Source organism: Homo sapiens, chromosome 1 (genome assembly GCF_000001405.40).
Source record: "Homo sapiens chromosome 1, GRCh38.p14 Primary Assembly".
Taxonomy (NCBI): Eukaryota; Metazoa; Chordata; class Mammalia; order Primates; family Hominidae; genus Homo; species Homo sapiens.
In genome coordinates, this window is record NC_000001.11 from 4,556,406 (window position 1) to 4,620,194 (window position 63,789).

General features: G+C 47.3%; 2 long non-coding RNA genes across 2 annotated transcripts in view, besides 3 other annotated features; one reads left to right on the forward strand and one right to left on the reverse strand.

Moving 5' to 3' along the window:
• Positions 1–160, reverse strand: part of LOC124904578 (uncharacterized) — a 4,561-nt gene extending 4,401 nt beyond the window's left edge. Inside the window, exon 1 of the long non-coding RNA XR_007067009.1 lies at positions 1–160. This exon is cut by the window's left edge and continues 385 nt beyond it. This is a non-coding gene — a long non-coding RNA (uncharacterized LOC124904578).
• Positions 161–15,081: 14,921 nt separating this feature from the next.
• Positions 15,082–27,301, forward strand: LINC01646 (long intergenic non-protein coding RNA 1646). The gene is made up of 5 exons (NR_147025.1): positions 15,082–15,224; positions 16,065–16,187; positions 25,872–26,169; positions 26,678–26,773; positions 26,934–27,301. It is a non-coding gene; the product is annotated as a long intergenic non-protein coding RNA 1646 (long non-coding RNA).
• Positions 43,245–44,028: an enhancer, noted in NCBI's record as "H3K4me1 hESC enhancer chr1:4659710-4660493 (GRCh37/hg19 assembly coordinates)". NCBI's record gives its function as "activates a minimal SCP1, AML or CMV promoter by ChIP-STARR-seq in naive H9 embryonic stem cells {active_cell/tissue: H9 hESC(naive)}" and the evidence as "EXISTENCE:reporter gene assay evidence [ECO:0000049][PMID:30033119]".
• Positions 44,029–44,811: an enhancer, noted in NCBI's record as "H3K4me1 hESC enhancer chr1:4660494-4661276 (GRCh37/hg19 assembly coordinates)". NCBI's record gives its function as "activates a minimal SCP1, AML or CMV promoter by ChIP-STARR-seq in naive H9 embryonic stem cells {active_cell/tissue: H9 hESC(naive)}" and the evidence as "EXISTENCE:reporter gene assay evidence [ECO:0000049][PMID:30033119]".
• Positions 57,292–57,805: an enhancer, noted in NCBI's record as "H3K4me1 hESC enhancer chr1:4673757-4674270 (GRCh37/hg19 assembly coordinates)". NCBI's record gives its function as "activates a minimal SCP1, AML or CMV promoter by ChIP-STARR-seq in primed H9 embryonic stem cells {active_cell/tissue: H9 hESC(primed)}" and the evidence as "EXISTENCE:reporter gene assay evidence [ECO:0000049][PMID:30033119]".

Here is a 63,789-nt window from a genome sequence, read left to right on the forward strand (position 1 = left end):
CTCTGGGGTGGAGTGGGGAGTTTCCCAGAAGCTACATGACATGGACTGTCACAATGAACCAATTGTGATTCACTGGAGAAGCAGCTATGGATTCATCTGTCTCCTGTTAAACCAGAGATTCAACAGATTTGCAAAATTTTTGATATAACACCACTCTTCTCATTAATTTTTTTGTTCCATAAAATATAGTTGTTTTAGTAAAAACGTTTATATTACTATGTAAAAAGCTCATATGTTTAATAAAAAAATATGTTTTTAATTCTCAGTTTTAATTTCTAATATGATAAATAAGAATAGACATAAATAAAAACTCTGGATCCTCAATTTTTTAAATAACTTATAGAAGTCCAGAGACCAAAAACTTCGAGACCCACAGGTATAAATCCCTGCATAAAACCTATGGCCCTGTTGGGCATTCACTTCTGCTCAGGCCTCCAAGAGATGAGTTTAGTCACCAGCCAACCAAAAGCAAATTTTGAAGAGTGGATTTCAAGAAGGCAGAGAGAAAACCTGGGATTTATTTTTTTTATTCCTTTTCAACTTTTATTTTAGAATCAGGCAGTACATGTGCATGATGCTGAGGCTTGGAGTAAGAATGAACCTGTCACCCAGGTAGTAAGCATACTACCCAGTAGGTAGTTTTTCAGTCCTTCCCCTGCCCTTCACCCCCACTAATAAATCTCAGTGTCTATTATTCCCTTATTTATGTCCATGTGTACCCTATGTTTAGCTTCCACTTGTAAGTAAGAACACATGGTATTTGATTTTCCATTTCTGCATTAATTTGCTTAGGATAATGGCCTCCAGCTGCATCCATGTTGCTGCAAAGACCATGATTTCACTTGCTATAGCTACATAGTATTCCATGGTGTATACGTGCCACATTTTCTTTATTCAATCCATCATTGATAGACACTTGGATTGATTCCATGTCTTTGCTATTGTGAATAGTACTGTGATGTACATAGCATGTATCCTTTTGGTAGAAGGATATATTTTCCTTTGGGTATATACCCAGTAATGGGATTGCTCTGTCGAATGGTAGTTCAACTCTCAGTTCTTTGAGAAGTCTCCAAATTGCTCTCCACAGTGGCTGAACTAATTTACATTCCCATCAACAGTGTACAAGTGTCCTTTTCTCTTCGACCTTGCCAACATTTGTTATTTTTTGACTTTTTAACAAAACCATTCTGACTGGTATGAGATAGTATTTTATTGTGGTTTTTATTTGCATTTCTCCAACAATTAGTGATAATGAGCATTTTTTCATGTTTGTTGGACCTCTTGTATGTTTTCTTTTGAGAAGTGTCTGTTCATGTCCTTTGCCCACTTTTTAGTGGGGTTATTTGGTTTTTGCCTGTTGATTTGTTTAAGTTCCTGGGATTTTGTGTAGCCTGTGTATCTCATAAGTGCTCAGGAAAATCTTAACAAACATCAAGTTTTTCTTTTTTTCTCTAAAAAATCATTTGTGAGCTCTGTGAAGATACAACCCTAAACCAGGAATTTCCCAGTTTAGAATGGAAGCACACACTTGGAAAATTTACTTTGTGCTTTCTTCACCTTTAACATGGTAAATGGATATTCAGGACTCAGAATTTACTCTGTTCACTTTGACCTGAACAAATCAAGCCCTCAGCTGTATGGCTTGTGGTGATGCCCAGCCCCTTTGGAGAAGCCACATGACCCATGAGCTACAGAGGAGACTCAGTTGGTCACGGTTGGACCTGGGCCAAGTCATGACCACGCAAGACCCCTTTATGTCAACAGCCACTCCTTTTGCTTCTCGGGCAGCTGTGAGAAGTGATGATGGGACTGGTGATGAGATTCAGGCGGCTCTGGCAAAGCAAAACCAGTCTCTTGCATGCGGCCAAACTCTTTGCCATTTTTTTTCTCTGTGGAAGATAGAGCTGGAAGGAATCTTGCATATTGGCTTGGTCCAAGACTCTCATTTTACTGGAGAACAGCAGAAACCATAGGAGTGAAGCATCCAACCCCTGGTCTCCACCTACTGCTGTTTAGAGTGGTGCCTGAGAATGCGAGGGAAGTGGGGAGTTCTCAGAGAGCCTTTGGGCTCCAAGCCTGCACAAGAAGCTTCCTGGGGCCCAGAAGATGTGTGCCACCTGGAGGGAGGGTCAGGGCTTGGTCCCTGCAAGGCTGATTCTCTGCACTCACAGACTGTGCCTTCTGCTTGGTCAACTGTCTGTTGTAGAGCGTTGATCCTGCATCCAATTTAGTGACTTAATCCTGTGTTCTCTCTCCATGGCCTGGGAGTTACTTTAATTATGTCTCTAATAATCTTTGTTTTCCAACATCTGGCATGAATCCTTAGTGCCTGCTCATTGAGTGAGTGCATAAATCACTTGACAATGGTTTAGGATCTGTTCTTCACTTAAATGGGATGGGATGGCATCATCAAAATATCCGGCCCTCTTAATGAATGCCAAAATGACTTCTGGCCTATCTAAGAGATGTCCTCCCTTCATAGTAGATGGCATGCCCTGCAGTGTCATCAATTGTTGTCAAAACTTATAGAACAGGGTAGATTGACTTCAGGGGGTTACTTTTTCACTGACTGAAGTCATGGGAAATTAGGATCAACCAAAGGCTCTTTCAGGTCATACGTTCTAGGGTTTTGTGTCCTAAACTCATTTTGTTCAACAATATTTATTGGATGTCTACAAAGCACCAGATCCTGTGCTGCAGACCCCCACACTCAGAGCTCAGGGTCTTGCTGGGACAATCGGACAAGCAATGGCAGTCTAATCCAGTGGGATGAGGGAGTAAGAGGCCACGGAGGAGGAGCAGATAACCTGGTGTGGGAAAGGCTGTCCACAGGATGAGTCACTGAGCAGAGACCTGAAGGACAGGTCCAGGGGAGCTGGGAGGAAGGCAGTGGGGTGGGAGAGGGACGAGACATCTGAGAGGAAGGGGCTGCTCGGGTAAGGCCAAGAGGAAATGATACCTCACCATGTTTGAGGACACTGGATGGAGTGCTGGGCTCCCTGTCCAGCTGGGCAATCAGTCACCTCAGCACCTCTACTGCCATTTGTCTTGTCTCTGAAATGATGCACCATATGAGGGACCCATAGGGAGGGGTGAACTAACTTCTTCCCACCTCCATAGGTTTTCCTGGCCAACATCCCCAGTGCAAAACGTCTTTCAACCCATCTCATTCTGACCCCCCAAAATTAGAAAAAAGAGCTGAGCTAGACACAATGCAGTCGCAGGCATGGACTGGGACCGAGATCTGACTTTGCATTCTGGCAAACTGGCATGCCCACTCCTGGCTCCATCAGCAGTTGGCCTGAAATTTGCTGTTTCATGCGAGCAACCCATCTATCAAGGACAGGACAGTTTTGACGGTTATGAGAATATGTGAAAGTGCTGTTTGGATGATATTAAATGGAGCAAAGTAGGTCAATATTTTCTGGAGTAATGAACTTGAGTTTAATCAACATATCATAAGCAAAATTACGTGAAGAAGCATAGCAAGTTATTATTGCTGTATTTGGTTATTTTACTACTTAATCTTCTAATATATGCACATAATAATAAAATAATTTTACTGTGGATAGAACTCATTTTTCTACAATCATGCAAGTGTATTTAACAGCATGTTAATAATGCATCATGCTATATTTGTGAGGAAATGTTTTTAAAGTTAGACCCCTTTGGGGACATTGGGCCCCCATGTTCTCACATCCACCGACAACATGGTGGCCTTGCCCACATAGTAGATGCTTAATAAAAATGGGTAGGAACGTTAATAAGTTTAGGAGTGTGACTGTTTCCAAGATCATCAGCTATACATGGACCAAGGAAGGGCTTCTTATTGGTGTGTGGTTTTTCTGATACAGAACAACCCTCGAAAATTGGAAGATAGTTCTATCAATCTCAAGGAAAACAGAATGTGTTTTAAAGAGGTCACTTTTATCAAGCTGGAGATCCTTCTCTATGTCCCTCATCACTCCTGCAAACCTTGGAAGAAGAGTTTGAGTGAGGCAAGGAGAACATAGAAAGACTCAGCAGCTTCCATGTGGGAAGCAAGTTGAGAGCTTGTGCTGAGGAATAAACTGGTGCTGGAATCAGAGCCAGCCCTCCTTGCTGGGTGGCTTCAGGGAGGTTACTCACCCTGACTAAGCTTTCACACCTGCCTCTCAAGGTGGAGTGAGGGCTAAATGAAGGCCTTCCTGGAAGTGCCTATAGCAAACATTGCTCCTGCAGATATATTATTATTATTGTCATAGTCATTATGATCATCATTGTCATAGTCATTTTCATCATTAGGGCCTGAGGGGAGGCATCCCCATGCCGAATATGCATTTGGTCCCCTGAACCTGATGTATGTTCTTTGGCCAAAACAAAACAAACTGACTGAGCCATCTCTACTCTGACCCTGTGAAGTCAGAGTCTGGCACCATTCTGTAGCATGAGCTCCTGTCTTTCTTAAGCCCAGCTGTTTCTTACACAGTGACATCCCAGGTGCCCTGGGGTTTGGGACTCCTGGCAGGAGAGAAGAGAATGAACCAACCCATTCTGAGAAGTCAGGCATTGTTATGGCCCTGGAGATGGGTGGTGAAGGCAAAACCATGTGTGTGTGTGTCTATGGATGCCTGGATTCCTGACCGCAGTCAGCATTGCCCATCAATTCCAGGTCAAAAGAAGGAAAGGGCTGGGTCCCATGGTCACCAAGCCCTTGCCGCTCTGCTCTTCTTGTGAAAGTGACCTTCAGAGTTTCATCAGCTGATAGCAGACAGCCAGATTGCCCTCTAGTAAAGCCTAGTTTAAGATCAGTTTCAGGAATTTTCTGGGTGTTTTTATCTTTGCAGTGAAGCCATAAAAGCCCTCATAGCAGCTGGGCAGGCTGCAAAGTTGATGCTTCCGAGTGGCTCATTAGAGTGTAATGGCATTCCTGAGAGTAGATGTTGCTGCAAGCAGCAGGCAGGAAGCTCATGCGGCAGCAGCCTGATGGATACTCCGCGTCAAGGGGGTTCTGGCGGATGCGTGGCAGGCAGGCAGCGGCTACACTCCATGGGCGGTGCTGGGTTGCGAAAGGGGCTGACAGTGCTGCTCTCCGGCAGAGGGGTGGGGGCAGGTGCATGCACATTGCAGATGAAAAGGTGAGGGGTCTCAGTGGGTGTGATGGGAGTTAGACAACAGCACTGTTTAGGAGGTGGTTTAAAGCTTTTTCTCTAATTTAAATTGGGTAGTAAATTCTGACCCTAACATGAGTATTGTATCTGATGGGATTCAGTTTGGGGAAAAATTCAGTCTTGAAGTCTAGCAAATTCCAGTTTCGGTCTCAACCTTTGGGTCATCTCGAGGCCTCAGAGAAGGCAATCATTTTGAGACCCACTTTCTTTTCTTAGGACAACCCAGACAGATGGGACTTCTCATGATCCCTTCCTGTGCGGCAAACCACTCTAACACTTCGTGGTTTATTATAACAGCAATTGTAAGTTATCTCTCAAAGTTTCATGGATGGACTGCGCTCAGTGGAGCGGTTTTCATCTGGAATCTCTCTGGTCATGTCTAGATGGGGGCTGCATCTTGAGTCATCAAAGGTTTGGTAGGGCTGGAAGGGCAAACTGGCCTCTTCACTTACATCTTAGGCACCAAATCTGGGCTGGCAGGAAGGCTGGGGCGGGTGGGGCAGCCTGCTCTCTCCATGGCCTTTCCATGGGGGTGGCGTGGGCTTCCTTGCAACGTGGCCTTCTCAGAGTAGTTTATTTCTTTTCTTTTTCTTTTTTTTGAGACAGAGTCTCACTGTGTCACCCAGGCTGGGGTTCAGTGGCATGATCTTGGCTCACTGCAACCTCTACCTCCAGATTCAAGTGATTCTCCTACCTCAGCCTCCTGAGTAGCTGGGATTACAGGTGCTCTCCACTACACTCAGCTAATTTTTGCATTTTTAATAGAGATGGGGTTTCACCATGTTGGCCAGGCTGGTCTCACTCTCCTGATCTCAAGTGATCCACCCACCTTGGCCTCCAAAAGTGCTGGGATTACAGGCGTGAGCCACCGTAGTTGGCCCGAGTCGTTGATTTCTTACACGGCAAATGTCTTCCCAAAGAGTGAGCATTCTAAGGTGATGGGAATGGAAGCTGCCATCTCTGAAGGCCCTGGCCCGGAAGACAGCACCGAATCACCCCGGCCATTGTCTACTGGACAAACAGTCACAGAGCCTGCCCAGATTCAAGTGGAGGGGCAAGGAGTTTTCCTCTCCGTGGGAAGAGTGGCAAAGAATTTTTGTGGCCATCTTTAATTCTTCTCTGCATTGAGAAAATGATATTTTCCCCCAAATGCTGCTGCATGAACAAAATGAAGGACAATTTGTAGAGCATCTTGCTGAGTGCCTGACACATACCGGTGTTCAGTAAATACCCATTTCCTTCTCCTTCGGCCCTTTGTCCTTCCCTAGGCCACTTGCAACTGAGATGCTCTTAGCAACAGCGGAGCCAAGAGACCTGGCTGGCCCTCCCTTCCCTGAGGGATGGGAAAGTCAGGCCATCAAAGTTTCAGGTTGAGATGGTTTTTCTCAACCCCATCTGCAAGATAGAAACCCATGGGAGACTTGTTTTTATTTATTTTGTTTTATTTTGATTTTTACTTTTTACTTTTGAGTTGGAGTCTCATGCTGTCACCCAGGGTGGAGCAGTGGCATGATCTCAGCTCACTGCAAACTCCACCTCCCGGGTTCAAGTGATTCTCATGCCTCAGCCTCCCAGGTAGCTGGGACTATGTGCCACCATGTCTGGCTTTTTTTTTTTTTTTTGTATTTTTAGTAGAGATGGGGTTTCACCATGTTGGCCAGGCTGATCTCAAACTCCTGACCTCAAGTGATCCACCTGCCTTGGTCTCCCAAAGTGCTGGGATTACAGGTGTGAGCCACTGTGCCCAGCCTATTTTTTTAGAGACAGGGTCTCTCTCTGTAACCCAGGCTGGAATGCAATGGTGCGATCATAGCTCATTGCAGCGTTTAACACCTGGGCTCAAGTGATCCTCCCTCCTCAGCCTCCCGAGTAGCTGGGACTACAGGCACGCACCACCAAGCCCGGCTAATTTTTTATTTTTTGTAGACATTGGGAGGTCTCCCTATGTTGCCCAGGCTTGTCTTGAACTCCTGGACTCAAGCAATCTTCCTGCCTCGGCCTCCCAAAGTGCTGGGATTACAGATGGGAGCCACTGAGCCTGGCTAAAATGGGAAGCATTTAAACCCTGTCAATTTTTGCCCTAAGCCTAGGGCTTCTCATGAAGCCCTAGCTGTTTGACATGAGGCTCCTTTATGTTTCTAAGCTTTCTTCCCCAGGCCACTTCAACGCTGGCAATTGAGGGTTGAACACTGGGGTTCTAGGATACCATGTTCATGTGCCAGGGTGTGGCAGGGAGAGGACCTAGGAGGAGGTCAGTAGGGATGGTGGCACGGAAAGAATGTGAGTTACCCACAAGCGAAGTCCCAACCAGGCCACTGCTTACAGTCACCAGGGGGTGCCACAGCCCTGGGCTCCCTGGTACCCAACAGCAGCTGGAGGGCATGGACAAGGTCATGCCAAGGTGAATCTTCCCCCATCTCCCCGCCTCCTCCTGTGAGCAAGGAATGAACTTTTCTTTTCTAAAGATTTAACACCTCATTCATAAAAATAAAATGGTTACATGAGACCCCCTACTAGAGAGAACACCAAGTACATTTGGTTCCCATCAAGTCCGAGGGCGAGAATGGATATAAATAGTTGGCTTTTAAGAGGAAACTGCTGAGCAGGTGCAAATACTCCCCGTACCTTGGAAGTGTCTGCTGAGCCTTATTACTCTGGGTAATTGGGGTTATGTGCCGTTGCTCTCTCTTACGGCCAAGGTTTCTGTTTCTGAAGCTGGTGCCTCCAGGATGAATTAGCGCCCGCCCCTTCATAAGCAGTGAGCCATCCGTCAGCCAGTTAACCCTTTATGCACCCAGACAAGGAGAGTGTATCCTAATCTCCGCAGCTTCCCCTCTACCCAGGGAACCCCCATCCTGCCCACCGCAGCTGCCCAAGAGGGTGAAGCCTGGCTGGGCGCGGTGGCTCACGCTTGTAATCCCAGCACTTTGGGAGGCCGAGGTGGGCGGATCACCTGAGGTCAGGAGTTCAAGAACAGCCTGGCCAGCATGGTGAAACCTTGTTTCTACTGAAAATACAAAAAAATTAGCCAGGCGTTGTGGCAGTCGCCTGTAACCCCAGCTACTCTGGAGGCTGAGGCAGGAGAATCACTTGAACCCTGGAGGCAGAGGTTGCAGTGAGCCGAGATGGTGTCACTGCACTCCAGCTTGGGCAACAAGAGTGAAACTGTCTCAAAAAAAAAAAAAAAAAAAAAAAGAGGGTAAAGACCTGAGATCTGAGCACATGTAAAAGACAGATGAATCCCGTTGCAGGAAAAATGTAATTTTTTAGGAGCAGAAAGGCAAAGAGTGGAGCGCTGGGATCAGTTAATACATGACTGGCTTGATCTTCCTGACTCCCCAACTCACTTTTCAGATTGGAGCAGGGTTTCAGACAGCCAGTTTATCTGAACAAAATTACTCAGTTCTTCACCCACGCCTAGATTGCCAGTTCAGTGATGACCAGTTGATTTATTACAAAGAATAGAAAACTGATCAGAAGAATTGTCTCTTATGTAAGATTTTCCTCCTACCGAGGAGTTTGTCATTTGCTTTCATTCTCTTGATTGATCAAACCAGGCCTCCATTTGAATCGCCTGCAGGGACTTGGTGGAATCAGCAGAAGGGGCAACATTCTAACATTTTTTGAAAATCAACATCAGTCTTTGAGAAAGTCTCTGATTTATACAAAGTCTCATAGAGCCTCTTACCCCTTTTTAAATAGTTAATTTTTAAACATACTAGGTTTTATTAATTTTGATTATCCATGCTGTGAGTAGCTAATTTGTAACCAACTGTGTGACCTTCCATTGGCCTCAACTGCATAGACATGGAATGTGGATTTTTGCATAAACCATCTGTATTAGTTTGCTGCCATATCAAAGTACTGCAGACTGGGCGGCTTAAACAACGAAATGGACAGTCTCACAGTTCTGAACTCTGGAAGTCCAAGATCAACGTGTCAGTCAACAGGGCTGGTTCCTCCTGAGGCCTCTCTCCTTGGCTTGTAAATGCCATCTTCTCTCTGGGTCCTCACAGGTTCGCCCCTCTGTGTGTCTGTTTAATAAGGATGTCCATTGATTGGGTTATGGCCCACTCTCGTGACCTCGCCTTTACTTGATGACCTCTGTAAAGACCCCATCTCCACATACACTCATGTTCTGATGTACTATGGGTTAGGACTTCAATATGTGAATTTTGGGGACACAGAGCAGCCCATCACACCCCTCAGACCAGCCCCAGCATCCTGCCTCGCATTGACACCTGACACAGAGGCTGCAAGGATCTGCAGCCAGGCCTGCGGGGGGCTCCTCATCTCCGCCCTCGCTGTGGCTCTGGCAGCTGCTGCTGACTTGGTTCAGGAAGGGGATGCCCCTCCTGATGATGACCTTCGCTGCCTCTCCACTGGGTTATTTAATATGGCAGGTTTCCTTTCCACCTCCCACAGCCGTAAACGAAGACAGATTGCTCCTCTCACGTTTAAGGGCTTTTGAATATAGAGTAGAATTGATCTTATATATGGGAGAGGTAACATTCCTTGAACACACCAGCATAAGATTGTATTTGATGACAAGGCCCCTCGCTCAGTAAATTCCTCCTTCCAGGGAGATCATAGATGGACGTGCTCCCATATGGAGGTGAGAACATAGCAGAGATAATGTTTAACTATTTTCCCAATGGGTCTGAGTTAAAATTCTATTTTCCTAATCATTTACCAGAGATTCGCTGCCTCTTAGTGAAACACAGTTTAGCAAGTCACATAAATCAGATCTGTTGGTAGTCTCTAAACTCACTGACTTCGTTGTTTTTCTGTGTTGTGAGCCTCAGCCTGCCTTGCCATGCATCTCCCTTGCTCAAGAACCTTCAGTGGCTCCCCATTGCCTCTTGGATCAGACCCAGGTTGTTGTCCCTCGCCTTGTATCCTATTTCCCTCTCCTGCTGCAAACAGCAACTTCCTTGTCGGAACAGACCAGCTGCTCACCACCCACACACTCCCCCACCACCCTTGAGAGCTCACGTTCTCCACTAAGCTCTCCCCAGCTACCAACACCTTCAGAACACAGTAAATCTTCTCTTGAGTACATTTTTTGCGTGTATATGAATCTAAACAAGATTCAACTCTGAGGTTGCAGAAGGTAGAGGAGAGTGAAGAAATGGCACTACCAAGTTCATTCTTGTTGGGCTTCAACAAGAGATAATTTTTTTTTTCAGGCCACAACATGGCATTCTACCTTACCAATCATGGTTTTGAAATAAAGGCACTGTTTATTTATCCAAATGCTCAAAATATCTCAATCTGCAGATTTCTTTTTACCTCTATGAGATTCAATTCAGTTCTCTTATTGTTCTTTCTCTCCTGTGATCCTTGGGGTGGGGGAGGGGGGCTTGCACTGGCATGAAGAGGAGACAGCACTGGTCAGTTGACTCACTGAGTGACACCCTGTCATGTCTAATTAAACTACAGGCTTTGTGGACGGCTTAATGGACGTTCTCTGCAGATTTCTCTGGCTTCTGCTTTTCCTGTACTTTTTTTGGACTTGTTTTTGCAAACGGCAGTGTCAGGTAGGGCATGGATTTGGGAGCCAGAAAGCCCAGGTTCAAATCCTGACTCTGCCACTTACTAGCTATGTGGCTTTGGGCAAATTACTCAACCTCTCTGTGCCTTATTTTTTCCAGTTGTAAAATGGAAGATAATACTAGCACCTCTCACCGAAGATTGTTGAGGTGGGTCCAGAACTGTGACACTTACATCCGGGCAGTTTACTTATCAGGACTGAAATGAAGGCACTCGCCCCAACCTAACTTTACTATTTGTGCCGAGAAATTCTTGCCAGGAAGATAAGGCTGTAAATGAGTAAACCACAGAATTATTACCCTCAGCGACAACCCCAAAATCTGTTTGGCAGCACCATAGTTGGCTCCTCTGGGCAAGCAGCCCCATTCTCAGGACAATAGATCGCTAACTGGGTGGTATGGTTTGGCTGTGTCCCCACCCAAATCTCATCTTGCATTGTAGTTTCCATAATTCCCACGTGTTATAGGAGGGATCTGGAGGGAGACCATTAACTCACGGGGGCAGTTTCCCTCATACTGTTCTTGTGGTAGTGAATAAGTCTCATGAGACCTGATGGTTTTATAAGGGGAAACCCCTTTGGCTTGGTTCTCATTTTCTCTCTTGTCTGCCACCATGTGAGACATGCCTTTTGCCTTCCACCATGATTGTGAGGGCTCCCCAGCCGCATGGAACTGTGAGTCCATTAGACCTCTTTTTCTTTATAAGTTACTCAGTCTCAGGTATGTCTTTATCAGCAGTATGAAAACAGACTAATACACCGGGAAAACCCAATTATTTATCAGATGATTGTTTACTCATCAAAATTTCATCCAAGACGCTTGCCTGGCTATGTCCACCGATCCTAAACCATTATATGGCAAACATCCCAATCAGATCTGTGTATTGAAAAACCCATCTCGAGCTACCCAAACCCAGACCCCCAAAATCTATATGCGTTCCCCCTTCACCTCCCTGTGACCTCTGTCAAGGTGGAGTTCTCCCCACTGCACTGAGCAATGAACTTGGCCTTGCTTGATCCACAGGTTACTATGGTGCTGTTTGGGAAACTTGGGAGTTAATGAGATTAACTGCATGATCCTTCATTCATAATATCTAAGAAACACTTTGTCAATGCTTGGTGCATGCAGGCAATAGGAATTAGTTATTCTTCTAATACTGTGCCTCGAAAATCATTTGGGTGCATAAAAACATGTATTTTACTCTCTGTATTTCATTGTGGGACCCACCTCCTGGTCTTCACTGCAACTTTCTCCAGCACCAGATCAGACCTAAAAGCATCAAATAGCTTTTAATGCTCAAAAATGGCTGCAAGTGAACAAGCAAAGACAAAGAAGATCTGTCACTGGAAGATAAAATAAAAGCACTTGTCAGAATTGCAGCTGCACTGTTGGGGCCTCCGTGGGGCATTTTTAAGCAATGCAAGAATCTGACAGCAGTTCTCAGCCTCTAACCATAAGCAGGATCCATGTTGAACAGTAACCATCATCCTTATCACTGCAGTGGCTCTTGTGCAGGTGAAGAAGAGCACGGGCCTCTGTGCCAGGCCAGCATAGAACTTGGGGTAGGAGGACTTTAAAGAGAATATTTCCTTGTCCCTCACCAGCCACCCGTTGGAGATTTTGATACGCCCCACCCCAGCCTGCTCGACAAGTTTTACAGCGGAAAACTCAGTAGGAAGGACAGCACTTTTGTATTTTCTTCTCATTCCCTGTTTTCCATGGGATCTTGATGTCAATTTCAGTTTTTGCCACTCACCAGGGTACTTCTCAGGAACATGACCTTCATGCCAACCAGTGGAGACAAGAGCTCACAGAGCCTTCCGCAGGATGAGAGCATAGGAAGGACCCACTGGAAAGGCAGGTATGCAAGCATTCCAGAATGTTATCTTCTTCCACCTTTTGTAATCTCTTATATTTGGATGTCAGTTCCTTTTGGTACGAGCACCTCAAGAGCATTTCATGATGGATGGCAGGGTAGCAAAAGAAGACACATTGCATGTACATGGATGCACACGACTTCTGACCCTGTGACACTTTTCGCAGTTTGACCAACAATATTGATTTTTGTCTGTGCTGCTATTTGATGCTTTTAGGTCTGACCTGGTGCTGGAGAAAGTTGCAGTGAAGACCAGGAGGTGGGTCCTACAATGAAAGCCAGTTGGCTGGGAGACTGATTGGTAACAGAGGGAGGCCAGAGCTACTCGCTTACCAGGGCTGATGCCTCTACACCGAAATCGTTGTGGTGATGGGAGTGAGTGAGAGATCTCTTTTCTAATGGATGACCCCAGTTCCGTTTGGAGAGGGTATTTGAAACTACTTTTCCAAACTACTTGGCTTGGTTTTCTTTCTTTTCTTTTCTTTTTTTTTTTGGCCAACACAACTAAATTACCTTTTTTTCCCTCCGAAACAAATTTTTTTGGAAAAATACAACTACCCCCATTTCCTTACACGCCCTTCCCTAGCATACAAGCTGGTGAACTTCTTTTGAAATTGATTTAAAAAGTAGGACACGGTGCCTTGTTAATAAGCCATAGGGAGAGCAGAAATGTTGACATTGGCTTGAAATGTCAAGCCCCTCAGCCATTTTTATTTTAAACCTCAGACCCCGAAGGAACTGTTCTGATTTTCCTCCCTGCATCTGCCAGAAGAGGGTCCTTAGGAAGGCCACCATGGATGTCAGATGAGCTCTCAGCCCCTCAAAGGCCTCCTCTCAGCTCATTTTGCTTGGAAACTGGCAAACACTCATTCGTATGCATGCCACTAATCTGAAATTTATGATAATTCGGAGATACAGTGAATGGAAGGTTTAGCTAAACAAATTTATAATGCAAACAAGATTGCAGGAGGGAGGCTGAACTTCTTGTAGTTAGCAGCTGATTTCCAAGGACCGGAGGACCCCATTTATGTGATCTATAATTGACTTGCCAATTACCAATCTGTCTTATCTGCTTTTCTGCTAGATTGAAAGGCGGGGACCTCATGTAGGCTGGGACCAGCCTGGTGCTTAATGCTCAAAGATATTTGCTGATTGAAAAAATGAGTATGTTTTAGTAAAATAAGCGCCCCAGGGGAAACACTTAGTTTTGGTGATTCAGTATGCTATTTGACAAATTAATCTCTATTTCTTTTAAAACACGCTCTATTTTAGACTTTTCACTAATCTAGATTATTCGTTCTCAATAGGAGTAATCTTGCCCGCCCCCACCCCGGAGAAACTTGGCAATATCCGGAGACATTTCTTGTTGTTACAAATTAAAGGAATGGGGGAGGTCCTGGCATAGTGGGTAGGGACTGGGGATGCTACTGAACATTCTACACTATACATGGCAATCCCCGCCCCTGCAAGGTATCATCTGGCCTCAATGTCAATGGTGCTGAGCTTGGGAAACCCTGACTAGGGGGCCTTCTTCCAGTTCACCTAGACAAGGGAGCTTGGGGTGTGTGAGTTTCTGGTTAGAATTTCCGTGGTTTTCAAGTATTTTGGCTCTTGAAGTATTTTGTAATTTCTGCTGTCTGTCCATCATCTCGGACTCCAGGGGTTTCATGAGACAATGAAGAGGAAAGCTTACTCATGACCATATTCCTGCAGATGAGCAGGCCTAAAGGGGGAAAGGAAGGGACCTCTTTTGCTGCCAGTGAACTCCAGCATCCATTGAGCAATCTCATTTTTACCACCAGGTGGACTTCCCCTAGGCAATGGTACCTAAAAGTGGTGGGCGTTTTTCAGAGCCGCTCTGTCCTGGACAAACACCAAAGGGACCAGAAGATGAACAAAAGCTGATGCAATGCAAGGATTAGAGCCCTAGAGAAAGGAGGGTCTGAAATTGCTCCTAATTCCTGGCATTCCTGGCATGAAGCAGAGGCTGAATACATTATCCCCTTGTGTTGATTGGAAATTTGTTAACTTTTGCCATCTTTTTCTGTCTGTTTGGCCAAGGATTTCATAAAACACAATTTCGTGGCTATGAAAATGTGCTTGAGAATGTGTCCCATGGTGATGACTTGGAGCATATCATGAGGGTGCAGAAATACAAAATGAAGTGGGGGGGTCTCACCTTCTCCAAGAAGCTGAATGATCAACCCACTTGCGGGTGTGCATTCATCCCCTGCTCCCAAGCAGGTGGAGACTGCTGTGGGACGTCACGCTCTGCATGGTGATAAGCTTTGCCATCGTGTTTACCCAAACAAGAGGTCAAGAGCATGGTTTTGGAGTGAGACAGAAGTGCAGTCACACCCCAGCTTCATATGTGTGTTGCCCACATCGCACAAGGAGCCACTTCAATGTAGCACACCTCATTTCCTTAAAATGAGGATAATAATGCCTGGCCTTTCTGGTTGTCATGGCGATGGAGATAATGTGGGTATAATGCTCATCCAGATGGGTGTCTGCCACAAGGGAGGCCCCAACAGCGATGGCTGCAAACCCTTGGAGGTGGCATTGCCAAAAGCGGACGTCAATAGATGTAATGCAAAAATAGTGTCTTGTGTTCAAAAAAGGTTGGGAAATACTGAGTGAAAGGTAAGCAGGTTTCTTTTTCTTTCTTTTTTTTTTTTTTTAACTGTAGGACTTCTCAGAATCATTAATATGCTAATGTAAATTAAGGCTCTCCAAGAGAGATAAATAGTGGGCAGCATTTTCCAAATGTATTTTATTCATTTCACATAATTATTATGTTCATATATATGCAAAACACTGTTTGAGATGCTCAGGATGCTGCAGGAATAAGACAGACAAAGTCTGCTCTCTTGTAGGTTTCATCCTAGCGAGCAGATAGGAAGGGAGGGAGGGAGAAGGGCAGGAGGGAGGAAGGAAGAAAATACATTAGGAAGGGAAAGGTCAGTGCAGAGAATCAAAATGACTTGAGATAAGGGGTGGCCACCTCAGCTGGGAGGTCAAGGCAGGACTCCCAAGATATTTTAGCTGAGGACTCTGGGACCCAGATGCCACCAAGGGGCAACCAGGGCAAAGAACATTCCAGGTAGCAGAAGCAGCTCCTGCAGATGAGCTGCAGCAAGAATGAGCATGATGTCTTCAAGGAAGAGAAAGAGAGTGACCGGCAGGTGTAGAGCAGGGGAGGGGAAGAGTGGCAGGAGGTGGGGTCAGAGAGGCAGGAAAGCCCCAGTCCTGCAGGATTTGATGTGGGTTTGAGAAGGATCCCTCTGGTTGCTCTGTTATGAGTATCACAGCAGGTGGGCAAGGTGGAAGCAGAGAGACCATCCAGAGGTTGCTACAGAAGTCCAGGTGGGAGGCAACGGGGGCTTGAGACAGCGGCAGCAATGGAGGTGATGAGCGTGCATCTCCTAGAGATGTGGTGTTGTTTCAAATACACAGTTTCTACTTAAATGTTTGTTCATACAGAATAGTGCACAAACCATAGGCACACAGCTCAAGGAATTATCAGGAATTGAACATGTCCACGTGTGCCCAACCCAGCTCTCCAGCACACCTTCCCAGCCTCAACCCATCATCTGGATTCTGAGGGTAACCAGTATCTCAAGTTCTAAGCCATAGAGTAGGGTATGCCTCTTTTATAATTTGTATAATGGAATCATACAATACGTATTTTCCCACAAGTGACTTTTTTTGTTCAACATGGTAAGTGATTCGTCCAGTTGTCAATTGTAGCAAGAATTTACTCGTTTTTGTTGCTGTATAGCTTTGCGTTGTTCAAATATACCACGATGCACTTTGCATTGGAGATTTGGGTTGATTCTTATTTTGGCCACTATGAGTAAGGCCGTTAAAGTATACACTCGTTTCATGTACACCTAGCAGTGGAATTTCTGGGCCACCGGATACGCACATTTCAACTTCAGAAGATACTATCCAACACTTTTCCCAAGTGGTTGCACCATTTTATGCTTCCACCAACAGGCTAAGAAGTTTTCAGTTTCTCCCTACTTGGTATTGTGACTTTTTAATTTTAGCTATTCTGGTCAGTTTATAGTGGTATCCTCTCATGATTTTAATTTTCATTCCCTGGATGATTAATGAGGTTGAGCATCTTTTCGTGTTTAATGGACCAATTTGAATATCCTCATTTGTGAAGTGCCCATTTAAAACCTTCGGCCCATTTTTCATTGCATTTGTCTTTATAAGTGCTTAATATGTGGATGTTTATTTTTTTAAGTTCTAGAATTTCATTTTGATTTATTTTCACAGTTTCCATTTCTCCGCCAACATTCTATATCTTGTTCTTAAATTTCCTGAACATATTAATCACAGTTACTTTAAGGTCTGTGTCTGAAATCTCAACATCTGTGAATCACTGTGGGCTTGTTTCTACTGTCTGTTTTTCTCTTGGTTTTTATTTAATTCTTGCATTTTGTTTAATGCAATAGGACACTGAAAATAGGAGGTGTTTAACAGGGCTTCCTGTGATGGAAAGGTCCCGAATTTTAATTTTGTTCCCCTAACACTGTGAGATTACCAAGCGCTCTGTTAGCCTCTCAGCTTCCTAAACACCACTTTCTTCCTGGTTTTTCAACCTCCAGACTTCTGCTCATAAATCAGGAGCTGCCTGCACAGAGAACACAGCACTACATGGGGCTCCTTCTCTGTTTTTCTCCTTGCTGGAGGTGGGGAGGGAGATGACCTAATCAGGCTGTAACCAAGCCCTTGCAAGTCAGGATTTATGGTTCTGTTGCTGCTGTTGTTCCTCCTCCCATTCCTTTTTGGAGGTCTGGGGGAGGCCAGTCTACTGATGGTGGCTCTTACGCCCAGGCTGCAGCCCTTCCTGGTCTGAAGTTGACACCCAGCGTGCTTGCTGGAACACCTCCTCCTCCTGGACAGCCAGGTCCCTCCTGGACAGCCAGGGCATCTTTCACACCCACTGTCTGCCCCAGGAGCTGCAAACAGCTCTACTCATCTTCTTAGTCTCTCTGCCACCCCATTTTTTTTTTTTTTTTTTGATACAGAGTATTGCTCTTTTCGCCCAGTTTGGAGTGCAGTAGCACAATCTTGGCTCACTGCAACCTCTGCCTTCCGGTTTCAAGTGATTCTCCTGCCTCAGCCTCCCAAGTAGCTGGGATTACAGGCACCTGCTACCATGCCCAGCTAATTTTTGTATTTTTAGTAGAGACGGGATTTTACCATGTTGGCCAGGCTGGTCTCGAACTCCTTGTGATCTGCCCACCTCAGCCTCTCAAAGTGCTGGGATTATAGGTGTGAGCCACCACACCTGGCCTCTCTGCCTCCTTTTGTCAAATCAGCAAATGCTTCAAGTGGAAAAGTCAGGCCACAGCCCTGGCTTGCCTTCTGGAGTGAACCTGTCTCTGGGATCGTGGTCCCACACTTCCCTGCTATCTCCGTTGCTGTCAGATGCCTTCAAACAGACGTTTTTGGCTTGAAAATGTATTTTTTTCTAATTTCCTACAAAAAGACATTTTTCTATATAAAATTTTCTATACTAAAGTTGTTCTGTATGAGACGTCCTAAAGAAGCTTGTCTATCATCTCCAGATGTGGAGCTATGTTGAAAGGAGAGCCAACAAGATAACATAAGAGAGTGTGTGGGGGGGTGAGAGAAAGCAGGGAGTCAAGGATGGCCAAGGTTTGTGGCCTGAGAAACTGGAAGGATGGAGTTGCCATTCCTTGAGGCAAGTTGGAGCAGGATTTGGAGTTAAATTTTGGACATGTTGAATTTGAGATGTTGGATCTCCCTGCAGAGCTGTGGACCAAGCATTTGGATATTAAATCTGGAGTTTGGGTGAAGGATCCTGGCGGAATTTGCAAATGTGCACACATTGAGCCTGCATTGGGGCTGGAATCTGGACTTTCTGAGAGGGTCTTGCCTGAAGATGTAAATATGGACTCATTGGCATGTAGATGTTATTTTAAACCATCCAACTGACTGCATAGAGAGTGGATACTCTTGAGAAAAGTACCAAGGTCTGAGTTCTCTGGCTCTCTGGCTTTAAGAAGCTGCATATAAAAGTATATAACATCTAGTATCCTGTATCTTGCTTAGTTACTTAACATTATACTATAAAATAAAATGTTAAAAAAAAAGAAGCTGTGTAGATGAAGAGAAACCTCAAAGGAGGTGAGAAGGAGCAGGCGCTGATGCAGCAGAGAGACCAAGAGCATGTGCTGTGTTGGAAGCCAAGGGAAGAAAACCACCAATGAAAGAAGAGAAATCTATTTTCACAAAAGGTGGCATCAAATAGGGAGAATGTGTTACTAATTTCTGGGACCCTCCAAAACTTATAGGTCAATCAAAGAGTGAGGAGCTGACAGAAGAGTTTGAGCCACAGCTTCCTGCGAGACAGGAAAAATCTGGAAGAGTGAAGGGTCACAGGAGTCAAGAGGAGATGTGTTCCAAGGAGGAAGTAAGACAAAGTGAGTCAAATACACCGAAATTCAAACAAGATCAAACCATAGCAGCACCACTGTCTTTGCAATTTGGAGGTGACTGGTGACTTTAACAAGAGTAGCTCAGTGGAATCATCAGTGGGGACAAATGCTCCTGTCTACGACTCCGCTCTTCCACTCTCCACGTTCCCTCTGCCTTAGGCCAACACTGTGGCTGGGAATATCCTTTACTTGGGGTCATATTTCAACCCTTCATTCCCGAGGGATCTGAGGCCTTGGTGGGACTGCCCATCAACAACAGCTCTAGTTTCTTTATTACCATTGGGCTTAGTAGTACTAGTAGGCACCAGGGGATCCCCTAAATCCCATTCCCCTCCTTCCCTTCACTGTTTATCATTGTTCCTGTTTGATGGTCAAGATCCATCACTTGAGCCAATGTCATAGTTTTTTTCTGGTAGCTTAAGGAACACAAAATGTCTTTGTGAATGGTTACTTGATTCTACTTGGCCCTTTCTATAACTGTAGGTCTTTTTTTATTTTTATTTTTTTTTGAGACGGAGTCTCGCTCTTTTGCCCAGGCCAGAGTGCAGTGGCGTGATCTCGGCTCACTGCAAGCTCCGCCTCCTGGGTTCACACCATTCTCCTGCCTCAGCCTCCCGAGTAGCTGGGACTACAGGCGCCCACCACCACGCCCGGCTAATTTTTTGTACTTTTAGTAGAGATGGGGTTTCACTGTGTTAACCAGGATGGTCTTGATCTCCTGACCTCGTGATCCACCCGCCTCGGCCTCCCAAAGTGCTGGGACTACAGGCATGAGCCACCACACCCGGCCAACTGTAGGTCTTATTTCATGGATCAGAAAGGCATTGTGGGGATTTTGCTGTATTTCTTCCAACTAGAAATGTGCTCAGAAATTACGTTGGTTCAAGGTGCCCCTGGACCTACCTTCAGAACAGGGATTAGTGCAAAATTCCATGCGTCATGTGACACTCATGATCCCCCAGTCTAACATGAACCCTGAATTACTGTGAGCTTGGTCCATGTCCAACAATCCCTGAGTCTGAGTCTGAGCACTTGCCTTTGCCCAATGCATAGACAACTTGCTAAAAGGTTGCTGGTTCTTTTTGGAGAGAGCTAGGAGGATGATACACATTTGTGAGGTTATCCCCAGATTGATTCTCCAGGGTGTGTAGCTAGCTCCTAATTCAAGAGATCCTGGCTCTATGGACTGACTTAGTTCAGAGAATTTGGTGAACGCCTGCATCATTATGGCTCATTTTAAGTTCTGTTCATCAGGGCTGTACCAGTTGAACAGGCTTTTTTTGGAGCATTTTTATGAAGCCACATTTTTATGAAACTACATTTTTATCATAGCCATATTTTGAAGAAAGTAAATCTATTATTATTTTTTCTCTTTTTTCTTTTTTTTTTTTTAAATTACTTTAAGTTCTGGGATACATGTGCAGAACGTGCAGGTTTGTTACATAAGTATACGTGTATCACGGTGGTTTAGTGTACCTATTGACCCAACCTCTAAGTTCCCTCCTTTCGCTCCCCACTCTGCAACAGGCCCTGGTGTGTGTTGTTCCCTTCCCTGTGTCCGTGTGTTCTCATTGTTCAACTCCCACTCATGAGTGAGAACATTTGGTGTTTGGTTTTCTGTTCCTGTGTTAGTTTGCTGAGGATGATAGCTTCCAGCTTCATCTATGTCCCTGCAAAGGACATGATATTCCTTTTTATGGCTGCACAGTATTCTATGGTATATATGTACCACATTTTCTTTATGCCTATCACTGATGGGCATTTGGGTTGGTTCCATGACTTTGCTATTGTAAATAGTGCTGCAATAAACATACGTGTTCATGTGTCTTTATAGTAGAATGATTTATATTCCTTTGGGTATATACCCATTAATTAGATTGCTGGGTAAAATGGTATTTCTGGTTCTAGATCCTTGAAGAATCCCCATACTGTCTTCCACAATGATTGAACCCATTTACACTTCCACCAACAGTGTAAAAGCATTCCTATTTCTTCACAGCCTTGAGAGCATCTATTGTTTCTTGACTTTTTCATAATCACCATTCTGACTGATGTGAGATGGTATCTCATTGTGGTTTTGAGTTCCATTTCTCTAATGATCAGTAATGTTGAGCTTTTTTTCATATGTTTCTGGCTGCTTAAACATCTTTTTTGAGAAGTGCCTGTTCTTATCCTTTGCCCACTTTTTGATGGGGTTGTTTGCTTTTTTTCTTGTAAATTTGTTTAAGTTCCTTGTAAATTCTAGATACTAGACTTTTGTCAGATGGGTAGATTGCAGAAAAATTTCTCCCATTCTGTAGGTTGTCTGTTCACTCTGATGATACTTTCTTTTGCTGTTCAGAAGCTCTTTAGTTTAATTGGATCTCATTTGTCAATTTTGGCTTTTGTTGCAATTGTTTGGGGCATTTTTTCATGAAGTCTTTGCCCATGCCTATGTCCTGAATGGTATTGCCTAGGTTTTATTCTAGGGTTTTTATGGTTTTGGGTTTTACATTTAGGTCTTTAATCCAACGTGAGTTAATTTTTCTATAAGGTGTAAGGAAGGGGTCGAGTTTTAGTTTTCTGCATATGGCTAGCCAGTTTTCCCAGCACTATTTATTGAATAGGAGATCCTTTCCACATTGCCTGTTTGTGTCAAGTTTGTTGAATATTAGATAATTGTAGATGTGTAGTGTTATTTCTGAGGTCTCTGTTCTGTTCCATTGATCTATGTGTCTGTTTTGGTACCAGTACCATGCTGTTTTGGTTACTGTAGCCTTGTAGTATAGTTCGAAGTCAGGTAGCTTGATGCCTCCGTCTTTGTTCTTTTTGCTTAGAATTGTTTTTGCCATACAGGGTCTTCTTGGATTCCATATGAAATTTAAAGTAGTTTGTTCTAATTCTGTGAAGAATGTCAATGGTAGTTTGATGGGAATAGCATTGAATCTATAAATTACTTTGGGCAGTATGGTCATTTTCATGATATTGATTCTTCCTATGTACGAGGATGGAATGTTTTTCCATTTGTTTGTGTCCTCTCTTATTTCCTTGATCAGTGGTTTTAGTTCCCCTTGAAAAGGTTTTTCACGTCCCTTGATAGCTGAATTCCTAGGTATTTTATTCTTCTGGTAGCAATTGTGAATGGGAGTTCATTCATGATTTGGCTCTCTGCTTGTCTATTGTTGGTGTAAAGGAATGCTTGTGATTTTTGCACACTGATTTTGTATCCTGAGAGTTCGTTGAAGTTGCTTATCAGCTTAAGGAGTTTTGGGGCTGAGACGATGGGGTTTTCTAAATATAAAATCATGTTGTCTGTAAACAGAGACAATTTGACTTCCTCTCTTCCTATTTGAATACTTTTATTTCTTTCTCTTGCCTGACTGTCCTGGCCAGAACTTCCAATACTACGCTGAATAGGAGTGGTGAGAGAGGGCATCCTTGTCTTGTACTGGTTTTCAAAGAGAATGCTTCCAGCTTTTGCCCATTCAGTATGATATTGCCCATTTACAATTGCTACAAAGAGAATAAAATATCCATGATATGATATTGGCTGTGGGTTTGTCATAAATAGTTCTTATTATTTTGAGATATGTTCCATCAATACCTAGTTTATTAAGAGTTTTTAACATGAAGCGATGTTGAATTTTATCAAAGGCCTTTTCTGCATCAGTTGAGATAATCACGAGGTTTTTGTCTTTGGTTCTGTTTATGTGATTGATGTGCCTATGTTGAACCAGCCTTGCATCCCAGGGATGAAGACGACTTGATTTTGGTGGCTGTTTTTTGATGTGCAGCTGGATTCAATTAGCCAGTATTTTATTGAGAATTTTTGCATCAATGTTCATAGGGGATATTGGCCTGAAGTTTTCTTTTTCAGTTGTATCTCTGCCAGATTTGTAATCAGGATGATGCTGGTCACATAAAATGAGTTAGGGATGAGTCCCTCCTTTTCAATTGTTTAGAATAATTTCAGAAGGAATGGTACCAGCTACTCTTTGTACCTCTGGTAGAATTCGGCTGTGAATCCGTCTCATCCTGGACTCTTTTTGGTTGGTAGGCTATTAATTACTGTCTCAATTTCAGAACTTGTTATTGGTCTATTCAGGGATTTGACTTCTTCCTGGTTTAGTCTTGGGAGGGTGTATGGGTCCAGGAATTTATCCATTTCTTCTAGATTTTCTAGTTTATTTGTGTAGAGGTGTTTATAGTATTCTTTGATGATAGTTTGTATTTCTAAGGGGTCAGGGGTGATATCCCCTTTATCATTTTTTATTGTGTCTATTTGATTCTTCTCTCTTTTCTCCTTTATTAGTCTAGCTAGCAGTCTATCTATTTTGTTAATTTTTTTCAAAAAACTAGCTCCTGGATTCATTGATATTTTGGAGGGTTTTTTGTGTCTCTATCTCCTTCAATTCTGCTTTGATCTTAGTTATTTCTTGGTTTCTGCTAGCTTTTGGATTAGTTTGTTCTTGCGTCTCCGCTCTTTTAATTGTGATATTAGGGTGTCAATTTGAGATCTTTCTAACTTTCTGATATGGGCCCATTTAGTTCTATAAATTTACTTCTTAACGCTGCTTTAGCTGTGTCCCAGAGATTCTGGTGTGTTGTTTCTTTGTTCTCATTAGTTTCAAATAACTTCTTGATTTCTGCCTTAATTTCATTATTTACCTAGGAGTCACCCAGGAGCAGGTTGTTCAATTTCCATGTAATTGTGTGGTTTTGAGTTTCTTAATCCTGAGTTCTAATTCGATTGCAGTGTGGTCTGAGAGAGTGTTATGATTTCAGTTCGTTTGCATTTGCTGAGAAGTGTTTTACTTCCAATTATGTGGTCAATTTTAGAATAAGTGCCATGTGGCACTGAGAAGAATGTATATGCTGTTGATTTGGGGTGGAAAGTTCTGTAGATATCTATTAGGTCCACTTGATCCAAAGCTGAGTTCAAGTCCTAAATATCCTTGTTAATTTCTGTCTTGCTGATCTGTCTAATACTGACAGTGGGGTGTTAAAGTCTCCCACTATTATTGTGTGGGAGTCTAAGTCTCTTTGTAGGTCTCTAAGAACTTGTTTTATGAATCTGGGTGCACCTGTATTGGATGCATATATATTTGGAATAGTTAGCTCTTCTTATGGAATAGTTTCCTTTACTATCGTGTAATGCCCTTTGTCTTTTTTATCTTTGTTGGTTTAAAGTCTGTTTTGTCAGAGACTAGGTTTGCAACCCCTGCTTTCTTTTCTTCCCATTTGCTTGGTAAGTTTTCCTCCATCCCTTTATTTTGAGCCTATGTGTGTCTTTGCATGTGAGATGGATCTCCTGAATCCAGCACATCAATTGGTCTGGACCCTTTATTCACTTTGCCAATCTGTAAATGCTGCCTATTTTGTTCTTAGAGTTCCCAGTATCAGTTATCTGCCCCTGATGATTTATTTACATCAGAGTATTTGGTTATATTTTTGGTGCCTAGGTTGTAAGTACATCCACTTTGCACATTCACTTTGCCTGGATGGTATTCAGGTCCTCTGCCTCCCAGGACCCTAGAATTCATATTTAAATTAGATAGCATAATTTAATGGTAGCAACTTCTGCATCTTCAGCCTAAAGACAACTGTTGTTGTCACCATTCTTTTTAAAGATTCAGGTGCTTCCTTCAACAAAGAATTTATTTCTTTTTTCTTTCTTTCTTTCTTTTTTTTCTTTTTTTTGACAGAGTCTCACTCTGTTGCCAGGCTGGAGTGCAGTGGCATGATCTTGGCTCACTGCAACCTCCACCTCCTGGGTTCAAGCAATTCTTGTGTCTCAGCCTCTGGAGTAGCTGGGACTACAGGTGCCCGCCACCACACCCAGCTAATTTTTGTATTTTTTGTAGAGACAGGGTTTCACCATGTTGGCCAGGATGGTCTCGATCTCCTGACCTCATGATCTGCCCACCTTGGCCCCCCAAAGTGCTAGGATTACAGGCATGAGCCATTGTGCCCGGCCCAAATAATCTCTTAATGCCTTGGCAAAGGGAGTGTTCTGAGCCCTCGTGTAGAAAATAATTTGGGAGTGAGTGAGTGAATGGGAAATCCACTCCAGTATTTGAATCTTCCTAGTCTTAGATTTCTTCCTCTATAGTAGTCAAAAGAAGGCTGGGCCTCTGGTGAATTATTGGGTCAGGGTCTATTCAACCAACTCATCAAACAATCACAATTTTCAGAAGTTTGACCTAGCACATTGAAATCAAAATCTCTGGTACCAGCGCTCATACTGGGAAAATAAATCAGCCTGTTCAGTATTGTGTTCTCCCCAGCTTGTACGAGAACCTCAGGATCTAGCACCCTTCCCGTTTTCTCATCCCTGGACATTATCCCTACCCTTAGTTTTGTGACTATCAATTGCTTACTATTCTTTAGGCATTTACCATGTTTTAAAATTACCAGACAATATACGGAATATTTGTATGCTTTTAAACTGATGCATAAGTGTTTCTGTATTTTATGTCGCTCTCTGGGTCCTGGTTTAAATATCCAAGATTAGAGTTGTGATATAATATTTTTCTGATACAAATAAATGCAACCTTGCAGTTCTTTCAGTATGTTAGTTTATAATTGTTCCCGCCATGGACAAACTAGGTTTTGAGTCTCGTGAAAGGTCTGGAGAAAAGAAGGGCATACTCGGGCCTGGCTGACTCTCACAGTGGTTGTTGGTCAAGACAATTACAGTATCTTCAAGAAGGCAAGAGTCCACTCCATGAGAGAGGGAATGTGGGCTTTTGGCTGTCAGGGAAGCTTATGGGGGTTCAGTGGCCCAGGGTCCTCTGATTCAGCAGTCTTCTCCCATGTATCGCCTTTCCAGTTCTTGGCTCCAGTGAGGACGTTATTGCTGAGAATTAGATGCTGAAGTTGGCACCATCAAATAACTAGTCCTGGATGCATGTCACTAGTAGCAGCCATCTCACTGCCTCAGGAACTCAAGTTTACCATGGTCACCATGGCCTTGGAGAATACTCACCTCATCCTTTTTGTGCATCACTCGCTCTCAATTCTAAAAAAGGAGAGAACATCTGATTGGCAAAGCCTAGGTGATACAAATATCTGGAATTCTCATCTTTTGTAATGGGAAGTAACTCTGCTTGCTGTTAAGATTCACAGAGGTAGGAAATTTTCCAAGTGTAGGAAAGGCAAAGCAAGGCAGCCAAAAAGAATGGCAAATGTCTACCACTTCCCAGCAAAATTGAGACTGTGTTTTCTTCTCTTGCTGGTGAAAATAATTTTTAGATTTTAATTTTAAAAAAGCAAAAATTAAAATTTCATAGAAAGATCCTGATGTATTTGGTCATGATGGTGACAAAGCCCAGAGAGACCCACAAGCTGGGTGATCTTTCATCCATCCAAGTCCTTATTAACTGAAAATTAATTATATGGTGTGCATCCTGCTGAGCCCAGGAATCCAGGAAAAATTAACCCAGAAATGGTCACAGGCTCTCTATGTGGAAAGATATAGAACAAATAAGTGGTACAAAGAAACACACAATTGAAAATATCATAAGAACAAGGAAGAAAAAGTATGTGTTGTTACAAGACTCTAGAATAGAAATCTAAACTTGTCTTGAGCTCATCACCTCTCTCTCTCTCTCTCTCTCTCTCTCTCTCAACTCTCAGTAAATAATCACCAGCTCCTGGAGGGGCTCGTGGGTAGGTATGGAGAGAGATGAGCAATGGTCTACACAGATGACAGAACATATCCACATCCCTAAGGTAGGAAGAGACTCAGTAAGTTCTGGGAAAAACTAGCTGAGTATAACACAGTGAACCAAGTAGACAGAGACATATTGTGGAGCTGAGAGGTAGGTTCTAGATATTTGAGATAAAACCAGGGAAGTGATGAGGAGCACATGGTCTATTTGTGGTCTCTTAGCAGCTTTGGAGTAAACCAGAGTAAAAGCAACCAAAACAGAGTCCAAGTCAGGGTCCTTCCATCCTCAAACCAGGCTCCAGTGGTCTGCTCTAGCTCAGGCGTGATTAGATTTGCATTTTAGAAAGAAACTTTGGCTACCACATGGAGAAATAATGAGGAGAAGCAAATGAGAAGACCGCCCAAAGCAGCAGTTCTGGCAGGAGATGGGCACTGGGTCTCCTAGTTGGTGGCTGAGTGCAGATGCTGGCAGGATGTCCTGAAGGTAGAATGGAGTGCATAATTCTGCAGGTGTGATGTATCTTCAAATATTAGAAAAGCAGGAACATGCTGAGAGCGAAACAGAAAAATAAATCAAAAAGAAATCAAAAGATTTATTTCTAGAGTATATAGAATACTATAGTTCTGTTGTTTTGGAATCTTCCAACCCTGTGCTCTTTTGGGGGCCACTTCTTGGAGTTTTAGTCAGGATTCTCCAGAGAAAAAGAACTGATAGGATGTGCATATATATATATATATATATATATATATATATATTTTTTTTTTTTTTTTTTTTTTAAGGAATTGGCTCAGGCAATGGTGAAGATTTGGCAAGTCCAAAATCTGATGGAGGAGTCTGGCGGGATGGAGACTCCGAAAAGAGTTGCAGTTTGAGTCAAAAGGCAAGCTGTCAGTGAGCTAGGAAGAGCCGACGATGTTGCAGTTCAAGTCCAAAGACCCTCTGCCAGCAAACTTCCCTCCTGCTCGGAGGAGCTAAATCTTTTGTTCTATTTAAGCCTTCACCTAATTGGATAAGGCCCACCTGCATTATGGAGCTCATCTGCTCTACTCAAATCTACTAATTTGAATGCTAATCTCATCCAAAAACACTGTCACAGATACATTCAGAATAATATTTGGCCAATATCTCGGCCCAATCAAGTTGACACATAAAGTTAACCTCCACAAGGGCTGCATCTGAAATCCTAGATGGGAACACTTCGGAGAGGTACCAGCAGGTTCCTCGACTCACTCCTAGGGCCCCTTGTGCTAAGGCTTTTCTGTGGCTCTCAAGCCATTTCCAGGAATTGAGTAGAAACTCTCTCTCTCTCTCTCTCTCTCCCCACCCAAACAATATTCCCTGAAAGCTATTAATTCCTGCAAGCAGGAGCTCAACTCAAACAAATGTTTCTATAAATGGCCAGTCAGCAATGGGCGGCTTGGGAGATGTGGCATCTTGTCCCTGGGGACCTTCAGTAAGAGAATGCAAATCATCTGTTCCGTTGCGTCTAGCCAGGGCACCCACTGGCTTATGCAGGAGCCTGCGCCAGATGTTTTCCTGAGGTCTCTTCTTGCTCAAGGATCTGATGACACCAACTCTTCATTTCTTCTGAATCAACAGCTGCTGATTTCATTCAAATAATCTAATTTGAAATTCTGTTTCTGGAACACAGACAGCTTCATCCGCCCAGGCAGAACAAAGGAAGTGGAACAGGGGCCTTAATAGGAGATATTTTGAGTGTTTTCAGACATAGAAGTCAACAATCTGTTCATTCATAAGGGCTCTGACCTCTTGTTTTGAAGGAAAACAGGAAAAACAAGCTGGGTACAAAGAACATAAATATTTTACTTTCACCCATTCTCCAATCTGGGCTGAAACAGGAAACAAATGTCTCCTCTCCACCTTCCCCACCTCCAAACACATCTGTGAGAAGCAACGTGGAGATCAGATGATGGAAGTGGATTTAAAAAGTAATTTGCCACTTTTCAAGAAATATAAGTTGCAGATGCATCTATTCATTTTAGGGAGAAGAAGGGGGGTACTCTGGGATTCTTAGGGGAGCTTTTGGGAGAGACGGCATTGTCTCCTTCCCATGTGGATGTGTGGAGTCAGCCAGGAGGGAAGGAGGCATGGTCACGGGAGAGGAGGGCAGGCAGGCTCTGACAAGTGCATATTGGGGTCTCGGTGGAGATGCCCAAAGGATCTACCCCACAGGCAGTGAGAGTCTGGAAACGCACGGTTGGAAGGCTGCACTGAGCTTCACATCGGGGTCTGCGTGAAGCGCCCCATCTCCTGCCCCTGGTGGCGCAGCTCGGTACTGCCTCTGCGTCTCCTCCCTGGCGGGGTGACTGCGGCAGCCCCGGAACTGCCTTACCACAAAGGCCAGAGGCACGGTCTCATCCCATTGCAGTTTCGGGTTCTTCTGGGAAATTTCCAAAGGAAGGACTTTCCAAAGGACTTTCCCAAGGAAGGTCTTGGCCGGATCAGGGATGGTGACCGGGACAGCACAGCTGGTCCCCGCTGAGACCAAGGCAAGGGTTGGTACTGTGAGCTACTTAAAGAGGTGAGATTATTTAAATCCTTTTTGTGGGGAAAAAAAACTGAGACAGGTTTTCCCATGATTGCAAAAATGTCACATCACTTTTTTAAAATCAAAAATTAAATGTACATGATGATAATATAGAGGGGATTGCTGCCCCTTGGCACCAAAGTCATCCAACATGACCTGGTCCTAGAAGAGGAGGCAGCTGCCACAAGCACAGCCGCACCCACATCCTTGCTCCATCCCCTGTCTGGAATCAGGAGAAGGGCTTCCTTCCACGCTGCTTCCTCCCTGGGGATGTCTGTGCAGGAAGCCTAACTATTCCATTAAACCGGCAGGGGCCTTGGGAACCCGCCATGAATCAGGCTTGTTGTCGGTACCAGCCACGAGGATAAATAATGACCCTCTTTTCAAGGAGAACACAGTTTTGCAAAGAAAACAGATGCATGTTGTATTGTCATTTGTAAAGCAAAAGGGAAATCAAAAATATGCTGGAGGAAGCAGAGGAGGACTGACCAGGCTTGTGGGAGGGTGCTGAGGAAGGCTTGCAGGAGAGGGAGCTTCAGGAGAGAGGATCAAGGGAGTCTAAGGGGATCAGGAACTCCCTGTAAAGGCTCAGAGGACAGAAGGAAGACTGTGCATTGGATGCTACTGATTCAGGAGGGTGAAAGGGATCATAAGAGGTGAGATGGAAACTCAATTTGGAGGCAGAATGTGAATACCCTTCAAAGGCAGACAAAGACGTTTAGACAGCAGAGCAAAGGTAGAGGCCCATTCCCCTGATGCAGTCATTTGGAACACCGGGTTGAACTTCTGTCCAGCAAGGCAGAGATGAGAGCTGAGTAACGGGACCTGGCCTGGGAACAGAGGGTCCACCTGTGGGTTCCTGATTTCCCAGCACTAGACCATGAGAAGTCTTGAGCAGAGATCACCCTCAGCATCCAGAGGTCCTCAGAAGGGCACATCCAATGTTGCTCATTTATTCACTCATTTATGAATTCATCATTGATACAGTAAAGCCCAGCAGACCTACATTTCCCTTAGAGGAATTCAAGCTGTGTGAGCTCAGTGAAGAGGAGGGAGACTAAGAGAGGAGGCAGGCACGTCCTCCCGAGAGAGAGAAACGTAGCCTCAGTGGTGAGGTGGCCCCTGCCCCGCCCCATGCTCTGCCAGAGAGGGGCTTGGATCTGCTGCCCCCAGCCAGGCCACCACACTCACATTTTGCATCTGGCTGGATTGGGAGAAACTTCTTGTTCAAATGCTCCTGCTGTTTTTATAGCACAGTCCCTTGAATACATGCCAACTGCTTTATCTAGACACCAAACCACGTCAATAGACCAAACCAGGCTGAGTGAATGTTTTAGACCTTTCAGGGGGATCTTGACTGCTAGCACCTCTTCTCTCTCAGCCAGTTTGGGATATCTACATCCAGGCAAGAAGTTTCCACATTGTCCCCAGTGTGTGACTGACCACTTTCGGGGATGAACAGGTGTGTGTGGCACAGTCTCAGGCCCCAACTCCACCCACGAGGGCAGTGGCCACACCCACCAGAATGGTGCCATCCAAGAGGTTAATTCTTGATCCTACAGTTTAAAAGGTGGCAACTGATGCTTCCTAACGGGATATCCTTTCCTTTGCCTTCCTTCCCTTATCCTCCAGCATCCAACAAAGGCAGCCAGATGGGCTCAGTGGAAATGATGTGGCTTCAGAGTGAGTTCTTTTTGAAAACTTCTAAATGGCAGGGTTGGCGCTGGGCGTCACCCCCATTCACCCAACCCCGGTACCTTAGCTGAGCCCAGAAGAGTATCATTTGTCAAATTTCAGGCTTAAGCTAACAGGGCCAGAATGAAGCTGCAGGACCCAGAAGTGCTTTAAAGACCAGAATAGATGCATTTCCCTTTAAGCCCTGAAGCTCTGCTGGAGCATCACTGTTCTGTGCGGGAGACGCGCAAGGGGAGAAGACAAGGCACACACGTGATACCTTTAAGAGTAAACAAGCTTTATCCCACGTAAACGGCAATGCAGATATAATAAGAAAATTAATAAAATAAGCAAATTAAAATAAGCAAACGACATAATAAGCAAATGATATAATAAGCAAATTGCAATGGGAAGGGGAGAAGGGAAAAGAGATATATATATTTACACTCTCCAGACTATGGAGGATTCACCATCAGACTGGGAAGCAACAGCCTGGACTCCAGAGTCGGCCTCTCATCTGTGCACAGAAGAGGAGAGGTCTCATGAAGCTTTGGCACAGTCTAAGGCCCGAGCTCTTTTCGTAACAAGTTGTTTGGCATGAGGCCCATTCACGAGGGCCCTTTACAACTGGGCTCAAGGAAGACAAAAAGGTCAACTTGTTTTTGCAATTTGTCTATTGTTTTTCAATAACTAACATATAGGAATAGATTGAAATATAAATTTCTCTGAAACAGCACTGGATGGACGCCTCAAGCGGCTCACACAATCTGTTCCAGGACTTGGTGATCATTGTTGGTGTCCACGTTCAATTGAGTTCAAATTTGGTATTTAACTTTTCCTCCACATTCGGCCTCCATTTAATACTCAGTTATAGGAAAATACCCTTACAGATACATGGGGAAGGCATAGTTGATATAGGTTACAGATGCAGTATAAGCACAGAATTAAAAACACAATTAATAAAAACCACACCCAGCATGGCTTTGCAAGGAGAGTCATATTGTGAGAATTGTCAGGGATATACACACAACATTCAGTATGCAGTAAGGTGCAAACCCCTCCTTGGACGGCGGTAAGCATATCTAATGCCATTCCATGTTGCAACACAACAGTATGCAGCTGAGCAAATTCATCTGATAACAATGTAAGTCCAGTGCTACTATCATTAAGAGCCTTTTCTACGTGAAAACTTAATATTTAAATTTGTTGCTGAAACAGGATTGCACCGGCGGCAGGGGAGAATATTGTGATAGGGTACCACCACCAGGGAGTCTGGCACATCCGCAACCAGCGGTGTTTGTAAGCATCTAGATTACTGGGGAGGGGAATATTATCCCAGATGGTGAATGGAATTAATGGCCACCCCCAAGTGCATCTTCCCGACCAATGTGGAGGCAGGTATCACCACCTGTAGGATCCACATACCCAGCGGGTCCCCCAGGGAATAGGAAGAGTTCTACTACAATTGTATTGCTGTAATGTGTAATTTAAGTAACAAGAGTGCTGTGTCTCATTTGGGCTTAGGAAAAAATAGACAGTTTAGTTTGGTTAAAAAAGTCCAGGTTGGATTACAAATGTTATTATCCTGTACCCATTGGCATTGGCATATCCATTCAGAAATGTTAGCAGGGATGATTCTCCGAGGTAGCCCATTCCTGGCGGCCTCCGGCAGCTTGATGCATAGCCAGTGCCGACTGCAGTTGGCTTCCGTTGCAGCAGTGGCTACCCAGTTGTTGAACTCATTCCCAGCCTCAGACATGATGACCCAAGTACTGATTTCTAGCAGACAGATTATTCGTAATAACAAAACTGGAGGGGAACATGACATTGTTTTTCATCTTTAGGAAACTGTATTATGCCTTCATTTTTTGCTCCTATAGCTACAAGGTCACCAGCCTTAGGGGCGGGACCTGATGGACACTGCACCCATATTTTGGCTCAAGGTTTTAAGTTGCCCACCCACTCCGATGGACCCAAATTTTCCGGTTCTATATGTTGTTTCTATTGGGGCAGAAATTTCCTCAGGGGTTAATTGTTGACAAGGTACCACTAACAATTGAGCAACCCACATCTGCGGATTTATAGCAAAAGAATCTGGAGTGGTATTGTATAAAATGAGCTTTAACTCTCCCCAGTAATCACTATCAATTATACCACCATACCTTATAATGCCTCTCATTGTAAGGCTTGAACGTGTTGTAATCCATTCATCCGCATTCAAATTTGCAGTTATGGTGGAAGTGTTGGTCTGTTGATCTGCCTGCTGATTAAATAGTCTGTTAAGAGAAAGCAGAGATGCTTGAGCATCAGCATGGAGAACAGTGATAATGGTGGTGTGCGCCAGGATCCAGATATCTTCCCAGTATTGTTTTCCCCAAACCTCTTTATTCCCAATTAACCATTTGTTTCATTGCCATTGGGGCATCCAGGTAGTAAGACCATTTGCTACTGACCAAGAGTTGGTAGACATGTGACAAATCCCTCTGGCCTCCTCCTAAATAGCTTGGAGGACGGCTACCAATTCAGCCAGCTGGTGCTCCCACCGCTTCCTTCGTCAGAACCAGTGAGTTCTAGGGGAACTCAGGATCCAAGTCATAATCAAAAAGACATCATGGTTGAAGCAAGGTGCTCTGTTTCCAGCAAGGCCCAATAGCAAGCTAACAGTTGATTTTTGAAAGGGGTATAAGCTTTGCCGGCCTCTGACATCTTCTGGTTCCAAAATTCCAAAGATAGCTTATTCCCATCTTGTTTCTGCCTAAGGCTCTTGTTAGCATATTGATCTAGGACAGTTACTTGCAGTTCTTTTTTTTTTTTTTTTTTTTTTTTTTTGAGACGGAGTCTCACTCTGTTGCCCAGGCTGGAGTGCAGTGGCACAATCTCGGCTCACTGCAAGCTCCACCTCCTGGGTTCACACCATTCTCCTGCCTCAGCCTCCCGATAGCTGGAACTACAGGCACCCGCCACCATGCCCGGCTAATTTTTGTATTTTTTTTAGTAGAGACGGGGCTTCACCATGTTGGCCAGGATGGTCTCAATCTCCTGACCTCGTGATCTGCCCGCCTCAGCCTCCCAAAGTGCTGGGATTACAGGTGTGAGCCACCGCGCCCGGCCGTTACTTGCAGTTCTACTGGCCCATCCCGTAAGGGCCATAGATCCAGGGCCGGTTGCACTGCTTGTTTAGCCTGTTAAAAGCCGTGCTCTCTTTCTCTCCCCAGCGAAAGTCGTAGCGTTTTCTAGTGACAGCATGCAGAGGTTGTAAAATGTTACCCAAGTCGGGAATATGATGTCTCCAGAATCCAAACAAGCCAACAAATGTTTGGGCCTCCTTTTTAGTGGTAGGGGTTGCAAATTCTAGTATTTTAGCCTTAGCCTTTGGTAAAATAAACTATTTCCCTGCATTCCATAGAATGCCAAAGAATTTTACAGTTTGTGCAGGTCCTTGAATTTTACTAGGGTTAATTTCTTATCCTTGAGATAGGAGCTGGGTTTTTACCTGCTCCAAGCCCCGGTTGACTAGTTCTTCAGTTCTACCCTGACTAGGCCACTTGGACAGCTGCTTTCTTCAGCAATAGGCTGACAGCTTTGAGCTTGATCAGTCAAGACATAGGCCTGGCATTGGGCCAGGGCCAGTCTGGAAGTCAGATTCACGTTTTCCTTTTCCAGCTTACATTTCTCTTGAAGCAACCAGTTTCTATCTTGACATATCAACTCATAAGCAGTAAGCAAGCACCTTCCATGCCAGGAAATTCCCTCAGCGTCCCCTTTACCAACGGGATTCCCTGCAGAGCCTCACACACAGCCAATGGTTCAAAATGCACTAATTTACACCCACAATTTTCCCAAAGGCCAGTTCCCTTGGATCACTCAATGGCCAAAAGGGAGAACCAGGGGAGTTCCCATCCCAGGATATGGGAAGTCCACAAGCTCCCAGCCCGGTCCTTGCAGCCGAAAAATGGCATGCATTCGCTTTCGGATCCTGTTCCTGATGCCAAAAATGTTCTGTGGGAAACGCGTGAGGGGAGAAGAAAAGACACACACACAATACCTTTAAGGGTAAACAAGCTTTATCCCACGTAAATGGCAATGGAGCTGTAATAAGCAAATGATATAATAATAAGCAGATTGATATAATAAGCAAATTGCAATGAGAAGGGGAAAAGGGAAAAGATATTTACACTCACCAGACTATGGAGGATTCACCGCCAGAGTGGGAAGGAACAGCCCGAGCTACAGAGTTGGCCACTCTTCCTTGCACAGACAAGGAGAGGTCTCATGAAGTTTTGGTGCGGTCTGGGACCCTCGCTCTTTTTGTAACAAGTTGTTTGGCATGAGGCCCAGTCACGAGGGCCCTTCGAGACTGGGCTCAGGGAACACAAAATGTCAGCTTGTTTTTGCGATTGTCTATTGTTTTTCAATAACTAATGTATAGGAATAGACTGAAATAGAGATTTCTCCGAAACAGCACTGGATGGATGCCTCAAGTGGCTCACACAACCTGTTCTAGGACTTGGGACCATTGTTTGTGTCCATGTTCAATTGAGTTCAAATTTAATATTTCACTTTTCCTCCACAGTCACCCAGCAAGGTGATCCATGCTTGCAACCAGGACAAAACAAGCATGCAGTAGGCACCCAGTTCCCAACAGCATCTCCTGCGTTTCAGCAAAACCGTGTCAGGTTTTCTACTGAACCAAGGGGGCCTCTTTCCCCAGAACCAGTCCTGGCCACTTTCATCTCTGAACAAGGACTCTTGGAGATGCGGCACTAGAAACACGCATGCTGTCTTGGTTGACCAAGATCAGTGGTTCTGCCATCCACAGGCACCAAGTAGCCTTGAGTAAATCCTCCGAAAACGGGGAGCAGTAGAGGTGGGGCCAACGCGTGACGATGGGCCTGAAATTGGCACCCATTCTTGGGGAGCTTTCACGTGGGTTTGGGATTCCGTTGATGCCGCCCTGCTCCTCAGCAGCACTGGGAAGCCGCTGAGTCTCATGCGGGCTGTTGGGTCCTGAGTGCTGCACGGCCCTGCAGAGGGGCTGCTCTCTGAAAGCTGCCCTGACCCCTCCCTCTGCCTGTTAGGTCCTGAAAGCAGAGCCAGCCAGTCACCTGCTTGTAATGAAAGCTTGTGTCTCCAGTCCTCCAGTTTTGCTCTGACAAGGACAGTTTCAGAGCCCCAAGCTTCATGTTACCAAGGAAGCATTTTCTCTCCACTTGACTCCAGGTGCCCTGTCCTTGTCACTGAGGGATCTCTCACCACAGGGCAATGAAAGAGGGGTAAAACTAGGCCTCCAGGGAAAGAGGGGGAAAGAGAATGGGGCAATCCATGATGGGAATTCCAGGGCGGGCATTCTAGGGAGTAATCTCTCACTGCCGGGTGAGGCAGCCTTCACACCGGCTGCTTCCTCTGCCTAGATGCTGTCACCCAAGCTTCTCTGTAACTCCCACCTGGAGACGCTCCCTCTGGTCTCTGCTCCAGTGAGACCTCCCCGTGGCCCTATTTAAATGGCAGCTTCCCTCAGTGCCACCGCATCGTCCACACCCCAATGCCCCTACTCTGTGATTTATTTTCCGCTCAGCACCTGTTAGCCTGTCGTCCATGCTTTGTGTTGACTCAGGTTTTGTTTGCTGGTCTCCTCGGGCTCCCCCTGGAATGTGAGCTCCGTGAGGGTAGAGTATGAATGACTCTTGTTCTCGCTGTTTTTCCTGTGCCCAGAACAGTGCCTGCTGCTCAGTCAATGCCTGATGATGGAGTGAACAGATTTCTGCTTTCTGTGGCCACCTCTGGGCCACAGAAAGGCCCAGAGGTTACAAGCAACCTCTGGTCTTTGAAGAAGGAGCAAAAGGACAGAGAAGTATGAAAAGGAGCCCCGTTTGGATGCACCCACTGAGCACTGAAGGGGAGGACTCTTAGGTGGCCCCATCCTTTGCAAACAGGCTCAGTGGTTCTCCCGCGCTCACCCCAAGGCCCAGAATCCATGCATACATGTAGGGTGGGGCAGGCCGGCTCACGCTGACACGTCCAGCCTCTGCCCAGCTCCTCTGCTGGAGTCTCTGCAGGGAATTTGGCAGAGCTTGGTCATTCCTTCACTAATTCAGCCGTTGTAGAAAAGCCACCCAGTTAACAGGTCTGAGCCATTTCCTCTCATCCTGGGGACTAGAGGTGACTGCCACTTTGAGGCCAGTTAAGAGTTCTTGGCCCTTCCTGGAAACCCTGCACTGCTGGGAAGTGGGTGGACACACACTTCTGAGAATGAATTCCAAGCGAATTTTCCCATCATTTCTTTCCCCCTAGCAGTGCAAGGCTGGGGCACACAGGGAGAGAATGTCTCTCTCACATGTCAACTCCCATGGTCTCAACTAGGCCTCGGGGGAAAGAGAATGGGGCATTCCAGGATGGGAATTCCAGGGTGGGCATTCCAAGGAGTAAGAGGAATTCTGGGAAGGAGGACACTCGTGATGCATGCATGGCCCATCCAGAAGGTCCAGGATCATCTCCCCAGCCCAAGCCTTTAATCACATCTGCGAAGACCCCCCTCTTCCTATAGAAGGTGACACGGTCCCAGGTTCTGGGAATTAGGACACAGACACCTCTGTTCAGCTGACCACAGCCACTGGGGGACCCACTGTTGATCCCCCATCCATTCTGATAAAGGCTTTCATGATGTCAGAAACCATGAACAGCTCATCTCCTGATCCTCCACTGCGAGTTTGTGAGCATCTTAGGGGCGACATCTGAGGGTCCATCCTGGTGTTGATGTGTCATAGGTGTGGGGGCCTGGTCTGAGGCTGAACGCGCAGCAGGACCAGCCTCTGGCCCTCCCCAGCTGGAAGGGGGGAGTTTTGCACATCTTGCTCTATAGCTCACTCTCCCCTGCTGCTCCCACTGAGGCAGTGAGTTCCAGACTGCTCTGGGGGTTACAAGCAACCTCCGGTATTTGCAGAAGGAGAAAAAGGGCAGAGAAGTATTAAAAGGAGCCCAATTTGGATGTATCCACTGAGCACTGAAGGGGAGAACTCTTAGGTGGCCCTGTCTCTTTGCAAATAGCCTCAGGCACTGCAGGCCCCTGAGGCAGCCCCCAGCTGGGACCCTCACTCAGCTCAGCTCAGCTCACAACAGGTAGCAGAGCTGTGCCGACCAGGTAGCCTTGCCCTCCTGGGAAGACAGGGACACCTGCACGAGCCTGAGCCCTCTAGTGGAAACAGCAGCCATCGGCCATCAGGCCTCTGCAGGCACCTGGTCCCTCCTGTTGTTGTCTGCACAGCCTGCCCCTCCAGGCCGCCCCCACGCCTGGGTTCTGCCTGCACGCCCAGGCTCAGTGGGGAGGAGTGAGCCCAACAACTGTTTCCCAACCCTGTGCAGACAGAGCCCTGGCATCTCACCGTCCCTTCCAAATGCCAGAACCCGCCCTGGGCACCCATGCCCTGATGGGTCCCAGCCCCGGGTGACGCCCTCCTTGCATGGAGTAGGGACCCAAGCATATGCGGAAACACTGTGGCCGGGCCCAGGCTCTCTCTCAGTTTTGACACTGTTGCAGGCCTGATGACCCTTGGGGACACAGTCTCACTGGGTGGCAAGATGTCCATTCAGAATAAAATAAAATTAAAAATTAAATTAAAACTCAACAAGCTCGTGCACATGCAGTCACCTGCATATTTTGCAATTCGGAGAATAACAGGCGGTTTTCCAAAATCAAACTTCAAGAAACATGTCCCACATCATCCCCAACATAACCATAAACCTCACTCAAAGGAATGGCAGTCCCACTGGAACGCAAGGCCCTCCGGGTGGCTGAGTCAGTGTGCTCTGTCTCCAGCTCCTAGAAGGAGGCCTGGCTTGCAGCAGGTCCTCCATAAACATCATCTGGAATCCAACCTTGGGATTCTCCAGCATTTGTCAGCCACCCCACCTCTTCCCATGGATCTCTGGGCCTCCAATTTTCCTTCTGCAAAATGGAGCTTACACTCACGAACATGCTTGTGTTTGCAAAAGGAGTTACCAGATGTTTAAGAAATTCTGGGTGCCAATTAACAAGATTCTAGCTTACGGCACCAAGTGAGCAGTGCCACATCTTAGCACCAGCGGCTGCGTTTGCTCCTTCGGTGCCTTCACGTGTGTGCGATGGTGACTCCCCAGGCAGGGATTCCAGACAGAGATTCCAGTCAGAGATTCCAGGATTTCCATAAACCCCAGCCACCTGTGTGCTGCAGGCTTCTCCGGAGTGCATGGAATATTCATTCCACAGGTATTTATGGAGGACCTGCTGTAAGCCAGGCCACCTTCTAGGGGCCGGGGACAGAGCATACTGACTTGGCCACCCTGAGGGGCTTGCGTTCCAGTGGGACTGCCGTTCCTTTGAGTGAGGTTAATGGTTATGTTGGGGATGGTATGAACATGTTTCTTGAAGTTCAAAGCTGGTGCTGTGAGCAGCGGGTCCTCCGAGAACAGGGCTGGAGCCAACTTGCACCATTGCACTTCCCATGACGCTGGGCCTGGGGTCCTGATCTTGAGAATCTACCATTTATACAGTGATGTACAGGCAGTCCCCTCTGGAGCCCTCTATCTGGGCAAGGCCTCTGCCCAGAGGAGCCGGCTGAGGACAGAGTAATTTCCATGGGAGCATGGAGGCTGGCTGTCCTCTCTGTGAGACTTGCTGGGCCCCACACAGCTGGGGTGCTGGAGGCCTTTGCTGGGGCTTTTGAACATCAGGGCCCAGGGCTGCCACGGCTGGGTGTGGAGTCCTGGGCAGGCTCAACGCATCATTTATTCCTCAACGTCCCCCATCTGGAGTGGGGGTCTTGGACTTCCTCCCATCTCAAGGCATGTGATAACTAGGTGTGGTCAGCAAGTCACCCTGCAACTGTGATGTCCCAGCCACCCACTACAGTCTGAGCTGGGCCAGTGGGCACTCCCAGGCTCAGAGGACATGGCTAAGGAAGGGTCCACAGGACACTGGCACAAAAGTGCCTTGAAGTAGCCCACATTGATACTACCAGGAAAATCACTCAAAAGCCCCCGACTTACTACACTTAGTAAAAGCTGCCAGTGTTGCAAGCACACTGTGAGTGGCGTCCTAGAGGGTCCACGACACAGAAAGCTCTCACTGAGCAGCGCTTCCTCTGAGAACAGGGCTGGAGCCCGGCTTGCATCATTGCACATCCCATGTCACTGGGCCTGGGGTCTTGGTCTTTAGAATCTGCCTTTTACACAGTGATGAGCAGGCCATCCCCTCTGGAGCCCCCTCGGCCAGCCCTGGCATTGCTTGTTCCCCGACTGTGGTGCTGTGTCCTGGGCACTCTGAGGATTCCCTTCTTCTTGAAGGGTATCAGAGCCCGGTGGGGTCAGCCACCTGTGCGGAATCCTCTCCAGACAAGTCAGCTCTGGTGCAGAGGCGGCTCGTGGCTTGTGGAACATCAGAAGACAGAGGAGCCTCCTGGGGACTGAGCTCCAGCACCAACAAGGCCGGGCCCCTCCCAGCAGGTTCCCACATGGCCTTCTCATCAAGGGCTCCTTGGAGGAAACCCAGCTGTGTGCCGACCACAGAGAACCTCGCTCAAGCTAGGAAAGTTCTTGGACTGCTTAATAAAATCGCAATGTTTGTTAATAAAATCATACTTTAGTTGCCCCGAGGGACGTATGATTTAAATAAATGTTGCAGGTGGGTATTGTTGATTTAGAAATGACTTAAACGTCTCCAGCTCTGGGACTGGCACCAGAACACAGGGGTCACCAAGCACCCTGCCTTTGGAGTGTTCCCGAACCGGCAGGAGGGAAGGGACAGGTCCATGCACAACCCCTCCCCAGGGACTTGTATTTGGGAGAGACGCATCTCCCCCTTCCCATCTACCAGGGTAACACGTGTGTGGATTTCCTTCCAGAGTCCTTTTTCACAGTCACCATTTCACAATTATGTCATCAGATTTTCTAGGCAAGACCTTGTAAATCACTACATATTTACTTATCAAATAGTAGGTATTTGAATACCTGCTATCTAAATACTAGCTGTACCTCATATTTAAACTTATTAAACACTGGGTATTTAAACTTGCTTATCAAATCCTAGGTAGCTGAATACCTACTTATTTCAATACTATCTATACCTCACATTTAAACTTAGCTATTAAATATTAGGTGTTTAATTTAAACTTACGAAACGCTAGGTATTTGACCATCTCACGCCAGTTAGAATGGTGATCATTAAAAAGTCTGGAAACAACAGATGCTGGCAAGGATGCGGAGAAATAGGAATGCTTTCACACTGTTGGTGGGAGTGTAAATTAGTTCAACCATTGTGGAAGACAGTGTGGAGGTTCCTAAAGGATCTAGAACCAGAAATAACATTTGAGCCAGCAATCTCATTACTGGGTATATACCCAAAGGATTATAAATCATTTTACTATAAAGACACATGCACACTTAAGTTTATTGCAGCACTATCTCCAATAGCAAAGACTTGGAACCAACCCAAATGCCCATCAATGATAGATTGGATAAAGAAAATGTAGCACATATACACCATGGAATACTATGCAGCCATAAAAAAGGATGAGTTCATGTGTTTTGCAGGGACATGGATGAAGCTGGAAACCATCATTCTCAGCAAACTAACACAAGAACAGAAAACCAAACACTGCATGTTCTCACTCAAAAGTGAGAGTTGAACTATGAGAACACATGGACACAGGGAGGAGAACATCACACAACAGGGCCTTTCGGAGGGTGGGGGCAAAGGGGAGGGAGAGCATTAGGAGAAATACCTAATGCATGTGGGGCTTAAAACCTAGATGATGGGTTGATAGGTGCTTCAAACCACCATGGAACTTGTATGCTTATGTAACAAACCTGTACGTTTGGCACATGTAAAATTAAAGTAAAATTTAAAAATTTTTACTTGTAAATTATTACAAGTAAAATTAGCACATGTAAAATTAAAGTAAAATTTTAAAAAATAAATTTTATAAAAAAGAAATCCTAGGTATTTGAATACCTAGTGACTAGTAGGTATTTACTTCCCTAGTCCCTAGTAAATTACACATCACCTAGTAAGTTGCAGGCTCCAGGCAATATGGGAGAAGCTATAAACACGTGGGTGCTTGGCGGTGCAGTAGATCCCCTCCTCCACTGACTAATCCACTTTCCTACGCCCATCTTGTTGTCCATAACGAAAACCCAAGCCCTAACAAAATTCCAGTGATTGCAGGAAGCTGTCAGTAACCCGTGGGTTCTTTACTCCTATCTGCCATGGGTCTGCTGTGCTGAGCACTGAGAAGGCAGAGGTCGCGTTGCAGAGAGTAGGGGCTGCCACGGACAGCTTTGGGACTGAAGAGAGACATGGTCAGGAGCTCCAAAGGAGGGTATAGTGTGTCCCAGAGGAGACAGGCTATGTGGCCTGGCTGCAGGGGCCAAGAAAGTGGGGAGACGGAAGACTGGCCATGAGCTGGAGCAAGGCCCTGGGAACTGAGGGAACATCTCATCTTTTGCTGAAGGCGCTGTTGGAAAGGCCTGGAGAGAGCTGCCACCTGAGCTCCAGGGCAGGGGGCTGGAGGTAGATTTGGCTGAGTTTGGCTGGGACAGGGCAAGCAGGGGAGGCTCTGGAGCCAGAGAGACGGAGGTTGTGCTACCACCAGCTGCACATCCTGGACCAATGGCTTCACCTCTGAGCCCACCCGAAAAGGAGAACTTCAAGAAACATGTCCCACATCATCCCCAACAGAACCATAAACCTCACTCAAAGGAACGGCAGTCCCACGGGAACGCAAGGCCCTCCGGGTGGCTGAGTCAGTATGCTCTGTGAGAATTGCAGAGGGACAGAGAAAGTTTGAGCCCGGCCGGGTGCGGTGGCTCACGCCTGTAATCCCAGCACTTTGGGAGGCCGAGGTGGGCGGATCATGAGATCAGGAGATGGAGACCATCCTGGCTAACACGGTGAGACCCCATCTCTACTAAAAATACAAAAAAATTAGCCGGGCGTGGTGACGGGCGCCTGTTGTCCCAGCTACTCGGGAGGCTGAGGCAGGAGAATGGTGTGAACCCGGGAGGCGGAGCTTGCAGTGAGCCGAGATCACGCCACTGCACTCCAGCCTGGGCGACAGAGCGAGACTCCGTCTCAAAAAAAAAAGAAAAAAAGAAAGAAAGTTTGAGCTCATCCTCCATTCCCTATTATGAAAGGCTCTGAAGGTAGATAGTTTAGAAAGGGCTGCCTCGGGCAGGGGGCTGCATAGAGCGATGAGTCTATGGTGACTTGTGTTTTACGTGCCCTTCAGCGTTTATGAAGCTGGGGTGCCACCGTCTCGTTTTATTCTCACCAGTGCCCTGTGAAGAGAACCAGGCAGATTCTCCGATCCCTGTGCTATCCACGAGATGTGTGGCGTGCACAGTGATTCGTGACTTTTCGCACAGGATGTGTCAGGAGGGAGATGCTCACAGGGTGTTTGTCCTGGAACGCTCCCACCTCTTCCCTGCCCAGCTCAGCACCGTGGGGACAGGAGTGGGACACGAAGACAGAGGTCACTTTTGACGGGGGCTTTAGCTGGGGTCTGCTGAGTGCATCTGTGGGGTGGGTTTGGGTTTCTGCCTCTGGGACTTGCCTGAAGCGAGGCGTGTGCACGATGCTTGTGATTGTTAATGAAGCCTCCTCAGCGGTGTCTGCGACTCCCTAACAGCCTGTGGGTGCAGGCTTGGTGCTGGTGAGGGTGACGTGGCAGCTTCCGCCTCTGCAGGGTCGGCCGGCCTGCCCCTTACCAGCCGCAGGACCAGCCGGGAGAAGGCTGGAGGCGGGTCCCACTGCCTGAGGGCCTGGGTGCAGCCTCACTGCCCCACAAGCAGAACCAACGCCTGCGAGCTCCTTAACAATGCGCGGTGTGGGCCACCTGCGAGCTCCTTAACAATGCGCGGCCCCATGCCGGACCTACTGTGTTCCGACAGAATCCGCGGCATAGAATCAGCCCTGCGCCTCCAGAGCCCAATCCTAATGCCCCCACCTGGAAGGGGCTTCTGTTGTCCTGGGACCAGCTTCAGAATGGCAGGTGATGAAGCCAAGATCCGCGGATCCACCGAGGGTCAGGGGCCCGGCCTGAGTCGCTTGGCTGGCGGCAGCTCTGGAGTTCAGCCACAGTGAAGCTCCCTCCTGGGATTCCAGGACCCATCACAGGGCCTAGCTCGGAAGATGCGCTGCTTCCGGGCTTGCCAGCGTGTGGAGCATTTCACCGGGGATTTCTAAGATCGTGTGGCTCTTGCTTAGGTATGATTAAGACGTCTCATAAGATAAACTCTCACAGAGGAAAGAACACGTCTCCTCCTCCCCTTGGGGCCAGGCTTGGGTAGAGGAGGTACAGCCGCTCCTGGGATCTTCCCATGTCCCGGGCGGTTCTCCAGTGCCTGAGGCACAGACACCAGCCCCAGAGCCCCCACCTCAGCCCGGAGCCCTGCACAGGGCCTGCAAAGAACATGGGGGTGATTATTGCGGCGATACCTGGTGCTGAGACTCACCAGGTCTCACACAAGCATTAACTCTATCAACCCTCACAAAAGCCCACAAGGAAACTGGGGCTCAGAGAGGGTGATAAATGTGCCCAGGGTGGCACAGCAGGCACATCCAACCCAGGTCCTGCTGGTTCCAGGGCACACTGAGTCTGCTCCCCACCCCCAGGCTCTGCTCAGGATGGATGGGTGGGAGCTCTGCCCCTCCCAGCCCTTCTGGCCCAGGGAAAGGTTTCTCTGGCACCAGCAGCGTGGCTCTCGGCCCCTCTTCAGTTCTGTCTTCTTCCAAGCTGCCCACCTGTCATCTCTTCCCTTCCGCCCTCTACACTCGGAGTGGAGCCTGTTTCCAGCCTGCAGTCAATCACGTGCTGCTGGGTGCTCACCGTCCTGGGTGGGTGAGTCCGTGGCTCCTTGGAGGCTGGGTTGGTGATCTTTCCTGACTGTGGGTGCTGGCCGTCCTGGGTGGGTGAGTCCGTGGCTCCTTGGAGGCTGGGTTGGTGATCTTTCTGACTGTGAGTGCTCACCGTCCTGGGTGGGTGAGTCCGTGGCTACTTGGAGGCTGGGTTGGTGATCTTTCATAGCCTTTCTCAGAACAAGCTCAGACATGAGAGTGGGGCACAGCTCTGTTGGTCCAACCAAGTTGAGAAAAGGCAAAGAAAAGTAAATGGACAACACTCCACCCTTGCTGTTGCCCAAATCATAATTTTCATGCATCAAGATGGCTGTGGGGTCCTGAAGTCACTTGGAAATATGAAAAGGGAGGGGACAGATGCAAAGAGAATGCAGGCACATGAGTGGTGAGATTGTGTCCTCCCCGAGCCAGTGTCCCTCTGGATTCAAGCCCCAGCACTGCCATCCCTGTGGTTGTTGAAGGACACCCACTGCCTTCTTCCTGTCCCTGCAATTAATGAAAACAAATGCCACCTGGAGCCCGATGCTGTCTTCTTTTGGACTCGGCTGCCCTGGAAAATCAGCTCACCCCCTTCCCTGCCTTCTCCTTTCTGACTTCAAACAAATGGACAAAATCACACCCTGCTGCTTTCTGATGAACCAAATTCCCCGGCACTAATGGAGTGATTTCTGTTCAGTTCCCATCCATCATATTCCTGCCAGGTTCACTGGCTGCTGATGGAAACATGCAGTGGATGTTACTGTCAACACACAGCTCCAAGAAGCTGAGAATCAGGGGTCGGCTCTTTCTAGGATGTGACCTGGAGCAGCAGAAAGGAGTGGCACTCCCTACTCCCACCCAGCCTGGTGATTCAAGGGTCTCGGCTAAAGCTGTTCAGCCCCAGGGCTGAGTGTGTTTGGGGCTGTGACACCCTCTCTCTGGGCCATTTGCAGTCAGAATATCTTCCCATCTGGGGCTGCTTTGTCCTGGCAGGCCCAATAATGCACCCATGCCTGAGTGAGAGCAGCGGCTGCTGCACGGCAGCCTGACCTGGTCTCACCTTGAGGCAGGTGTACTCTAAGCTCCCAGGACCTTGACAGACACACACTATTCTCCCTTAGTGAGTTCTAGGATCCCCAGGCAGTCTCACTCCCCTTCTGAAAACAAGGGCTCCCAGGTAACCAAACAATCACCCCAAAACAGGCATGCATTTCCATCTGTATCTTAATTCCACACAAACAGTAGAATTTCTACAGGACAAAGAGGCTATAGAGATTGGAAACAAAGGGACAGCCTCTGCTGCCAGCTCATGCTCCCCCACCTCACCACTCCCCTTTCACAGCAAAAGCAAACTAAGTGTCAGACAGTGCCCTACACCCTGCCCCCAGCCTTTGTGCTGTAACTAGGCATCATCCTGGATAAGTCCAGGCCTCCATGAAAGAACTCTCCTGAGGACGAATGGTTTTCTTTCCCTTAGGTGGACATCTGAGTAGAGGCCCTGACAGGAGTCAGGGCGTGGCACCTAAGGCCAGGCCAGGCAGGTGCTTTGACTCTACGGGGGCACCAGCCCAGTGCGTTCTTGATGGACACTGTATCCTACGGCCGGCTCGTCTCTCTGCTTTATGTGTTTTCAGACTTGTCAGCCTGGTAGGTTTCCAATTGTTTTTAGCAGTCTTCTGTATGAAAGAAAAGGAGCTGCACCCAACAGTGTCATAAAAACCCGCGTATCAGCTGGCAAAACGCAATTCCTTCTAAAACCCGAGAATGATTTTCTAGATGGCTCATGGCAGAACCTTAACAGAAAGAAGCACATAGATACAGACAGCAAGAGGGAGATTCATGGAGTGAAATAGCTTTCGTGAACGTGGGCACAGGAGAATGAAGGTTGGTGGAAGCTGCCCTTCTGGTGGCCTTGGCAGAGAAACCAATACTAAAACTCGGGGAAAGGAAACACCTCCCATGAAAACCTTTAAAAAGAACACTTTGTTTTCGATGGCATCTGTGTTCTGACAAACGGCTGAGCACTGAGCAGGCCAGATCAGTTCGTTTTGCAAATTTTATTTTAAGTAATTGAGTCATCTAAGGATGATTTACCAAGTGCCTCTCGCATGGGAGTTTCTATACAAAGCCCTGGGCAACCCAGGGTGGAAGTTGCCAGCCCTGCCTTCAAGGAGCGTGGCTGGGCTGCAGGCATGCATGGCCTGAGGGGAGTCTAGCATTCTTCTGTAGTCAATTCTTACATCAATTTGTAAGAATGTTGAATACAGGTGTAGCTTGAAGCAGGGCTCAGTCACCCTGGACAGTTTCCAGTTCTCCCCTACACCCAAATGGCTCAAGCTGGTGCCCAGAGATAAGAACCCGGAGGCATCTCTTCTGCCCAGCACTTTCCTGTTTGCTTCCCTTAAGCGGACGATTCAAGCATTTGCCCATGATCTTAAAGTGACTCACACCCTGTTCCTTATATATACTGCCAGTTGCCACGTGCTCTCTCTCTGCCTGACTATGTCTCTGCCTGGGAGGACAGAGAACTGCCCTCCCCAACTCGCTGCTCCCTTCTTGCCCAGGATTTGTAAGTAAAAAGTCTTCAAACTTGTTTCCTACCGTGGTGTGCATTGAATTTCTGCCTTCCATCGGAGGATCTAGGGGCTGTCCCAGGCTCTGAGATGCCAGAGAGAACGCAAAGCCAGGCTCCCAGCACCCGAGCAACAGTCAGGCAGGCATAAACTGGACACGGCTCAGACAAAAGCCACCCGGGCATCTACCAGAATGACCAAGTTCCCCATGAGGGACGCCTGCTCATGGGTCTGACAGCCAGGCATTAGCCCGTCCACCAGGTAATAGAAGTTTCCCATGAAAGGTGAACTGTGAACACCACGTTTAGCTCCCCTTCATTTTCCATTAGGGCAGGATTGCCAACTGTTCTGATACTGAAACCCCAACTTGGCTGGTGGCTTGCAAAACATTTTCAACCAGGAAAAGGCAAAAAATAGAGTCAGCAGCATCTCTGGCGTCAGAGCCAAACTTGCCTCCGGTGGAAGGTTTCAGCCATGATCTCCAATCACACTTCGTTGCCTGATTCTCTATGCTTACAGTGCAAGCAAGGAAGAGGATTGGAAGCACCATGTGAGGTGGGCACAGCTCACAACCTGGAGGGTCTCAAGTGACGTGTTCGGCCCATGACCCATTAGCAATGTTATAGGAATCTATTTTCTGGTTAGAGGTTGGGTGGGTGGACTTCTAAAGGTGCAATGAGGATTCTTGTCTGGGAACAATTCTCAGTCTTGCTTGGTATCAGATGCAGCCTTGGGAGCTGGGACATTCCAGGGAACTTTATAGTTGACTGCAGAAAGGGACCATTCGGAGCCCCGCCGGGGACAACTCCCCACATTCCTAGTACCCATTCAAGGTCAAGTAAGTACTACCCCTGGAGGGGTTTGCTTTCATGTTTTTCAAAGTTGAATCATCTTCTGTCGACAGAAAAATGGCAGAATTCATTGTCCAACTCTGGCTGTATTTTGGGGGTGTCTCCCTAACAGGTGTTTGCAAAGATTTTCAGGTTTAGAGGAGTCACATAGGAGAACAACAGGCAGCTCTGGTTTTGCAGTTAACAAATGCACAGGAACATAATTTGGAATCTCTGTATGTATACATATCTAATTATAGTAACATAATACAAAAATATAATATTTAATATCTATGTTGATGCAAAGGTCGGAGAAACCTTTGAGCCTGCTGGTTTACCTTCCAAACTTAATGTAATAACCCTCAGGAGCATTGCAAGGGGACTTTGAAACTCTGGGCTCCTGCTTCTGGGCTGCAGCCTCCAGACATCCTCTGTAGTCTGTAACATAGCTATTGGGGGCGTAAGGGGTGACTCCAGCCATTCCAACATGTTTAGACTATGTTAATGATGAGGTGAGGCTCTGTGATCGGGAAAGTGACCCCTCTGGCTATCACATTTCTTCGGGAGCCTTTGTCCTGGTCCCAGAGGCTGACCAGACCACTGAAAAGGAGAAAACAGGAATGTTAATTATGTAGCTCCCATGCTACCCAGAGAATTTACTGAGCAAGAACCCAACAACTGCTTGGGAAAATTGAGGGCGCGTGCCCTTGGAGAACAAGGTTCTTTTGCACATTGCCCATACCGGTGCTTACAACAGACCTCACGGCTGGAAGAATCTCAAGCATGACCTGATAATAACATGCTCTTAGAAACGGGGGCTGAAATGACTGATGCTCTGCCAAGCAGTGGGTTAAGTGGATTCCAGGAATTGTTCCTGATTCTCAGCAGCAGCAACCTGCCTGGCATGTGGTCAATTCCATCCTCATCACTAAAACCTAACCTCTTCAAGGTCACCAAGGACTTCCACGTGGCTGAATCTAAGGGACGTGTCTGTCCTCATCATGCTCAACCTTTCTGCAGTATTTAGCACAGCAGGTCATCCTTTTCTCATGTCACCCCTCCCTGGGTCACTTCCTACCCCCCTGGCAGCTCCTCCCCAAACTACTTTGCTGTCTCCTGTTCCTCAGCTCAGTCTTTAGAGATCAGAGCACCCCATCTCCCTCCTGACTCCTTCTCATCTCTATCTCCACCCATTCTAACTTCATCATCCAACCCCATGGTTTTAAATCACCCCATGGACTGATGATTCACAAATGTCTCTCTCCTCCCTGTGGCTCTGGTCTCACACATCCAGCTGCTTGCTTGACTTCTCCACTTGAAAAAGCACCATACATCTCAAGCTCAGCATGTCCCAGGGACAGCCTGGTCTCCTGCCTGCCCTGGCATTGTCCCTCACTGTTCTTCCACCCTTCAATGAATCTGACCACCCCAAAACTCGGAAATCATTCCAGATACTGTGTTGTCTTCTCCTCCCACACTCAAATCCTCACCCAGCTCTGTGGCTCTCTGGCTGGGTCACTGCAAGGCTCGAGATCCCTGTACCTGCTGTATCTGCTGCACTTCCCCCATCGTGGGCCCATCAGAGTCCTGGATTCCTGCAGTAGCTCCCACCCATCTTCCCACGGCTTTTCATGCCTCAGAGCCTGCTCTCGACAAGGAGCCAGAGTGGCTTCTGTTTGGCTTCTTTGTTTTTAGTGTAAACCAAATCCATCGCTTTCCTCCTTAAAATCTTTCCATAATTTCCTGAGTTCTTAGAGCAAAACCTAAGCCCCTTAGTGTGGCCCACAAGACCCCATGTGGATGGGTCTCTGCTGGGGCATTTTCCTTGTCATGCCTCTGCCTGGTAGGTTCTTCCCCACCCTTAGCACATCATGTCTCACCAACCGGCCCCTAGGGCACCCCTTCTGTCCACCTCTCTAAAGGTGTTTTACACCTGTGCCTGCCCGTTGGTTTCCTTGGGATGCAACAACAAAGCACCTTAGCCCAAAGGGCTTCAACAACAGAACTTATTTTCCCACTGCCCTGGAGGCTGGAACCTGAGACCAAGGTTGGCAGGGTTGGTTCCTCCCAACATTTCTTTCCTTGGCTTGTAGACACCATCACCTTTCTCTGTCCTCACATGGTCATCCCTCTGTGTGTCTGTATCCTCATGTCCTCTTTTTATAACGATGCCAGTCAGGACCCACCCTAATGACCTCATTTTAACTTAATGGCTTCTTTACAGATGCAGTCTGCAAATATACCACTTTCTGAGCTCCTGGGGTCTAGGATGCCAACAGGTACAAGAGGTACAGCCCAGACCACATTGTCCTGACCCTCCACATCTCATCTCTCTGCTTCTTTCTCTTAAGTAGTCACTACGTTTTAGAATGACCTCGCTCTCTTTTTATTTTTTCACCTTTTTTGTTGGCTGTCTCCCGGGATGGATATTTTGTTTGTTTGCTTGTTTGTTTGTTTGTTTGTTTTGAGACAGAATTTCTCTCTTGTTGCCCAGGCTAGAGTGCAATGGCACAATCTCAGCTCACTGCAACCTCTGCCTCGGAGGTTCAAGTGATTCTCCTGCCTCAGCCTCCCAAGTAGCTGGGATTATAAGCAGGCACCACCATGCCCAGCTAAAAATTTTGTATTTTTAATAGAGACGGAGTTTCACCATGTTGGTCAGGCTGGCTGGTCTTGAACTCCTGACCTCAGGTGATCCACTCACCTCAGCCACCCAAAGTGCTGGGATTACAGGCATGAGCCACTATGCCTGGCTAGGATAGACATTTTATGAGGCTTTTCTGCTAGTTTGCCAAGTCCTCACCATCCATACCATGGAGGCTGCAATGACATCTTCTACAAATACTTGGGAAAGTTCCAGAGGAGAGGGGATTTCAGTGGAGAGGATGAAAAGTAGGAGGAACTGTTCTGGTTATTATTAGTCCCATGGAAAAGATGGGGAGGGCTCAAGGGCCAGAATCGCTGAGATGCCCAGACGTGGGCCATTCTGAACCCAAAGCTCATCACTTTCTCCTCTTCTGTCCCTGCCTGTAGGAATGGGCATTGTTGCTTCTCAAGCTCTGGGCAAAGGAGAAAAATCCCTGGTCACCTGTGCAGAACAGACGTGAGTGAGACTCTTACAAGGCCACCTGCCCAGCCCTGGTGGCTCCTAGTCCAGGACATGGAAAAGGGGCTGCTGCCCAGAAAGCCAGGAGGGCGAGAAGACCTTGAGAATGTCCAGAACACTGAGAACTGGATTAGGACCTAGAGGCACTGGGCCCCTGGAGCCTCAGAAGGATCAGATCCAGAAATGGAATTGTGCTGTCTGCATCCTCTCCCGGCCAGATCAGTGCAGAAGTTTACTCTGTGAATGACTCTCCTCTATCTGCTGTCAAAAACTACCACCTACTTGATGGCTTTAAACGGCAGAAATTTATTCTCCCACAGTTCTGGAGGTAAGAAGTCCAGAATCAAGGCATCGGCAGGGCCATACTCCCTCTGAAGGTTCTGGGAAAGGGTCCTTCCCCGCTTCATCCAAAGCGGACTCCTGACATTCCTCACAGATGGCCACATCACTCCAATCTCTGCCTCTATCATCACATCGCCTTGTCCTCTGTATGTGTTTGTCCCCAAACTCCCTCTGCCTCTCTCTTAAAAAGATACACATGATTGCATTTGGGGCTGCCCAGATAATCTAGGATAAGCTCTTCTTTTCAAGATCCTTAGCCTAATCACATTTTTTGCCATAAAAGGGAACATTCTCTCTTCTGTCACATAAGGTGGCATTCCTGTGTTCTGGGGATTAGGATGCAACCTGTCTCTCTGGGGCCACCTGTCAGCCCACCACACTGTTTTATGAGTTTCTTAAACAAACAGGTGCCATCTCTTGTGTAGATCAAGGGAAGAGCCTCTGCCTGTCTCACAGGCTGGGCAAAACCGCCCATAATAGCAGCATGACATTTGAGGTGGCTTTTCGGCTTGTCACAGGAATATTCTCAATATGAAAAGATAAGACCTTGGCGTTGGTGGGGAAAATAATGCTTCTGTCTTTCAGAGCAGGAGTGGCACAGAGCGGCCCTCTGTGCTTGAGGAGGGGAGGTAGTGGTTGTACTACAGAGGCTCTGTTGCTGGGTGGTGAGACTTCCCCAGATGAGGGTGAGATCAGGATTCAAAAAAAAAAAAAAAAAAAGAGCATGAAGGAGAGGACCTTAGGGGCCCAGCAGTTGGATAGAAACCAGGAGGCATGAAGCCCCAGAGAGAAACCAAACAGGGTCCTCTTCTCCCTATCTCCACAGTGGGGTGAACCAACCTGCCTGTCACACCCCACCAGCACACATGCTCTGCAGTTCTTCAGTGAGCTCACAGTTAACCTGTGGGTGCCTGGGAGAAGACACAGGTGACAGCTGCCCCTGCCTCGGGCCTCCCAGGGCCAGCCCCCTTGCTGCTCCCTCTGCTGTCCCTGGGCACATGTTGTCAGCATGAGGCTCAGGTAGCCACATCTCAGGGCCCGGAGTACCACTTTCCCTCCTCCCATCCTCCCTCCTGGTCCAGCTAGCATGTGCATGGGCTGTCCATAGGGAAAAAAAAGCCCAGATTAGAGATATTTTAAAATGAGTCAGTTTACCCCACCCAGGGGTAAGGAGGACCAGACCTCAACAATCCAAACCTACTTCCTTCTGGAATGTTTGCTCCCCTGAAGGACTGACAAGGTGAAGCTTGCCCCATTTTCCTTGTTAGGAAAACAAAATGCAAATGAGTTTTCTGAGGATTACTTCTGAGTATTAAGAGTCTTACCTAACATTTTAGCACACACAGGGAAGAGTAAGGGATGCATAGAGGGTGAGCTGAGAACCAACCAGGCAAGTCTTCAACTCCATCTTCAGTTCTACCCCGACCCTCCTTGTGACCTTAGGCCAGGCTGTAACCACTTTGGGCCTTTTGTCCTTTTAAACCTGTAGCGATGAAGCATGGTTTGGTAGAAATGAAAAAGCATGAGTTTTAGAACCAAACAGAATCACATTGAAACACTACCCAGTCGTGTGATCTTGGGAAAGTTTTTTTTAACTACTCTAAACCTAGTTCCTGAGCTGAAATAGACAGATACTATGTTCCTCATTGGGTTGTTATGAAAATTGGGAAAAGACACCTGAAAATGTATAGTCTAAACCCTGGCACATAAGCACTCAAAAACAGTGCTCTCTCCTCCTTTCCTGACTGGGACCAAGAACTAAACAACAGAAGTGAGTAGGTCAAGTTCAGCTCCACCCTTTGAAAAGTGATTTCATGGTCTTAGCAGTAAGGAGCTAAATATTTGCTTCTTCATCAATAGGAATTCAATGTTTATAAACTTTGGTAATTTAGATTGAAGGGATATGTAGTACATTAAAATGTCACTCAGAAATAATTTATATTCCCCAATCCATTAATATGAGGCATTGAAATGTCTAATTTTAAATGCTGCCCTCTAAATGCAGCCTTTGATGATCAAACTGGCCAGGCAGGATCAAGCCATCTGTGAATTCCTGCAGTGGCTTTTCTGTAGTAAGCTGAATTGTAGTTATGTAGCTTGCATCTCTCTTTTTCCAGCAGTACTTGAGCACTTCAAAAGGGGGCTAAATATTTGGCTATTTGAGCTGTGAGGGAGCCTGGGGAGGGGTCTGGGATGTGTTCACTGAGTGGTTGAGGTACAGATTTTTCTGCACTGACATGCACATTTCGTACTCCTGCCCAGCCAGATGTGTTCCCTTGCTTGTTGTGGAGGCTGTGTCCATTAGGAATCCACTGGTCACAATTCACCATGACCCACTTTAAACTGGCTGAAGCAAGGCAGGGCATTTGGAAGCCCAGTTAACTCCACTGTCTGGTCCAGGGGTGGGAAAGCCTCAACACCCACAGCCCAGTTATACTTCTTGATGAGTTCCCTAAATGCAGTAACAACATAACTCAATTGTTTGGCTTGAAACAACAGGTGTTGTCTCACAGTTCTGGAAGCCTGAGATCTGAAGTCAAATTGTGGGCAGGCCCATCCCTCCTCCAAAGGCCCTGGGGATGGCTCCCTCTGAGTCTCTCTCATAGCTTCTCATGGCTCCTGGCAATCTTTCTTGTTCCTTGGCTTGTGGCTGTATTGCTCCCATCTCTGCCTCATTCTTCACATGGCCGTCTTTACAGTGAGCCTCTTTGAGGTTCTTTTTATTCTCATAAGGACTCCAGTCATATTGCACATATAGCTCACCCTATTCTAGTATGACCTCATTTTTTTGGAGACAGGGTCTTTCTGTGTTACCCAGGCTGTTGTGCAGTGGCAAGGTCTTGGCTCACTGCAGCTTCGACACCCTAGGCTCAAGCAATCCTCCCACCTCGGCCTCCCGTGTAGCTAGGACCACAGGTGTGTGCCACCATAGCTTTTTTTTAAATTATTATTGTTTGTAGAGATGATGTCTCACTATGTTGCCCAAGCTGGTCCCAATCTCCTGAGCTCAAGCAATTCTTTTGTCTTGGCCTCCCAAAGTGCTGGGATTACAGGTGTGAGCCACTGCCCCGGCTGACCTTGTCTTAACTAATGACCTCTGCAAAGACCTCACATTCTAGGTTCCAGGTAGGCATGGATTTCAGGCCCCACAATTTGACTCATGCCCCACTCCACCTGATTGCGCTTGACCGCTTCTTCCTGCTTTCAGGTCTCATTCTGAGGCTGACTCTCCTTTCACCAGTGCTAATGACTATCGACCCCCTGGGCCAGTGCTCTTCTCTTCCCCTGCCCATCCTGTGGGAGAGACTGAGCTCTGGTCTGTCTCACCCCTCCCAGAAGGTGGTGAGAGGTCCCTCGAGTGGAGCCAACATAGGCCATGTGCCCTCCTGTGCATGGATCCCTGGGGCCAGGGCCACAGCCATGGGAAATGCTGATCAGCTGAAACCAGGAAGGCCCCCAGGCTCCTCGAGAGAGAATGAAGTGGGGGTCCCCAAAGGAGATGTGGGTGCCCTTTCCCTAAAGGAGGAGGGAAGATGGTGCCTGCTACAGAGAGGGAGAGAGTCACTGTTAGAAATACCATGACAGGAGAATACGCGTCATCCAGCTGCCGGGGCTGAGGCAGCCCCACACTCGGCCTCCCTGTGCAGCTGACAATACCCCAAGTCCAACGGTGCTTAAAAACGCTGAATAATTTAAATGGCAATTCCGGGGAGCGCTGCCAGCAGAGACAATCAAATGACACTCCATGTCCCGCCCACTGCCCCCTCCCGGCCTTGCCCTCAGCGTCTAATCAGGGACCGGGTTTTGTCTTTCTGCAGGCCCAAGGCGGGTCTCCTGTTATCTGCTCAGCTTTGTTCCCGATCACAATCTGTAGCACTTTCCTCCATTTTCCCAACAAATAAAACTGGAGGCAATGACCTGTCATTTCCCCAGCATTCAATTAGAAGGGAAAGCAGTGGTGGGAGGTGGGCAATCTCCTCCCGCTCCTCCACACAAATGTGCCCTGGATCCCTTCAGCCAGCCACAGTGGCTCTCCTGCAAGGACACAGTGAGTGAGAAACCAGAGACGGTTCCCAGGGTCACCCGGGCACAGGCCTGATGGGGTCCATGATAAGACAGACATGGAGTCCAGGCGGCCTGCGGCCTGGGTTCAGGTAGGAGGCTGCCCCTCCCCGTGCCTCTCCTGCTTCCTCTCCCTCCCCTCCTCGCCACCCCGCCTCCTCTCCCCTTTTCTGTTAATCTCTCTGTAGGATCGGTACACCATGACAGCCGCCTTGACTACCAAGGTCAGAATCTTCTCAGCAGAGCCTGGTGCTCCTGGGCATTCCTGGGCTGCCAGGGTGTGTATGCTTTTCAGAAACAGTCAGGAGCACACCTCCGTCCAGAAGCCCATATCAGGAAGGCTTCCCCTGAGGATGCAAAGGGCTCCTGGGCTGATGTCTCTTTCTTTTCTGAGGGTTCAGTACGATGATCCCATCCCCTAGACACACCATCACCATCAGAGAAGCTTGCAGAGTCCAGGGATGGGGTTGGGGTCTCTCCTGGGAGGGTCTTTCCCTGTGCCTCCTGCCCCACCAGCCCCACAAAGGATTGTGGGGCTCCATGGCATCTACACAGGCCCTGGTTATCCGCAGGACTCTAGAACATGGACTAGTCCACGTGCTAGTGGCTTTCATTCCGACTTCTTTACACCTTCATCCTCCCGAAGGATTCTCCTATAAATTGATAGAAAGATAATGTTAAACCCAGGCACCTGAGGGAAGGGGAAAATATGCTAAACGGAAACACACAAATTGTCAGGTGCCCAAGTGGAGGCAGTAAATTCACAGTTTCGCTGTAAATCGGGTCTGTGCTTTGCACTTTACATGTAATTGTTAAATTGCTCTAAAAATAAGTAACCGATAAAATGAATAATGATCCAATTTGCCTCATCCACGACTCGGTTTGAACCGAGTGCTGACACAGACACCATCGCTTTTACACTCACCATTTGGCAGCAGCAGAGAAAAGGCTTTTATTCCACTAAGTTTGCGATCCACTTAAACAGTAGAGTAGTTAGATTCTGAAGTCAGCCTGAGACTCTCAGAATTCACATCCAGCCCTTGGCACTGGGCCCATCAGATCTTCTGGGCAGAGCCTGCAGCCTCAGAAGACCTCCCTGCTCAGGGGCTCTGTCCTCAGGCTAAGCCCTGCTTGGTCCCGTCCCTTGTTACCATGAGCCTTGCTTTGAATTAGTCTTTCCTTGTTCATATACCATGTGTTTCCTTTACACTGATTGGGCCCTGACAGAAACACCAAATTATCTGGACGCAGGAGAAAAACCCCCAGACAAACTTTTTATTGGCAGGCTTTGCAACATCACATCCTTCCAGCTTTCAATAGGGGCTCGGTTTCTAGACCATCTGCCTCAGTCCCCTTCTGCCACAGTTCCACCCTGGGACTTTTGCGGGGGCTTTTGGGTGCAGCAGAGGCACAGTGGGGCCTGGAAACATTAGTGCCTGGTTGCACCTGAGCCTGACATGGTCTCCACCATGCTCCCTGTCTGCAGAATGAGAATAACCGCTAAACCCCACAAAGCCATCCTAGGGATGAGGTCAGGCCATGTGCACACGGGGGCAGGTGCCCGCAATCACTTAACAAGGCTTAAACAAGCTCTTGCCATTCTGACTTTGACTCTGCAGGACCAATTTTTACTTCCTGTGTGAACTCAGCCCCGGCCTGTGGAATGCAGGGCCCCTGTAAGTGTGGGTTCAAAAGAGAGGGAACATGGTCCTCTGCCTCACTCCATAAGCTCACGGGCAAGCCTCCCCATGAAGAGACGATCCAGGTGCGACACAGGAGGTGCAAACACAGCGACATGCATTCCCGCGTTTAAAACACATGCTCCGCCGGGCATGCGGACGAGAGCATCTGCCTGGCTCGGGTGTGGCAGAGGGGCAGGATCTCCAGGAGTGACCAGGCTCTACGGAGGACGGAGGGCCCTGAGGGCAGCTGGGGAGGGCAGGCATGGGGGAAAAGGGACAATGTGAGTTAAGCCCTCTGAGTGGGAAACAGTGACTCGTTGTAGGAGTGTGTCCGGTCTGCAGCTGGGACTGAGGACTTCCTAGGCTGCAGGGGAGAGGCGGCGTGACCACGGGGACTGAGCTCAGCCTCCACGGTCCAGGCACTGGGGAGCCATGGAGGAGTGAGACACAGAGCAGCAGCAGAGTCAGACTGGACCCCAAGGAAGAAAGCTTTGAAGAGGGCAAGTGGGAGGCAGGGAGACCGGTTGGCCGCCCACAGACTGGGCCAATGCAAGAGCTGATGAGCCCCGAGCCGAGGCCAAGGGGGTGGAAGTGGGGACGAGGAAGACAGGAAGATATAGTTAGAGGGCAAATCTGCAGAGCTGGCCACTGAGAATCAGGGTGAGGAGGAGACAGGATGAGGCAGATAAGGATCTGTGCTGGAGAACAGGCCATCTGTGATCTGGAACGAAGCGTCCCCTAGATTCTATGAGGCAATTGTGCAAACTCCCGCTCCTCGCTCTTCATTCAGATTCAGGCTCCTGTTCTCAACCTCACACAATTCAGTTACCTGGGAAAGGAAGGTGTGGCCTCAGGCCCCAGGAGGTCCCCATTCTAGTAGAGCAAACAGACAAGCAGAAGGGTGTCTAGAGACCCAGCCCATCCCTGAGTTCGGGTGGCACCCTCCTGTGGCTCTTTGGGACTCAGAGCAAAGGCCTCTTCCCAGCTGGGCAGTGACGGGCCCTGTGGAGGGGAGTGCTGTTTGAAATGAGTCTGGGGGAACAGACAAGGTGAACTGGGGAAAGGAGATGCTGGAATGTTCCTGGCAAAGAGAGCAATGGGGAGGGCAGGAGGGGGACATTCCAGAGCGGTGGATGAGGGCTGAAGGGGACAGGTCACACTGCACGGGTTGGAGGGGACTGAGAGTTCTGGGCCCATGGGCAGGTGGCTGGGGGACGCTCACATGGGCTGGCCTCGAGACTCAGGCTCCTGCTGCTATGTAGACACGGGCTTGGGTCACTCCTCAGGGGATGGTTCAAACTGCTGGCATCGTCCTCTGGGCCACCCCGTCATAGCTGGGCTTCCCCAGTGTGGTGCCTGGGGACAGACTGCTGGCAGGGCCCGAGGAATGGACAGGGACCCCCGGCCACCCAGATCCTGTCCCAGAAATCGTACCGAGAGCAGACCAGGCGGCCCTGCCAGCCGGCACCTGCCCCGCCTCCACACCCCACACCTGGCTGCGCGGGAGCCACTCAGAGGCTGTTTTGATTGGCTCATTTCAGCGGAGCTCATTATTTTTACAGGGAACAATTTCTAACCATTTTCCTTGTCTCTCAGGGCGGTTGCTACTAGCTGAGTTACTCGGGCCGTTATAAATACATTATCAGACACATTCAACAAGCGATCGCAGGTAAAAATAATCCCTGCAGCGCTGGCAGTGTGGAGCGCAGATGCCAGCCAGGCTGATTTCTGGCGAGACACAGTGGGCCCCTCATCTCTCCCCATGTGCAGGGGCAGGGGTAGGAGTGGCACTGCTGGGTCCAGGGAGGGTCTCGGAGGCCTCCTGTCCCCCTCAGGGTAACAGAGTGTCAACCCGGGGGGTTGCACCCTGGAGGTGCAGGGGCTGTAGAGAACGCTGGCCCCACTGGCTGGGGGCCCCTGTAGGCCTCGTGTCAGAGTCTCTTGGGAACTTCCTAACAGGCCAGGCCTGCTGCACAGGGGCCTCTGGAAGTGGGCCGAGGTGGCCTTGAGGTCCGGTCGAGGAGGGGGCACAGGCAGGTTGGGCTCACCCACCCCTCCATTGGGGAAGCAGGGTGGAGCAGAGGGGGGGCCAGTGCTTTCTCACAGGTTCAGGTGGTCTAACTTATCCAAGCCTCAGCCATATCACCTATCCAGTGGGTATAGTGAGGCTTACCATGCAGGGTGTCTAACATTCAGTTTGTGAAACGACGTTTCCCAGGGACTCATAATCGTCATGTCATTAGTAACTAATTACAGTGAAGGAGGGCTGCCGACTCACATAGGTGTCAGCTGCCAGGCTCCAAGGCTCGCCTCCTGTGCAGGTTTTGGGTTGTGTTGGGTGCTAAACCCGGTGCACACAATGAGGATGTTGGTGTGTCATCGAGGGGTAGACCTGAGCTGAGGGCCCCAGATGGGTGGGACACGTGTGTAGGTGGCATGTGCTCGGGAATGCATGCAGCCCTCTTGGAGTAGGAAGGGAGAAGAGTTTTCAGGGAGAAGAGAGAATTCCAGACAATGGGGTGCACACAGTCTAAAGAAGGAAGATTGCAGGGAGCTTGAGCAGACAGGTGGGACACATGGTAGACAAGTACAGCTAGGACACCTAGTAGACATGTAGGATATCTCTTATACAGCTAGGGCACCTGGTAGGCAGGTAGGATACCTCTTATACAGCTAGGGAACCTGGTAGGCAGAGAGGACACCTCTGATACAGCTAGGGCACCTGGTAGGCAGGGAGGACACCTGGTAGACTGGAAGGGGAGAGAAGGACGCCTTGTCAGATCAGACTATAAGATCGTGTCATCTCAGTTCCTCCATGGAGACAGAATCCCACACTAGTGGGACCCTATTCTTTATCATTTCCACCCTCACTCTTGTTTACTGAGTGCTCACTGTATCCTCAACCCTGTGCCAACCACCTTATCAACTCCTGGTATCTTTCAGTGACCCTGGGCTGGGCTGTCATTTGGAGAGTATGAGCAGCTAGCCCAGTGGATGCTCACAGCTGGTCTGTGGTGAGCCAGGACTCGGACCCACATCCTCCTGAGCTCCCACAGTGGGGTGTCACCCCAAGCTGTTTCCTCCATACCTTAGTATCTGGTGGGGTCGTGATCCCTTCCCTCGCCTCCAACTTGCTGCTCACCCAGAGTTGGCGTTTGCCCTGACTGGGGTCATGGTCATGGTTAGCACTCACAGTGGACAGGCCGACCGCCCTTGAACTCGTGACGGGCCCCGCTGAGGCTAGAGGTCCCCCCCTCACAGTGGACATGCCGACCACCCTTGAACTTGCGACAGGCCCCGCTGAGGCTAGAGGCACCAGCCCCACTGCCAGGCCTGATTTCTTTCCTGGTACTCCTATCACAGCTCGGTGTGTGCTGAATTTCTTGCCCCAGCCTCGGTTTGTACTGGCTTGAGTGTCGGTGCTGCTGTCCTCACCTGGATCTCAACCTCTACATTGCAGGAATCGAGGCAGTGGGGCAGGAAGGTGGACACCAATGCATTCGTGCAGGGGCTGGGCAGGGGCTGGGCTCTGCCATCTGGCCAAAGTGCTGCCTGGTCCTCCCTGGAAACTCGGTGGGCACCTTTAGTGCTCTGATACCCAGACCTTCTCCTCTTGAAAAGACCCTCAAACTTCTCAGTCTCTAAAGGGAAGGACCAACACCGGGCATCTTTCCTCATCCCACCAGGTCTTGCCACGTGCCCACAGCAGAAGTCACACCTTTGAGGTGGAATGAGTCACACAGTCTTGAGGAGCAGGAGCAGCCAGGTCAGCCTGGGGTGGAGGGGCCAGGGGTGCTGAGGTCTGACTTGGGAAGGGCAGGGGCAGGGGCAGGGCTGGATCTCAGGTCAGTGTCAGGCCTGGGAGGCTGAGCCCCTGGGAGGCCGAGCCCCTGGGAGGCCAGCCCCTGTGACCCCCCTGCCTGTGATCTCCCCCATCTGGAGCAGCACACTTTCTGCCGTGCTATCCAAAGGTGCCCTCCAGGCCTCTAGGGTCTCTGTTAAGGGGCTCTCAGCCTCCGCTACACCCACAGAACCCTGCAATAAACAGGCCAGAATCACGGCCCGTCCAAGACAACCTGCGCTTTCTATCCCAGGGTCTCCAAAGACCAGAGACCTGAGCTTCTCAGAATGTGGGTCTCAATAGGCAAACGTAGTCTTCGGCCACAGAAATCAGAAGGGTGGTGACCTCTGCAGGCAGGACTAGTTGCAAAAGGGGCACAAAACCACTTCTTAGAGTGATGGGAACCTTCCTTATCTTGAGTGGGTGCTGGTCACCTGGATGTATACATATGTCAAAACTTACTGGAGGGTACACTTACTGTGTTCTCAATTATACCTTGATTTTTAAAAAAGGTCTTAGACCACATGCATCAGAAGGGAATAAACCATCCTGGAAAACCTAAAGTTTGAAAACGTCTGTTCTAGACACACTTAGATAATCTGTAGGATAATCATTCAATCTGCCATCCAAATGAGGACACTTTATTATTATTATTTATTTTTATTATTTTTTTATTTTTTTTATTATCACATTAGGTATTTCTCCTAATGCTATCCCTCCCCCCTCCCCCCACCCCACAACAGGCCCTGGTGTGTGATGTTCCCCACCCTGTGTCCAAGTGTTCTCCAAATGAGGACAATTTATAGAGGGAAGCAGGCACTGAAAATAAATGAATATATATTTATTTATTTATTTATATATAAGATACATATTATATATTAAATATATATTTCATAAAATATATTATATATTTAACTATTATATAATTAAATATGTAACATATACATATTATATAATATGTACAGCATATATATTTATTGTATAAATTTATTAAAAAATATATGAAGTTGGTACAAAAGTAATCATGATTTTGCTATAATTACTCTATTTTTTTGTTTGTTTAGTTTTTAGGTGGAGTCTCACTTTTGTTGCCCAGGCTGGAGTGCAATGGTGCAATCTCGCGTCACTGCAACCTCCGCCTCCCGGGTTGAAGTGATTCTACTGCCTCAGCCTCCTGAGTAGCTGGGATTACAGGCTCCTGCCACCACACCCAGCTAATTTTTTATATTTTTAGTAGAGACAGGGTTTCACCATTTTGGCCAGGCTGGTTTCGAACTCCTGACCTCAGGTGATCCACCTGCCTAGGCCTCCCAAAGTGTTGGGATTACAGGCATGAGCCACCGCGCCTGGCCTGCCATAATTACTCCTGTACAAATGTAATATATTTATTATTTAATTAGATCTATTATTTATTTATTATATTTAATAAATATAATGAATATATATTTAATTTATTATTTAATTAGATATATATTTACTTCATATATAATATATAACATATATTATATATAAATATAGAGAGAGACTGGTAAGTTGGTTTTAATATATTGGTGAATCCATTGAAATTTTTCTAAAGGAGTTTCTTTTCAATAGAGTCCTAACATTTTAAAAATATTTTCTTAAAATTGCTATGCCCTTCTTCAAAGTTGCTTTTTTTTTTTTTTTGGTTAGTATGCTAGAAATTGTTGACATCTTAAACTGACTCCTCTCTGTTAGACCGTAACCATTTTAATTAAGACAATTTTCTCTCTGCAGGTTCAGGGGTACCTGGTGAGCTCAAAGTAAATTCTGCTCACTGTTTTTTTTTTTTTTTTTCCACACTGAAAAGTGAAACTATTTCACCCAAATGCACTTCCAGATGTTGGTTTTTTGGCTCCATTCAGATACCTTTACAAGAGAAAATTCATTAAATAAGTTGTCTATCTTGGAGTTGTTTCTCTGTAAGTTTCTCTTGAATGTTTCTTAAATTTTAGATACAGCAAACTTGTACATCTTTTATTTTTGTCCCATTTTGGTACAGTTTATAAATGTGTTTGATTAAAAATAGGGCTTCATTAAAAGATGCCTTCCATACGTTGAGATATTCTGAAGCAAAATTACATAATTTCAAAATTAAATCTTATATGCTGTCAGGACACTCATTGTTGAATTTATCTCATCCCTCCCTCACTTGTAAGGGGTATATTTAATGTCTTCCTGTTTGCAAGCTTTGTCTTCAACATTTGCAATTTTCTAGAAGCTTTAAAAACTGAAGTTTGAGGCCAGGCAAGATGGCCTATGCCTGTACTCTAGCACTTTGGGAGCCAAAGCAGGAGGATCATTTGAGCCCAGGAGTTCGAGATCAGCCTGGGCAATAGACTGGGACTCTGTCTCTACAAAAAATACAAAAATTAACTGGAACATACCTGTAGTTCCAGCTACTTAGGAGGCTGAAGTGGAAGGTTTGATTGGACCCAGAAGGTTGAGGCTGCAGTTAACCGTGATTGTGCCACTGCACTCCAGCCTGAGTGACAGAAAAAGATCCTGTCTAAAAAAAAAAAAAAAAAAAAAAA